Here is a 72089-nt window from a genome sequence, read left to right on the forward strand (position 1 = left end):
ACATAGACAGTCTCAGCACAGCAGTCACCGTTAATTATGCGCCACAACACAGCAACAATTAGGATTTAAATCGCTGTTGTTATATTTTTATTTCTTAAGCTGGCAGCTGCTGCTGCTGCGGTAACACCCCTCTTTGTAGATCGCGTGCACTCCTCCCTCCTCCCTTCCTCTCCTCGGCTCTCCATCCTTCCTTCCCGGAACGGCGGGGTGGACTGGTGGGGCTATGGAGGATGCAGGTGAGATGAGGAAGACATCCACGGTACCGGAGATTAAACCGTTGGATCAGTACGACTTCAACCGAGCCAAGGTGTGCGCCAGTGTCCGGTGGCTACTGGCGAAGTCATACGGATCCGCAGGTAAAATGGGCTTTATTTATCATGGGCGATTTACCGGTTGATGTTTCTCCCGTTATTGATGCAGTTGGCCGGTGTCCGTGGGCTATAACGGGGAAAGTGCACGTTTTTCCCAGGGCGTCTATTGGACAGAATCATTGATATTTACTGTTAATAACAATGGAATAATTAGATTTTATTCGAAAAAGGTTTATGTTGTCAAGGCTACGATGTGTCTGATTATAGACTACAGCCAGATGTGATAGGCGACACACACAAAGCATCTCTAACGCTCACACCCATATGCGTCTATCCTCTTCATCACAGGCTGTTAGCTACTGCTTCTCTGGCCATTTCACTCTCACAGGTGAACGCGTTGAATGCCATATGTTACAGCGTATCTGTTCATTCATCTTTTTATTTTGTATTTTAAATGGGGTGATTCTATAGGTTCAGAAATCAGAATGGTTAAGAAAGAGAAGGCCTTGATTCAAAGGTGCAGCGGTTTGCGTTCAGCGGTATGGACGTAGGAGGATGACGTCACCGCCTTCCTCTTATACTTCTATCGTCAGTTAATCAATTATTTATCTAGCGGCCTGTACTACTACTGGATGATAATATAGGCCTACACTCCAAGATCAACAGGCCTATCTGCTAGTTAAATGTGTTGCACGCGCCACATATCAGGCTAATATGAGTGTAGGCCTATGCCACCGCGTGCGTGGTAGCCTAAATGGATATCCCTTCCTTATGTGTGTCAGTGTTACACGCGCACACGCATAGGCTACATCACCGTGGTCCAGCCTTCTCGTAGCCATACGCATGCATTGCTTGTGTGTTATAGATCGTGTTATAGATTCACACAATCGTGTGAAGGTGACACTGCCACTCATATAGCCTGTGGTTAAACGTCAGCTATACAGCTGCCACAAAGGGACAAGCTTCCACCACCACGGATAGGCGAAGTGGATAGATTATATCCACGTCGCTCTCACCTGCCAATTTATATCAGGTCAGCGATTGTACGCCTACCATTGAGGAAAGGATATAATATCGCCTAATCGTTTTTATGTAGCCTACCCATTTCCCTGGCAGTTGCACCTGGGGGTTCCCTTTGTCAGCCTACAGGCCTGCTAACACGCCCATTTTATAAAATTGTAATGTCCTCTGCAGTACGCAGTAGGACACAACGTCTTGAAACGTTCAGATAGAAATTGCCTATGTAGAAAACAATGCATGTAAAATATGGAACATGTAGAATATGGAACATGTAGAATATGGGACATGTAGAATATGGGACATGTAGAATATGGGACATGTAGAATATGGAACATGTAGAATATGGGACATGTAGAATATAGAACATGTAGAATATAGAACATGTAGAATATAGAACATGTAGAATAGGGAACCTGTAAAATATGGGACATGTAGAATATAGAACATGTAGAATATAGAACATGTAGAATAGGGAACATGTAAAATATGGGACATGTAGTATATAGAACATGTAGAATATAGAACATGTAGAATATAGAACATATAGATCATGTAAAATATGGGACATGTAGAATATAGAACATGTAGAATATAGAACATGTAGAATATAGAACATATAGAACATGTAAAATATGGGACATGTAGAATATAGAACATGTAGAATATAGAACATGTAGAATATAGAACATGTAAAATATGGGACATGTAGAATATAGAACATGTAGAATATAGAACATATAGAACATGTAGAATATAGAACATGTAGAATATAGAACATGTAGAATAAAGAACATGTAGAATATAGAACATATAGAACATGTAGAATATAGAACATGTAGAATATAGAACATATAGAACATGTAGAATATAGAACATGTAGAATATAGAACATGTAGGCCTATTATTGATTTAACCTTTATTTTATCAGGGAGTCGTAATAACCTCAGGTCTATTCATGGCAGTTCTATCAGGAACACTTTATTTGGGTAGGTTGTAGATGGTTTGTAGATGTTCAATAACTGTCAACAACATTTCAAATAACTTTCCACTAACTCTAGCCCTAACCTTAACCCTTAACCCTAACCTTAACCCAAACCCTAACACTAACCCTTATTCCAAACATAACCCTAACCTCAACCCTAACCTTAACCCATACCCTAACCTTAGCCCTAACCTTAACCCTAACCTTAACCCTTACCCTAACCTTAGCCCATACCCTAACACTAACCCTTATTCTAAACCTAACCGTGACCTTAGCAAGCAGTTGCTTATCAACAGATCGTGTGTTGATAGTATAACCGTCTGTAGAGCATCTATCTGGAACCATCCATCTATCTACATGTGGCTACAGAACGTGGTCTTGAGGTCTTGGGGTGGAGAGTGGACTGAGGATTGGTTATTAGGGAAATAGAGGAAGTGTAATTTATTCCTGTGGGACCGTTCAATAGCATCCTGTCTGTCGATCGTGAGTTTGAGCCTCTTAACTGTATCGATTCCCGTATGTTGAAGGCTACCTGATGTATGTTGAAGGCTACCTGACGTATGTAGAAGGCTACCTGACGTATGTAGAAGGCTACCTGACGTATGTAGAAGGCTACCTGACGTATGTTGAAGGCTACCTGACGTATGTAGAAGGCTACCTGACGTATGTAGAAGGCTACCTGACGTATGTTGAAGGCTACCTGACGTATGTTGAAGGCTACCTGACGTATGTTGAAGGCTACCTGACGTATGTTGAAGGCTACCTGACGTATGTTGAAGGCTACCTGACGTATGTTGAAGGCTACCTGACGTATGTTGAAGGCTACCTGACGTATGTTGAAGGCTACCTGACGTATGTAGAAGGCTACCTGACGTATGTTGAAGGCTACCTGACGTATGTTGAAGGCTACCTGACGTATGTAGAAGGCTACCTGACGTATGTAGAAGGCTACCTGACGTATGTTGAAGACTACCTGGCGTATGTAGAAGGCTACCTGACGTATGTAGAAGGCTACCTGACGTATGTTGAAGGCTACCTGACGTATGTTGAAGGCTACCTGACGTATGTAGAAGGCTACCTGACGTATGTTGAAGGCTACCCGACGTATGTTGAAGGCTACCCGAAGTATGTTGAAGGCTACCCGAAGTATGTTGAAGGCTACCTGACGTATGTTGAAGGCTACCTGACGTATGTTGAAGGCTACCTGACGTATGTTGAAGGCTACCTGACGTATATAGAAGGTTACCTGACGTATGTTGAAGGCTACCTGACGTATGTAGAAGGCTACCTGACGTATGTAGAAGGCTACCTGACGTATGTAGAAGGCTACCTGACGTATGTTGAAGGCTACCTGACGTATGTAGAAGGCTACCTGACGTATGTAGAAGGCTACCCGACGTATGTTGAAGGCTACCCGACGTATGTTGAAGGCTACCTGACGTATGTTGAAGGCTACCTGACGTATGTAGAAGGCTACCTGACGTATATAGAAGGTTACCCGACGTATGTTGAAGGCTACCCGACGTATGTTGAAGGCTACCCGACGTATGTTGAAGGCTACCCGACGTATGTTGAAGGCTACCTGACGTATGTAGAAGGCTACCTGACGTATGTAGAAGGCTACCTGACGTATGTTGAAGGCTACCTGACGTATGTAGAAGGCTACCTGACGTATGTAGAAGTTACCTGACGTATGTAGAAGTTACCTGACGTATGTTGAAGGCTACCTGACGTATGTAGAAGGCTACCTGACGTATGTAGAAGGCTACCTGACGTATGTAGAAGGCTACCTGACGTATGTTGAAGGCTACCTGACGTATGTAGAAGGCTACCTGACGTATGTAGAAGGCTACCTGACGTATGTTGAAGGCTACCCGACGTATGTTGAAGGCTACCCGACGTATGTTGAAGGCTACCTGACGTATGTAGAAGGCTACCTGACGTATGTAGAAGGCTACCTGACGTATGTAGAAGGCTACCTGACGTATGTTGAAGACTACCTGACGTGTGTAGAAGGCTACCTGACGTATGTAGAAGGCTACCTGACGTATGTAGAAGGCTACCTGACGTATGTAGAAGGCTACCTGACGTATGTAGAAGGCTACCTGACGTATGTTGAAGACTACCTGACGTGTGTAGAAGGCTACCTGACGTATGTAGAAGGCTACCTGACGTATGTTGAAGCCTACCTGACGTATGTAGAAGGCTACCTGACGTATGTTGAAGCCTACCTGACGTATGTAGAAGGCTACCTGACATATATTGTTAGTAGCCTATTCCCAATAGAAATCTCAGTCAGCCCAATGCGGAAGTTGAAAAACAAACGTCAACATCTGGCACACTGCACAGATGCACTCTGTCTTGCACTGTAACATTGGTATTATAGTGTAAACTGTTAAAGTAAGTGTCTTCATGGAGGTTAAGTGACTTCTAAATCTATAAGAGATCAATAGAGGATCCTGTGCCAGACATGATGTGTGTGTGTTTCTGTGTGTGTTTCTGTGTGTGTGTATGTATGTGTGTGTGTGTATGTTTGTGTGTTTGTGTGTGTATGTCTGTGTGTTTCTGTGTGTGTGTGTGTGTGTGTGTGTGTGTGTGTGTGTGTGTGTGTGTGTGTGTGTGTGTGTGTGTGTGTGTGTGTGTGTGTGTGTGTGTGTGTGTGTGTGTGTGTGTATGTGTCAAGGACCATAGTCCTGCTGATAACAATGGCTGTAACATCAGATGCAGCCTAGATCAGATTCCTCTCTCCTTCTTCCCCTTGCTCCCTCTCTCAACAGCCCATCTGTAATTATTGTCCTCTCTCCTTCTTCCCCTTGCTCCCTCTCTCGACAGCCCATCTGGAATTATTGTCCTCTCTCCTTCCCCTTGCTCCCTCTCTCAACAGCCCATCTGGAATTATTGTCCTCTCTCCTTCTTCCCCTTGCTCCCTCTCTCAACAGCCCATCTGGAATTATTGTCCTCTCTCCTTCTTCCCCTTGCTCCCTCTCTCAACAGCCCATCTGGAATTATTGTCCTCTCTCCTTCTTCCCCTTGCTCCCTCTCTCAACAGCCCATCTGGAATTATTGTCCTCTCTCCTTCTTCTCCTTGCTCCCTCTCTCAACAGCCCATCTGGAATTATTGTCCTCTCTCCTTCCCCTTGCTCCCTCTCTCAACAGCCCATCTGGAATTATTGTCCTCTCTCCTTCTTCCCCTTGCTCCCTCTCTCAACAACCCATCTGGAATTATTGTCCTCTCTCCTTCTTCCCCTTGCTCCCTCTCTCAACAGCCCATCTGGAATTATTGTCCTCTCTCCTTCTTCCCCTTGCTCCCTCTCTCAACAGCCCATCTGGAATTATTGTCCTCTCTCCTTCTTCTCCTTGCTCCCTCTCTCAACAGCCCATCTGGAATTATTGTCCTCTCTCCTTCTTCCCCTTGCTCCCTCTCTCAACAGCCCATCTGGAATTATTGTCCTCTCTCTTTCTTCCCCTTGCTCCCTCTCTCAACAGCCCATCTGGAATTATTGTCCTCTCTCTTTCTTCTTGGAGCCCACTCCAAGAGAGGGAGGAGAATAGGGGGAAAGGAGAGAGGAGAAGGAGGGGAGTAGTCCAGTCCAGAGTTAGATATTTCTTCCTTCCTTGCCAGTGGGAGAGCTGCTCCAATCTCTCAGATCATCCTTCCCTCTCCTAGAGCAGCAGAGCAAGGGGTTGTGGGTCACTGAGCTCAGCCTTGGGATGTGTGTGCTGCAGTGTCATGCCGCAGAATGCACACACACGCACGCACGCACGCACGCACGCACGCACGCACGCACGCACGCACGCACGCACGCACGCACGCACGCACGCACGCACGCACGCACGCACGCACGCACGCACGCACGCACGCACGCACGCACGCACGCACGCACGCACGCACGCACACACACACACACACACGCACGCACGCACGCACACACACACACACACACACACACACACACACACACACACGCACGCAGTCGCCTGGCTGAGTTGTTCATGCAGATGATAACATTTTATATGTCTGTGTGATATGCCTGTCTAGATAGAGGGAGAGAGAAGAGAGTCTGTACATTCACTCTTTCATCCTTTCTTTCTCTCTGTAGTAACTGATTGAGAGTGGGAGAGAGGGAGATAGAGGGGGTGGGGGGAATGAGATAGAGGGGGGAGAGATAGAGAAGGGTAGAGAGGGGGGGAGAGAGAGAATGTTCAGGTAGTTCTACAGTTATAACTCTATAGGTTGTCCTCTGTCTCCCTGTAGAGAATGTTCAGGTAGTTCTACAGTTCTAACTCTATAGGTTGTCCTCTGTCTCCCTGTAGAGAATATTCAGGTAGTTCTACAGTTCTAACTCTATAGGTTGTCCTCTGTCCCCCTGTAGAGAATGTTCAGGTAGTTCTACAGTTATAACTCTATAGGTTGTCCTCTGTCTCCCTGTAGAGAATGTTCAGGTAGTTCTACAGTTATAACTCTATAGGTTGTCCTCTGTCTCCTTGTAGAGAATGTTCAGGTAGTTCTACAGTTCTAACTCTATAGGTTGTCCTCTGTCTCCCTGTAGAGAATATTCAGGTAGTTCTACAGTTCTAACTCTATAGGTTGTCCTCTGTCCCCCTGTAGAGAATGTTCAGGTAGTTCTACAGTTATAACTCTATAGGTTGTCCTCTGTCTCCCTGTAGAGAATGTTCAGGTAGTTCTACAGTTCTAACTCTATAGGTTGTCCTCTGTCTCCCTGTAGAGAATGTTCAGGTAGTTCTACAGTTCTAACTCTATAGGTTGTCCTCTGTCTCCCTGTAGAGAATGTTCAGGTAGTTCTACAGTTATAACTCTATAGGTTGTCCTCTGTCTCCCTGTAGAGAATGTTCAGGTAGTTCTACAGTTATAATTCTAACTCTATAGGTTGTCCTCTGTCTCACTGTAGACAATGTTCAGGTAGTTCTACAGTTATAATTCTATAGGTTGTCCTCTGTCTCCCTGTAGAGAATGTTCAGGTAGTTCTACAGTTATAACTCTATAGGTTGTCCTCTGTCCCCCTGTAGAGAATGTTCAGGTAGTTCTACAGTTCCTCATTGTTTACCCCTCTCCTCCACCATAGAGAATGTCCCGGTGGAGCTGCGAGAGCCTCTGTACAGAGACAAGTATGAGCAGGAGCACCTCAAGCCCTCCGTCTCCCAACTACTCCTGTCCCCTGAGCTGTACTGTAGGACCCAGGCCCTGCTCCACGGGGTCTCCCAGCCCGCTTCTCAGGGGCCCCCAGGGGACAACTCCGCACTGCTGCAGCTCCTCACCAAGAGGGGCCTGGAGCCCAGGGACCAGGATGTGGCCATCACAGAGGAAGACCTCAGCCACACGCCCATCAAGACGGTGTGTTACAGTGTGTGTTACAGTGTGTGTGTGTGTGAGTATGTGTTACAGTGTGTGTGTGTAAGTGTGTGTGCGTGCATGCGTGTAACCCTAACGTTACTCCTATTGTTGATCCTTTGCTCTCTCATGATTGGCTCATGGTCTGCTTCTCTCTGTCTGATTGGTCTAGAGGGCCCACCTGGTCCTGATTGACTCGCTGATGTCACTGGCTGCCATGGAGACGGTGGGCAAGGTCAAGATGACGGCAGAGGCAGAGAAAATGGGAGGCGGGGCTCCGTGGGAGAATGCCCTCCTCTTCTGGGTTAACCGGGTAAGACCAGAACACGACCAGAAAATGACCAGGTCCTTCTAGAACACAACCAGGTCCTTCTAGAACACAACCAGGTCCTTCTAGAACACAACCAGGTCCTTCTAGAACACAACCAGGTCCTTCTAGAACACAACCAGGTCATTAGGGCTGGGCGATATGGCAAATCAATTATCACGATATATATATAGAGAGATTTTTTTCATTCAGTAACGATAATTATCACGATATTAATCAAATATGTTTTAAAGGTGCATATCTGATTCAGACTCAAGCCTGCCTGAACACTTTAATGTTTATTATTTATTGTCAGAAGTAGAACTCACAAATAACATTTTAACTCCACTTTTTTTTTAAAGCTGTAAACCCTTACAAGTCATGAGCATGAAGTACAAAAAAAAAAAAAAAAAAATAGTGCAAGTCAATATGCATTATATCGGTTGAAGTTGGGGTAGTTGTTGTCTTACAAGCCAGAAAGCCACGTCTGTCTACGGTCTCTGGCTTTAAAGTTGCCCCATGGCAGGTCACTATGTTGCCACCTGTGCTAAAAACACCCTCTGAGGGGGAGCTGGTCGCAGGAATACACAGGTAGCACTTTGCCAGGTGGCTGACTTGGGGAAGGTTGTTTGGTTGGATCTTCCACCAGTCCAGTGGATCCACTGTCAGCATCAGGAGACTGAAGGTAGCACTTTGCCAGGTGGCTGACTTGGGGAAGGTTGTTTGGTTGGATCTTCCACCAGTCCAGTGGATCCACTGTCAGCATCAGGAGACTGAAGGTAGCAGCTGACTTCCTTGTCTACCAGCTGGATTTCAGTAAGACCTGTAGTGGTGGAACATGGCTTTTTGAAAAAACTGCCCAATGACTTTTCTCTTTTTAGCTGGTAGTTGTGGTGAAGCAGCATCAACGTCTCCCTGTGCTGGGCCTGGGTTTGTCCCTCGTTGACCATCTCTGAGACAGCTCTTATCTGGCCCACCTTCTCCTCTTCGATGTAATGTGTTTTAAACCGAGGGTCGACCAACGAGGCTATGTCCAGGAGGTCATCTGTGGCTAGGTCATCATATTTCTCATTCAGATAGTCCATGACTACCGTTTTGATGGTTTGGGTGAGCTCTGTTTCACCATCATCAGGTTTCATGACCTCTGTATTGAACAGGTGTAGTACTGGCTCTGGGTAAGACACACTGACATAAGACTCACCAGACAGAGCATCTGTGAATTCTAGTGGGGTCAATGCCTGGTTGAGGGACTCAAGAACATCTATATCTGATTAGGTGGGCGTTAAGTGCCGGGTCTTCTTGCCTCTGGACAAGACCTGTGAAATGTCTTTCTCCTGCTCCAGGACTCTTTGCACCATGTTTTGACGTGATCCCCACCTGGTAGGTGACTCTGTCACCAACTCGTCCTGGGGTAGGTGGTGTTCTTTTTGATCAACAGGCAGGTCTCTCTTCTTTTCCACCAATAGGAAAAGGCACCTACCACTTTCTTACACACTCCAATTGCTCGATCCACCCGTTTGTGTGTACCCACTCTCTCTAAGAGAAATCAAGAGATTTTAATAAAATGTAAAAATCACAAGAATCCCTTTAGTTATGTACAAATGTAATATTTAACTTAATCAGATGATGAAAAAAAATGCACATTTAGTTTAATCTAACCAATCCCTTCAATATACACAATTGACAAGGTTACTTACCTATGGCCAAGTGCAGACGATGTCCAAAACATTGCAGTCGGGTCCGTTTGTTGATTTGAGCGGCCTTCACCACTTTCGCACCACTATCCGTTGTAATGCAGACCTGTCTGTCTTGACTGAGTCCCCAGGAGGCAGAGCGTCAATGAGCCGATCTGCTGTAGCTTCACCCGTGTGGTCGTCGGGAAAGTATGATGTTTGAAGGCATTTATTGAGAAGATTCCACTCTGTCAATATAGTGGATAGTGAGGCTAATGTAAGGCGCTGACGTGTAACTTGACCACAGATCGGTAGTCAAAATACGTCAAATCTGTCTTGAGCTGTTCTTCAACTGTTTCCCTACACTCGGCGTAGAGTTTAGGCAGTGCGGTGAGAGAAATGTTTGCGGCCAGGGAGCACGTACCTGGGGTCAATTCAATTGATAAGCCTCTTGAAACCGTCCTTTTCCACTGTGCTAATTGGTAGCATGTCCTTAGCAATGCAATGCATAATAGCGTTTGTGATGTCTTTGTGTCTTTTGGATGTTTGCTCGTAGGACATAAACGCTGTCAGTGTTGACTGCTTCAGGTGAACATCCCCAGATCGGCTGGTGCTTGAGGGGCGTTTATCAATACCGTGGCGCAAACTCAAACTTTCTGCATGTTCCAAAGAGTGATTTTGCTTCAGATGTTGAAAAAGGTTTGTCGTATTACCAGACTTGGTAGCCACCTGTCTACGGCACAATTTGCACCCAATGTTGCTCTGCTCTTTGTCGGACTTCAAAAAGCCAAACCACTTCCAAATAACTGAACCAGCTGAATCTGCTCCTTCTCCATGGCTGCCACTGTTTTCGTCGACATCACTCAGTGTTCGTGGTTAATAGTGGCTACTCCATCACTCGAGGTGCTAAGTGGTTTTTAGTGGGCGTATACCTCTCCACGTGCATATTGTCACTTCTCCGCATGTTCCTGCTGCGTCACAGAAGTAATTACCTCGATATTTATTTATTTTTTACCCCTTTTTTCTCCCCAATTTTGTGGTATCCAATTGGTAGTAGTTACAGTCTTGTCTCATCCTTGCAACTCCAGTACGGACTAGGGTGAGGCGAAGGTCGAGAGCCATGCGTCCTCCGAAACACAACCCAACCAAGCCGCACTGCTTCTTGACACAATACACATCCAACCTGGAAGCCAGCCGCACCAATGAGTCGGAGGAAACACCGTGCACCTGGCGACCTGGTCAGCGTGCACTGCGCCCGGCCCGCCACAGGAGTCGCTAGTGCGCGATGAGACAAGGATATCCCTGCCGGCCAAACCCTCCCTAACCCGGACGATGCTGGGCCAATTGTGCGCCGCCCCATGGGCCTCCCGGTCGCGGCCGGCTGCGACAGAGCCTGGGCTCGAACCCAGAATCTCTGGTAGCACAGCCTTAGACCACTGCGCCACCCGGGAGGCCCCACCTCGATATTTATTGATATTGATTTATCGCCCAGCCCTACAGGTCATTCTAGAACACGACCAGAAGAACAACCAGAACGTTCTAGAACACGACCTGGTCATTTTAGAACATCAATAGGTCTTATAGAACCCCAGAACACGACCAAGCCATTCTAGAACACGACCAGAACACAACCAGAACGTTCTAGAACACGACCTGGTCATTGTAGATTAGGACCATGTTGACATGTGATTGTCTCTAACTGTCTGTCTCTCTCTGCAGTTGAATCAGAAGTTGAGAGAGAGCACTGAGGATGAGGAGGTCCCAACCTGCACAGACCCACAGCCTGTTCAACCAACAGTTAGTACACACACACACACACACACACACACACAACACACACACACACACACACACACACACACATAAACACACACACACACGCACACACACACACACACACATACACACACTCACACACACGCACGCACATAAACACACACACATACACACACACACACACACACACACACACACACACACATAAACACACACACATAAACACACACACACATACATAAATACACACACACACATACATAAACACACACATAAACACATGCAAGCATTTCTAAACATCAAAATAAGACTGCTACTAAAGACTAAACTGCTATGTCCCTAAAGTTTCCATCACTTATACTGCTCTCTCTTCTCTCTCTCTCACATCCCTCGTATGGCAGTGTCCCACCCGCTGGTACTGGAAACTGGTCCCAGTAAGTGTGTTCCTTTTATCTCTCTCTCTCCCTCTCTTTCTCTCTCTCTCTCTCTCTCTCTCTTCTCTCTCTCATGATATATCTGCCTTATTGTAAATAATGTTTCTCTTTCGAAATGCTAGATACTTTATATCTATCCACCCCCTCTTTTCTCTCTCTTTCCCTCTTTCTCTTTCCGTCTTTCTCTTTCCCTCTTTCTCTTTCCCTCTTTCTCTTTCCCTCTTTCTCTTTCCCTCTTTCTCTTTCCCTCTTTCTCTTTCCTCTTTCTCTTTCCCTCTTTCCCTCTTTCTCTTTCCCTCTTTCTCTTTCTCTCTCCCTGCTGTGTGACACTATATACATGACCCTGACCTTATGAACTTTGAACCTCTGAGGTTATAGTCACTGACAGAGGGTCCGTATTCATGAAGCTTCTCAGAGTAGGAGTGCTGATCTAGGATCAGTTTGGCCTCTTAAATATTAAGGATTCAAAGGAGGGAGGGGACTGATCCTAGATCAGCACTCTGAGAGGCTTTATGACTACAGCCCCTGATCCTGTGGTTAAGGACAACTCACCTCTCATCATCTAACTCTACACTGAGTGGACAAAACATTAGGAACATCGGCTCTTTCAATGACATAGACTGACCAGGTGAATCCAGGTGAAAGCTATGATCCCTTATTGATGTCACTTGTTAAATCCACTTCAATCAGTGTAGATGAAGGGGAGGAGACAGGTTGAAGAAGGATTTTTAAGCCTTGAGACGATTGAGACATGGATTGTGTATTTGTGTCATTCAGAGGGTGAATGGACAAGACAAAAGATTTAGGTGCCTTTGAACGGGGTATGGTCGTAGGTGCCAGGGTCGCCGGTTTTTCACACTCAACAGTTTCCCCTGTGTATCAAGAATGGTCCACCACCCAAAGGACATCCAGCCAACTTGACACAACTGCAGGAAGCATTGGAGTCAACATGGGCCAGCATCCCTGTGGAACACTTTCGACACCTTGCAGAGTCCATTCCCTGACGAATTGAGACAAAATGGGGTGCAACAAATGTAATGTAGGAAGGTGTTCCTAATGTTTTGTACACTCAGTGTAGATGGTGGAGGGGGTGATGGGGCTAGGGTAGGGCGAAGTTCCGGCCTGATCTTTGGTCAGTTTTGCATTTTCCCCACTGATGGTTAAGGATTGGGGGAGGGGAAACGGATCCTAGATCTGTACCTAGGGGGAAACTTCTCTCCTGTGCATCGTGGGGAGGTGTGAAGGTGGTTCTTACCTTAATGTATCTCTGCTCCCCCTCCCCCTCCCCCTCCTCAACCCCCCCTGTCCCCCGCCTCCCCCTCGTCACGTGACTGTGTATGGCAGTTCCCATGGCGACCCGTGGGTGTTTACGCTTGTCCTTCTCTCTGCCATCCTCATCCAGCATGCCATCGCTTTTTGTTTGAAGGAGGAGTCTGGGAATAAACCTCCAGTGGTAACGTATACGCCACTCTTCTCCTCCCTGTCCTCCTCCTCCTCCTCCTCCTCCTCCTCCTCTTCCTCGTCTCTCTCTCTCAGCTAACGGACAGCCAGCCAGACAGACAGAAAGACACTCCAACCCTGTTGCTGCTCTCTCTCTCTCTCTCTCTCAGCTAACTAACAGACAGCCAGACAGCCAGACAGACAGACAGACAGACAGACAGACAGACAGACAGACAGACAGACAGACAGACAGACAGACAGCCAGACATTCCAACCCTGTGGCTGCTCTCTCTCTCTCAGCTAACTAACAGACAGACAGACAGACAGACAGACAGACAGACAGACAGACAGACAGACAGACAGACAGACAGACAGACAGACAGACAGCCAAACATTCCAACCCTGTGGCTGCTCTCTCTCTCTCAGGTAACTAACAGACAGCCAGACAGACATTCCAACCCTGCTGTTTGTGGATGGAAACACTATAAATTATTTATTCACTGTTATTTATGATTTTACTTTATACATGTATGTTTTATCAATACTTCTTCACATTCTGGTTGGAATGACACATTTGGGCTGATTTGATCCTGATTGGTTACCCTCTATCTGGTCTTCATGTACACTTCCACACTTGTACACTTGTGGCTCCACCATATTGCTGTGTCTCAACTATCCAGTTATTTTCATTCTGCTAACACAGTTCTCTAGAGGAACGAGCTAGTTGTTTTTCAGTGTGCTAACTCAGTTCTCTAGAGGAAAAGGCTTGTTGTTTTTCAGTCTGCTAACACAGTTCTCTAGAGGAAGGAGCTTGTTGTTTTTCAGTCTGCTAACACAGTTCTCTAGAGGAAGGAGCTTGTTGTTTTTCAGTCTGCTAACACAGTTCTCTAGAGGAAGGAGCTTGTTGTTTTTCAGTGTGCTAACACAGTTCTCTAGAGGAAGGAGCTAGTTGTTTTTCAGTCTGCTAACACAGTTCTCTAGAGGAAGGAGCTAGTTGTTTTTCAGTCTGCTAACACAGTTCTCTAGAGGAAGGAGCTAGTTGTTTTTCAGTCTGCTAACACAGTTCTCTAGAGGAAGGAGCTTGTTGTTTTCAGTCTGCTAACACAGTTCTCTAGAGGAAGGAGCTAGTTGTTTTTTACAGTCTGCTAACTCAGTTCTCTAGAGGAAAAGGCTTGTTGTTTTTCAGTCTGCTAACACAGTTCTCTAGAGGGAGGAGCTAGTTGTTTTTCAGTCTGCTAACACAGTTCTCTAGAGGGAGGAGCTTGTTGTTTTTCAGTCTGCTAACACAGTTCTCTAGAGGGAGGAGCTTGTTGTTTTTCAGTCTGCTAACACAGTTCTCTAGAGGAAGGAGCTTGTTGTTTTTCAGTCTGCTAACACAGTTCTCTAGAGGAAGGAGCTAGTTGTTTTTCAGTCTGCTAACACAGTTCTCTAGAGGAAGGAGCTGGTTGTTTTTCAGTCTGCTAACACAGTTCTCTAGAGGAAGGAGCTAGTTGTTTTTCAGTCTGCTAACACAGTTCTCTAGAGGAAGGAGCTTGTTGTTTTTCAGTCTGCTAACACAGTTCTCTAGAGGAAGGAGCTTGTTGTTTTTCAGTCTGTTCTCTAGAGGGAGGAGCTAGTTGTTTTTCAGTCTGCTAACACAGTTCTCTAGAGGGAGGAGCTTGTTGTTTTTCAGTCTGCTAACACAGTTCTCTAGAGGGAGGAGCTTGTTGTTTTTCAGTCTGCTAACACAGTTCTCTAGAGGAAGGAGATAGTTGTTTTTCAGTCTGCTAACAGTTCTCTAGAGGAAGGAGCTAGTTGTTTTTCAGTCTGCTAACAGTTCTCTAGAGGAAGGAGCTAGTTGTTTTTCAGTCTGCTAACACAGTTCTCTAGAGGAAGGAGCTAGTTGTTTTTCAGTCTGCTAACAGTTCTCTAGAGGAAGGAGCTAGTTGTTTTTCAGTCTGCTAACACAGTTCTCTAGAGGAAGGAGCTAGTTGTTTTTCAGTCTGCTAACACAGTTCTCTAGAGGAAGGAGCTGGTTGTTTTTCAGTCTGCTAACACAGTTCTCTAGAGGAAGGAGCTAGTTGTTTTTCAGTCTGCTAACACAGTTCTCTAGAGGAAGGAGCTAGTTGTTTTTCAGTCTGCTAACACAGTTCTCTAGAGGGAGGAGCTTGTTGTTTTTCAGTCTGCTAACACAGTTCTCTAGAGGAAGGAGCTGGTTGTTTTTCAGTCTGCTAACACAGTTCTCTAGAGGAAGGAGCTAGTTGTTTTTCAGTCTGCTAACACAGTTCTCTAGAGGAAGGAGCTAGTTGTTTTTCAGTCTGATAACACAGTTCTCTAGAGGAAGGAGCTGGTTGTTTTTCAGTCTGCTAACACAGTTCTCTAGAGGAAGGAGCTTGTTGTTTTTCAGTCTGCTAACACAGTTCTCTAGAGGAAGGAGCTAGTTGTTTTTCAGTCTGCTAACACAGTTCTCTAGAGGAAGGAGCTAGTTGTTTTTCAGTCTGCTAACACAGTTCTCTAGAGGAAGGAGCTGGTTGTTTTTCAGTCTGCTAACACAGTTCTCTAGAGGAAGGAGCTAGTTGTTTTTCAGTCTGCTAACACAGTTCTCTAGAGGAAGGAGCTAGTTGTTTTTCAGTCTGCTAACACAGTTCTCTAGAGGAAGGAGCTAGTTGTTTTTCAGTCTGCTAACACAGTTCTCTAGAGGAAGGAGCTAGTTGTTTTTCAGTCTGCTAACACAGTTCTCTAGAGGAAGGAGCTAGTTGTTTTTCAGTCTGCTAACACAGTTCTCTAGAGGAAGGAGCTTGTTGTTTTTCAGTCTGCTAACACAGTTCTCTAGAGGAAGGAGCTGGTTGTTTTTCAGTGTGCTAACACAGTTCTCTAGAGGAAGGAGCTAGTTGTTTTTCAGTCTGCTAACACAGTTCTCTAGAGGAAGGAGCTAGTTGTTTTTCAGTCTGATAACACAGTTCTCTAAAGGAAGGAGCTTGTTGTTTTTCAGTCTTATAACACAGTTCTCTAGAGGAAGGAGCTAGTTGTTTTTCAGTCTGCTAACACAGTTCTCTAGAGGAAGGAGCTGGTTGTTTTTCAGTCTGCTAACACAGTTCTCTAGAGGAAGGAGCTTGTTGTTTTTCAGTCTGCTAACACAGTTCTCTAGAGGAAGGAGCTAGTTGTTTTTCAGTCTGCTAACACAGTTCTCTAGAGGAAGGAGCTAGTTGTTTTTCAGTCTGCTAACACAGTTCTCTAGAGGAAGGAGCTAGTTGTTTTTCAGTCTGCTAACACATTTCTCTAGAGGAAGGAGCTTGTTGTTTTTCAGTGTGCTAACACAGTTCTCTAGAGGAAGGAGCTTGTTGCTTTTCAGTCTGCTAACACAGTTCTCTAGAGGAAGGAGCTTGTTGTTTTTCAGTCTGCTAACACAGTTCTCTAGAGGAAGGAGCTAGTTGTTTTTCAGTCTGCTAACACAGTTCTCTAGAGGAAGGAGCTAGTTGTTTTTCAGTCTGCTAACACAGTTCTCTAGAGGAAGGAGCTAGTTGTTTTTCAGTCTGCTAACACAGTTCTCTAGAGGAAGGAGCTAGTTGTTTTTCAGTCTGCTAACACAGTTCTCTAGAGGAAGGAGCTGGTTGTTTTTCAGTCTGCTAACACAGTTCTCTAGATGAAGGAGCTTGTTGTTTTTCAGTCTGCTAACACAGTTCTCTAGAGGAAGGAGCTGGTTGTTTTTCAGTCTGCTAACACAGTTCTCTAGAGGGAGGAGCTAGTTGTTTTTCAGTCTGCTAACACAGTTCTCTAGAGGAAGGAGATAGTTGTTTTTCAGTCTGCTAACAGTTCTCTAGAGGAAGGAGCTAGTTGTTTTTCAGTCTGCTAACAGTTCTCTAGAGGAAGGAGCTAGTTGTTTTTCAGTCTGCTAACACAGTTCTCTAGAGGAAGGAGCTGGTTGTTTTTCAGTCTGCTAACACAGTTCTCTAGAGGAAGGAGCTAGTTGTTTTTCAGTCTGCTAACACAGTTCTCTAGAGGAAGGAGCTAGTTGTTTTTCAGTCTGCTAACACAGTTCTCTAGAGGGAGGAGCTTGTTGTTTTTCAGTCTGCTAACACAGTTCTCTAGAGGAAGGAGCTGGTTGTTTTTCAGTCTGCTAACACAGTTCTCTAGAGGAAGGAGCTAGTTGTTTTTCAGTCTGCTAACACAGTTCTCTAGAGGAAGGAGCTAGTTGTTTTTCAGTCTGATAACACAGTTCTCTAAAGGAAGGAGCTGGTTGTTTTTCAGTGTGCTAACACAGTTCTCTAGAGGAAGGAGCTAGTTGTTTTTCAGTCTGCTAACACAGTTCTCTAGAGGAAGGAGCTGGTTGTTTTTCAGTCTGCTAACACAGTTCTCTAGAGGAAGGAGCTTGTTGTTTTTCAGTCTGCTAACACAGTTCTCTAGAGGAAGGAGCTAGTTGTTTTTCAGTCTGATAACACAGTTCTCTAAAGGAAGGAGCTGGTTGTTTTTCAGTGTGCTAACACAGTTCTCTAGAGGAAGGAGCTAGTTGTTTTTCAGTCTGCTAACACAGTTCTCTAGAGGAAGGAGCTAGTTGTTTTTCAGTCTGCTAACACAGTTCTCTAGAGGAAGGAGCTTGTTGTTTTTCAGTCTGCTAACACAGTTCTCTAGAGGAAGGAGCTTGTTTTTCAGTCTGCTAACACAGTTCTCTAGAGGAAGGAGCTGGTTTTTTTTCAGTCTGCTAACACAGTTCTCTAGAGGGAGGAGCTAGTTGTTTTTCAGTCTGCTAACACAGTTCTCTAGAGGAAGGAGCTAGTTGTTTTTCAGTCTGCTAACACAGTTCTCTAGAGGAAGGAGCTAGTTGTTTTTCAGTGTGCTAACACAGTTCTCTAGAGGAAGGAGCTTGTTGTTTTTCAGTCTGCTAACACAGTTCTCTAGAGGAAGGAGCTGGTTGTTTTTCAGTCTGCTAACACAGTTCTCTAGAGGAAGGAGCTGGTTGTTTTTCAGTCTGCTAACACAGTTCTCTAGAGGAAGGAGCTAGTTGTTTTTCAGTCTGCTAACACAGTTCTCTAGAGGAAAGAGCTAGTTGTTTTTCAGTCTGCTAACACAGTTCTCTAGAGGAAGGAGCTAGTTGTTTTTCAGTCTGCTAACAGTTCTCTAGAGGAAGGAGCTAGTTGTTTTTCAGTCTGCTAACACAGTTCTCTAGAGGAAGGAGCTAGTTGTTTTTCAGTCTGCTAACACAGTTCTCTAGAGGAAGGAGCTTGTTGTTTTTCAGTCTGCTAACACAGTTCTCTAGAGGAAGGAGCTAGTTGTTTTTCAGTCTGCTAACACAGTTCTCTAGAGGAAGGAGCTTGTTGTTTTTCAGTCTGCTAACACAGTTCTCTAGAGGAAGGAGCTTGTCGTTTTCTGGTCTCACTTGATTTCTTCTTTCTCCTTAGTGGTTCAGTCACTCAAGTGCCTTGTGGTTGTATTGCCTGTTGTTCCGCTGCATGTCCACCAGAGAGCGCTATAGTCTCAGCTCACACTGCTTCATCACAACTCTTTTCTGCACTTCCTTTCTTTGTTTCTTTCTTTCTGTCTCTCATCCCTCTTTTCATTGCAATGTCTCGTTTGACATGTGAGCCCTAACTCTGTTCAGCGTGTGCGCTTGTGTGTGTGTGTGTGTGTGTGTGTGCTCAGCAAAGTACTGTACTGCGGTAAGTCTTGTGCTTGGTTTGTCAGACTTCTTTTCTCGGCTGTGTTGGTGGATTATTGGCTGGCTGTGGAGTTTATGACATGTCTTGATCATTTCTCTAAACGTCGTGGCAAAGTCATCTGTATTGTGGGGTAATTCTGGGCCTTTTGGTCTCATTAACTAATTCAACAATAGGTAGTTAACTGTTGTTTTTTCTCTCTCTCTCCTTCTCTCATGTCTCTGTCTCTGTTTCTCTCTCTCTCTCTGTCCCTCCCTCCCTCCCTCTCTGTCAGATCCGTTATAGGAAGGATAAGGTTCTGTCTAAGCAGACTCCTACTTTTCCTCTGGTGTCTGGTGTAAGGGATCTGTCTAATGGCTGTGCTATAGCTGCTGTTCTCCACTACTACTGTCCTGACCTGCTGCCACTAGAGGGTACGCTCACACACACACACACACACACACACACACACACACACACACACACACACACACACACACACACACACACACACACACACACACACACACACACACACACACACACACCTCTGATATCTACCCCTCTCCCTTCCCCCCCCCTCCTCCTTCCTCTCCCTCCCCCTCTCTTCCTCCCCCTCCCCCTCTACTCCTCCCTCCTCACCCTCTCCTCCTCCCTCCACCTCTCTTCCTCCCCCTCTTCCTCCTCCTCCTCCTCGTGCCCCTCTCCTCTAGATGTGTGTCTGAAGGACACCATGTCTGTAGCAGACAGTCTGTATAACCTGCAGCTGATCAGAGAGATCAGTGAGACCAGTCTACAGAGGTGCTGTCACCTGGAGCTGGAGGACCTGCTCTACGCCCCGCCCACACTACACGTAGGTACAACTCTGTCCAGGACGTAGTACTAGACCACTCCACAACACTACACGTAGGTACAACTCTGTCCAGGACGTAGTACTAGACCTCTCCACAACACTACACGTAGGTACAACTCTGTCCAGGATGTAGTACTAGACCTCTCCACAACACTACACGTAGGTACAACTCTGTCCAGGACGTAGTACTAGACCTCTCCACTACACTACACGTAGGTACAACTCTGTCCAGGACGTAGTACTAGACCTCTCCACAACACGTAGGTACAACTCTGTCCAGGACGTAGTACTAGACCTCTCCACAACACTACACGTAGGGTACAACTCTGTCCAGGACATAGTACTAGACCTCTCCACAACACTACACGTAGGTACAACTCTGTCCAGGACGTAGTACTAGACCTCTCCACAACACTACACGTAGGGTACAACTCTGTCCAGGACGTAGTACTAGACCTCTCCACAACACTACACGTAGGGTACAACTCTGTCCAGGACGTAGTACTAGACCTCTCCACAACACTACACATAGGTACAACTCTGTCCAGGACGTAGTACTAGACCTCTCCACTACACTACACGTAGGTACAACTCTGTCCAGGACGTAGTACTAGACCTCTCCACAACACGTAGGTACAACTCTGTCCAGGACGTAGTACTAGACCTCTCCACAACACTACACGTAGGTACAACTCTGTCCAGGACGTAGTACTAGACCTCTCCACAACACTACACGTAGGTACAACTCTGTCCAGGACGTAGTACTAGACCTCTCCACAACACTACACGTAGGTACAACTCTGTCCAGGACGTAGTACTAGACCTCTCCACAACACTACACGTAGGTACAACTCTGTCCAGGACGTAGTACTAGACCTCTCCACAACACTACACGTAGGTACAACTCTGTCCAGGATGTAGTACTAGACCTCTCCACAACACTACACGTAGGTACAACTCTGTCCAGGACGTAGTACTAGTCCTCTCCACAACACTACACGTAGGTACAACTCTGTCCAGGACGTAGTACTAGACCTCTCCACAACACTACACGTAGGTACAACTCTGTCCAGGACGTAGTACTAGACCTCTCCACAACACTACACGTAGGTACAACTCTGTCCAGGACGTAGTACTAGACCTCTCCACAACACTACACGTAGGTACAACTCTGTCCAGGATGTAGTACTAGACCTCTCCACAACACTACACGTAGGTACAACTCTGTCCAGGACGTAGTACTAGACCTCTCCACAACACTACATGTAGGTACAACTCTGTCCAGGACGTAGTACTGGACCTCTACACAACACTACACGTAGGTACAACTCTATAGAGCTTTCTCTGTTCAGAACATAGACTTATACAGATGTAGGATCTTAATTTGAGCCAGTTTGCTACAGCAGGAAAATAATCCTGCAGCAATAGGAAAATGTGGATTATTACGTGGATTATAATATAATGGACATTTTTTGCAGGGGTTGATACATTTTTCATTAGGGCAAATCAAGTCTGACATGTTTAAAAGGACATTACAACCTTTAGAAGCCTTTTTAAACATTGAATACCCTACAAATTCTCATCAACAAAAAGAGTGATCAAATGAAGATTCTACATCTCTTCCTCTCCTCTAACCTACCACTTCCCCGTCTGTAAACGACAGATGGTCAGATACAATTTTGTTACTGGATTATTACTGTAAAAAAAAGGGTTCAATTAAAAACGTAAACATTTTTAATGAAAAGTTACAGGTGTTTATTCGACCTGTTCTCCTTCAGGTGAACATCATGAGTTTCATAGCAGAGCTGCTGGGATGGTTCGAGGTGCATAAACCTGACTTTGTCAAGCCATTACTACCTCTGGACCTGACAGGTAGGGGAGGTCTGTGTGTGTGTGGGGGGGTGCTCTCCCTCTCTCTCTCTGTGTGTGTGTGTGTGTGTGTGTGTGTGTGTGTGTGTCTGTGTATCGTGTGTGTGTGTGTGAGAGAGAGAGAGAGATTAGACCGCTGTATAACCTGTTTATTGGGCGTTATGGTTGATAACACAAATAGGTTTCTCTGTGTGCCAGATGCCTCGGGGTTGTTGGACGGCACCAGTCCTGTCAGTGGGAACAGCAACAGGTAAACTCAGGACACACATTCATTCTACATGTAGTTATTGTTTGACAAAGCAACCGGGAAACTACAGCAAGCAATCAAGTGCAATGCATTTCCATGTTCTTTCACATCCATTACTATGACTCTGTGTTATATGCTGAATCTCATTGGCGTCTCTAACATGTGAAGTTCTCAGGAGTCTTGGTCATGATGTGTTGTGGGTCTAGACCCCAAGGAGAAACCAAACAGAAACACATCCACATGGCCTGTTTATTGTATCTATGGCAGAATAAGACGTGGTGTATATTACAGATAGAGTCATTGTGAATAATAATGTGTTTTCTGTTCCAGTGGCTCTCCCTCCTATATCTTCAAACAGCCCTTTGTCCCCATATCCTCTCCTGCGTCATCTGGTAAGAGATGAGGATTCTGGGTAATGTAGTTTAAAGCTGCCTTTCTGCGTCTGTGGGCTTTTCCTCAATTGCATACTCCTCGTTGTCCTCTCTCCTCGTCTACTTCTCAAAACCCATTGGAGGGTAAAGGTCAGAGGGGAGGGACCCCTGGCTTTCTCATCCAATAGGTTTTGAGAAGACGACGAGGAGAAGGGACGCGAGGAGTATGCAATTGAGAGAAGTCTAAGTGTTGGAGATCTCTTCCTGACTACATCTCCCTTTCTGTCACATTTAGAAGGGAACATGTGGACCAAGAAACAGATCCGGTGAGTAGGATGGCTGTTTCAGCCTGTGAAAATATATATTTAGGACCAAACTCCCAGTTGATTGAACCTCTCTCTCTTCCTCCCTCTTTCTCTCCATATCTCTCTCTCTTCCTCCCTCTTTCTCTCCATATCTCTCTCTCTTCCTCCCTCTTTCTCTCCATATCTCTCTCTCTTCCTCCCTCTTTCTCTCCATCTCTCTCTCTTCCCCCCTCTTTCTCTCCATATCTCTCTCTCTTCCTCCATCTTTCTCTCCATATCTCTCTCTCTTCCTCCCTCTTTCTCTCCATTTCTCACTATATCTCTCTCTCTTTCTCCCTCTTTCTCTCTCCATCTCTCTCCATATCTCTATCTCTCTCTCTCTTTCTCTCTCTCTTTCTCCCTCTTTCTCTCTCCGTCTCTCTCTTTCTCCCTCTTTCTCTCTCTCTCTCTCTTCCTCCCTCTTTCTCTCCCTCTCTGTCTCTCTCTTCCTCCCTCTTTCTCTCCATCTCTCTCTCTTCCTCCCTCTCTCCCTCTCCATCTCTCTCTCTCCAGTCGTCCTCTCTCGGCTGTGACCTTCAGTATCCCATTTGGTCTGGACAGTGACGTGGACGTTGTCATGGGCAACCCCGTGCATTCCGCCAGCACCAACAGCCTGACCACCGGCGTGCCCGCCATGATGACTTCATCGAGCATGATGTCATCGGGGATGACACGGGTCCCCTACAGCCCCCCCGAGGACCTCAGTCACCTGGTCAGCGCCTCTGTCCCTCAACGCTCCTCCTGGGGACCGCACACACACTCACACACACCGGCCCTAGGGGAGCTGCCGACCGTCAAGATCATCCACACTCCTGGAGGAGGAGGAGAAAGAGGTGGAGGAGGGAAAGGAGGAGGAGGAGGAAGAGGAAGGCCAGAGCCACGCTTGCGTCCAGAAGGAGCTCCTGCAGGTTTCTTCCTTCATTCTCCTGAAGACGACCTGACCCAGCTCAGCAGCTCCGCCCCCTGCCGCTCCGGAATGCTCTACCGACCAATAGGAGGGGAGGGGGGCGGAGGAGAGAAGCGGAGATTGGGAGGCAGGGAGAGGGGGGAGAAGGGGAGACGGACATCGGATGGCTCGCGGGACGATGACTCGGTCCTCCGCGACGGAAGTGTGGACTCATCGGAAGCTTCCGACGACCTTCCTAGAAATGCCCCCGGCAACGTCCGCCCTGGCCACGATCGTCACGGCAACGGCAGCGTCAGCAACACCGGTGGCAGTAGCGGCAGCCCGCGGATGACGAGCTTCGCCGAGCGGCGGGACAGAAGGAGACAGCCGGCCGCACCGGGAGAGGAGTCAGCCAGCACCCCGACCCCCACCACCCCCACCCTCCATACCCCCACCCACACCACCCCCAGCCCAGGAGGGAAGCACCCTGAGCCGGGTACAGAGGCCTGGGAGCTGGGGGCCCGCCTGGAGGAGAAACGCAGAGCCATCGAGGCCCAGAAGAGACGCATAGAGGCCATATTCACCAGACACAGACAGAGGCTGGGCAAGACTGCCTTCCTACAGCTGAAGAGAGGAGAGGGAGGAGAGGAGCCTATATCTCTGGAGGAGCGTCTCAGCCGCATGGAGGAGCAGCTGAAACAGGAGGAGGAGAAGGAGGAGAGAGAAGAGGAAGAGGAGAAAGGGAAGGAGAAAGATAAGGCAGACAAAGGGAACTCCCGTCCGCAGGCGCGATTGGAGAAGCAGGTGACGTTTTCCATGGATACGAGGAAGGGGGCCGAGAAAGGGGCGGATAAATGGGAGGGGCCTGAGCCGGGGGGAGGGGCTGTTCTTGGGGAGTATAATGAGGTGGTCCTGAAGCTGAGTGAGGCTCTGAGGTCACTACAGAATGACATGCAGAAACTGACCCAACAACAACAACAGCTAATGGGCAAGAAGACCACACCCAAAACTACACCTAAAACCACACCTAAAACTACACCCAAAACGACACCTAAAAGTACACCCAGGACACCACCCAGGACCCCCACTAAGAGTCCGACTAGAACCCCGACCAAGAGCATCAGTAAGGTTTGGGTGATCCCTGCAGGCTCCAAACCCCCCACCTCCACTACCTCCCCCTCTCGCAGGGCCCTCCCCCAGCTCTCCTCCACCCCTCCCAAAACCCCCATCTCCTCCTCCTGCCCTGCCCCACGCACTAAGATCCACTCCTCCTCCCCCCGTAGCCCTAAACACCACCCGCGCCCCTCCCACCCCCACCCCCGCCCATCTGAGTTGAAGTTCCCTCCTTCCACCCGTGTCCTCACCCCCCCGCAGCATGTGGACTCCCTCCCCCACCTGCGACGTGTCTCCCCCAGCCAGTGCCAGGTCCAGACCTCCTCCTCTTTCCGTATCGGGGGCCCCTGCACCCCCCAGGAACCCCCTGCCGCCATGCTGCCCCAGCCTGAGGAGAGTACCTCGGAGACGGGCTCCAGCGAGACGCCCACCCAGTTCAGCCTGGAGCTGGAGGAGCAGGAGGGGTCAGGGGGAGGCCGGCCCGTGTTTCCCCAGCCCAGGAGAGGCCGTTCTGGGGGTGGTAGCAGCTCTGGAGCCCCCTCCGAGGGCTCCTTTGAGAGCGAGACCCTGTCGCTGTCGGCCGCTTACTGCGGAGGAGGGGAGGGAGGAAGAGGAGGAGGAGGAAGAGGAGGAGGGAATCGTTGCAGCCTGATGGAGGTGTCCTTGTCATCCCTGGGAGGGCCAGAGGGGGGCAGCGACGAGCCAACTGACACAGAAGGACAGGAGTTCTTCTCTGACTCCATGAGCGACCACACAGAACCTCCAACAGGAGAAACGTTGGAACCTACGGAACCCACGGGAGAACTGAGAGAATCTACGGGGGATCAAGTAGAACCAAGAGTAGAACAGACACAGAACACAGAACTCCTAGAACCCTCAGTGGAACCCACAGAGCAGACGGAACCGGAGGCGAGAGGAGGGGTTGGATTCTTCTTCAAGGTGAGTCTGGCGGAGGGAGAGACGGAGAGAGAATAGTCCCTCCCAGAAACAAGCACTAACTAACCCTCTGCCCTCTAGGCCCTTAGATGTAGATAAGACAACATTACTTGAGGTTCATCGTTTCATTATTGACTCATCAGGAAATCAAAGATGATGTGTTTCTAGTTGTAGCAAATAAAGTAATGACAATGTGTGTTTTTGGTGTGTGTGTGTGTGTGTGTGTGTGTGTGTGTGTGTGTGTGTGTGTGTGTGTGTGTGTGTGTGTGTGTGTGTGTGTGTGTGTGTGTGTGTGCGCAGGAGGAGGTGCGTTGTGAAGATGAGATGGCTCAGAGGAGAGCTGCTCTGTTGGAGAGACAGCAGAAAAGAACAGAGGAACTGAAGAGGAGGAGACAGTGGAACGAACAGGAGAGAGAGAGCAGGTCACACACACACACACACACACACACACACACACACACACACACACACACACACACACACACACACACACACACACACACACACACACACACACACACACACACACACACACACACACACACACACACACACACACACACACACAGAGAGACAGACAGACAGACAGACAGACAGACAGACATCATCCACTCAACAAATAAACATATAGATCATCACCATAATACTAACCCCACTTCCCCTCCATCTTTCTTTTAGACCCCCCTCTGAGGAGGAGGAGCGAAGAGGCTCTCTCCCACAGACCCCTCCCCTGTCCTGCACCCCTCCCCCCGCCGCCGGTGTCCCCTCCCTCACCCCCCCGACCACGCCCAGTCGCCGTGGTGATTTCACGCGGAAGGAGTACGCCCACCGCCAGCAGATACGCATCATGTCTGACCTGGATAAGGTGCTGCGTCAGAAACCCACCAATCAGGGACGAGTCGCCGCCAAGAAGTCCCGCCCCCGACCTCGGAGCATGACCCGGGAGGAGTCACAGCTGTCCCGCAGCCCAGCAAAGAGCACTATGGGTAATGGAATCGTAACGATAGGGTGTCTGTGTCTGTGTGTGTGTTAGCCAGACGCTCTACTGTTCCCCAGTGTCTGGGAGGGGGGACGGGGGACGGGGGACGGAGGTTCAGGCTTTTGTTCCCGCCCAGCACTCTGATGCTCTAGTCTTCTGCTGCTTTACTCTGGATAATGACAAGTTATCAACATACTGTACATACCCTCTCTCTCTCTCTCCCTCCTCCTCTCTCTCTCTCTCTCTCTCTCTCTCTCTCTCTCTCTCTATCTCTCCCTTCTCTCTCTCCCTCCTCTCCCTCCTTCTCTCTCTCCCTCCTCTCTCTCCCTTCTTCTCTCTCTCTTCTTCTCTCTCTCCCTCATTCTCTCTCTCTCTCCCTTCTCTCTCTCCCTCCTTTCCCTTCTTTTCTCTCTCTTCTTCTCTCTCTCTCTCCCTCATTCTCTCTCTCTCCCTTCTCTCTCTCCCTCTCTCCTCTCTCTCCCTTCTTCTCTCTCTTCTTCTCCTCTCTCTCCCTTCTTCTCTCTCTTCTTCTCCTCTCTCTCCCTCTCTCTCTCCCTTCTCTCTCTCCCTCCTCTCCCTCCTTCTCTCTCTCCCTCCTCTCTCTCCCTTCTTTTCTCTCTCTTCTTCTCTCTCTCCCTCCTTCTCTCTCTCCCTTCTTCTCTCTCTTCTTCTCTCTCTCCCTCCTTCTCTCTCTCCCTCTCTCTCTCCCTTCTCTCTCTCCCTCCTCTCCCTCCTTCTCTCTCTCCCTCCTCTCTCTCCCTTCTTTTCTCTCTTCTTCTCTCTCTCCCTCCTTCTCTCTCTGTCCTCTCTCTCATCTCTCTCCCTCCTCTCTCTCCCTCCTTCTCTCTCCTATCTCTCCCTCTGTCTTTTTCTCTCTCCAGGTCCTAAGTTGACTAAGGTGTACTCACACTCCTCTCTCAACCTGGCTGCTATGGCTGATGACTCAGAAAGCCCCGTCCCTGACAACACCGTCCCTGACAACACCGTCCCTGACAACACCGTCCCTAACCCTAGCAAGAAACCATCCAGGTAACACTTCTACTTCTCTCTCTCTCTCTCTCTCTCTCTCTCTTTCTCTCTCACTCTCTCACTCTCTCACTCTCTCTCTCTCATTCTGTCTCTTTCTCTCTCCCCCTCTCTCTCTCTCATTCTGTCTCTGCCTCTCCCTTTCTCTCTCCCTCTGGTATATTCATCCAGGGTAAAAAAAATAATTTAAAAAAAGGCCACCCGAGCTGTTCACAACTACCATAGCAGTGAAAACTACAATTCATTTAAAACAGAATGGGTGGGGGCCATAATGTGGGTGGGGGCCACAAAAAAACGAATCATGAGGGGCCTCACTTGCTCGTGCATCTGCGTAACCACATCCATCCAAGATTTTTAAATGTTAAATCTAATTCCCTGCAATTCTACAAATTTTGCCATGGGTGGAGAATAAATAAAAAAAATGTCAGTTTAACTTAGATATCCTAACATAATCAATGTTTTTCTCTTGTTACGTCCTGGCCAGTAATTCTCCCATGATTACAAGTTTACATAGCTGGCCGCTAGACTAACTTAGCAATCTAAAAACATCTAGCTGACATGGCTAATTGAGTGACTGTCAGTGACGTAACAAGAGAAAAACTGCTGATGAGCCAATCACATTTCAGAACTACACCTTCAGTATTCTACTAACTCTTACCCTTCCTTTCTTCCAGCCGCCCTGATTCGCCCTCACGTCTGATGTCACCGAGCCGACTGGCCAATCAGAACGGAGACAAGGACTGGGAGATCGGCTCCAATGGCTCCTCCCCTTCCATTCCAGAATACACCGGTACGACGTGATAGGAAATGGAATGATGTCAAAGAATTGTCCTGTTATAAAACTGTTGTACCCTAAATCAAATCTAAACTTGCTTGTATGTGTGTGTGTGTGTGTGTGTGTGTGTGTGTGTGTGTGTGTGTGTGTGTGTGTGTGTGTGTGTGTGTGTGTGTGTGTGTGTGTGTGTGTGTGTGTGTGTGTATGTGTGTTTCCCAGGGCCCAAACTGTTCAAAGAGCCGAGCTTCAAGTCCAATAAGTTCATCATCCACAACGCCCTGTCTCGCTGCTGTCTGGCTGGCAAGGTCAACGAGACTCAGAAGAACAAGATGGTGGAGGTTGGAAGTCCTCACTGTATTCCACACAACCCACATAGGCCTATATACACACACAGTACTAACTAACCAGACCTGACTTCAAATGAGTTTTCGTTGAAATACTGCTCAAAAGTGCACACACACACACACACACACACACACACACACACACACACACACACACACACACACACACACACACACACACCCACAGAAGACAAGTTTTCATCCACACGAACATTGTTTTCTCTCCCCCCACCAGGAGATGGAGAAGAGTCCAGCCAACCACTTCCTGATTCTGTTCCGTGATTCCAACTGTCAGTTCCGAGCCGTCTACACCATGAGCCCCGAGACTGACGAGCTCGTCCGATTGGCCGGGGTGGGCCCGCGTGTCGTAAGCCCCGCCCTGGTGGAGTCCATCTATAAGTACAGCTCCGACAGGAAACAGTTCAGCTGTATCCCGTCCAAGACCATGTCCATGAGCGTCGACGCCTTCACGTTACCAGGACACCTGTGGCACAGCAAGAGGCCTAGCAAGCCAAAATAAACATGTATATATACATACATACAGGCATGGATACACACACACACACAAACACACACAAACAACTGAATTACTGTTTGTCCTGCATGGGACACACTACCCCTCTCGCCCTTAAATCTCATCGGACCTACTGACTATTGACGAGGTGCTTTCTCTCCCCTGTATGTGCATGGAAATGGAACAGTCCAACTATCCACCCTTATAGAGAAGGCTCTAAGACTCGTCCACACGCGGGGGATACTGAAGACCAGTTGATGTTGTAAAAATGACCTTTTCAATCTTAAATGGTTCCCCTACACAGGAAACACACTCTACACAAAACGTGTATCTTTCTCTTTTTTAGTTAAAACGTTCTCCTGTAAATGTCTGAGGTACAAAATGATTGTTTCTCTGATACCCATAAACCCTTTGGCCTTATGTTCTGTTCTGTTCACTACTAGCTGAAAGGCTGGAGGCATGCTGATAGCCATTGTGTAGGTTGACTAAAGTTTTCTGTTTTATAACACGAACACAATCCTTCTAATGCCTTCTGCCCGACGACTGGCAGACACGGGACCTTTATTATCAAAAGTGGACTTTTATTTTCCTGCAAACGGTCAAAACAAGGAATGGAGGACATTTGTTGTTTCTTTAATGTGAAAAGGAGAAAAGAACACGAGATGTGTGTTCCCCAAAATAGCACAAAATCAAAGATTGTACATAGTTGTGACGGACGGGCCATCGCTGGCAGACTAAGGCCTAGATTCAATCCGATTCTGCACTAAAGCTCGACTGAAATTTAAAAGCACTGTTCCCGCATTCGCCAAGACTGCATTCTCGATAAACGCTGAATACGTCGGCCAAATCGGAAATGACCTTTAAATTTCAATCACGCTATAAGACAGATGTTCTGCTCTATGGATTGAATCTCTCCCTAAACTGCCAGAACTGATTTGTACAAAGACGCTGCAGCATGGACATGTGGTCTCACAGGGCTTGACTTGGACAGGAGCTCACCGGAACCGAGGACCGAACGGTACCCCAGATGTTCTACTGCTCGACTTGGGCAGGAGCTCACCGGAACCGAGGACCGAACGGTACCCCAGATGTTCTACTGCTCGACTTGGGCAGGAGCTCACCGGAACCGAGGACCGAACGGTACCCCAGATGTTCTACTGCTCGACTTGGGCAGGAGCTCACCGGAACCGAGGACCGAACGGTACCCCAGATGTTCTACTGCTCGACTTGGGCAGGAGCTCACCGGAACCGAGGACCGAACGGTACCCCAGATGTTCTACTGCTCGACTTGGGCAGGAGCTCACCGGAACCGAGGACCGAACGGTACCTCAGATGTTCTACTGCTTGACTTGGGCAGGAGCTCACCGGAACCGAGGACCGAACGGTACCCCAGATGTTCTACTGCTTGACTTGGGCAGGAGCTCACCGGAACCGAGGACCGAACGGTACCCCAGATGTTCTACTGCTTGACTTGGGCAGGAGCTCACCGGAACCGAGGACCGAACGGTACCCCAGATGTTCTACTGCTTGACTTGGGCAGGAGCTCACCGGAACCGAGGACCGAACGGTACCTCAGATGTTCTACTGCTTGACTTCCTGCACCTCTTACAGAATATTAGCTCTAAACCTTTGCAGAGTTCCTGCACCTAAATATAAACAGTACCGGCACTCAAAATCAGTACTGGCACCTATTTTAGACCAAGTCAAGCACTGGTTCTTATGGGTTGTCAGCCAATAGATATGTAAAACCCTGAAAGTTAAAGGTCAGGGGGCAGGGGTTATGACCCACCCACGGTACAGTAGGGTGAATAAAGTAGATGTGTTTTAAAACCTGACTCTGTCTATCTGAACTAAACAGTCATCTGAACCCAACTAACTGGTGTGCTTCTTACCTCCTCTCTCTGAACCTGACTAACTGGTCTGGTCTTACCTCCTCTCTCTGAACCTGACTAACTGGTGTGCTTCTTACCTCCTCTCTCTGAACCTGACTAACTGGTCTGGTCTTACCTCCTCTCTCTGAACCTGACTAACTGGTCTGGTCTTACCTCCTCTCTCTGAACCTGACTAACTGGTCTGGTCTTACCTCCTCTCTCTGAACCTGACTAACTGGTCTGGTCTTACCTCCTCTCTCTGAACCTGACTAACTGGTCTGGTCTTACCTCCTCTCTCTGAACCTGACTAACTGGTCTGGTCTTACCTCCTCTCTCTGAACCTGACTAACTGGTCTTACCTCCTCTCTCTGAACCTGACTAACTGGTCTGGTCTTACCTCTCTCTCTCTATCTCTCTATCTCTCTCTCTCTCACCATGTCTCCATCTCTCTCTCTCTCTCTTTCCTCTCTCTCTCACTCTCTCTCTCACACAATGTCTCCATCTCTCTCTCCTCTCTCTCTCTCTCTCCTCTCTCTCTCTCCCTCTCCTCTCTCTCACTCTCTCACACCATGTCTCCATCTCTCTCTCTCTCTAACACCATGTCTCCATCTCTCTCTCTTTCCTCTCTCTCTCTCACACCATGTCTCCATCTCTCTCTCCTCTCTCTCTCTCTCTCACCATGTCTCCATCTCTCTCTCCTCGCTCTCTCTCTCTCTCACCATGTCTCCATCTCTCTCTCTCTCCTCTCTCTCTCTCTCACCAAGTCTCCATCTCTCTCTCTCTCGCTCTTCCTCTTTCCCTCCCATCCTCCCTGTCTTATTTCATCAACATAGTTTTTCTCTCCCTTATTTGAGTGTTATATCATTATGATAATCACAACCCAACTGTATAAAGTTGAATGATACTATATATAATGTCACTGTAAATGCCCTGCGGCTGCTAACTGACTGAGAAGACCTCAAGTAGTATTTACTAACCTAGAAAAGAAATGTAGAGAGAACTACTGTATAGAATAAATAAATATACATAAATATACGTACATTCTACTAGAGTATGTATAGTGGTAGTTATTATATGAACATTCTACTAAGGTATAGTGGTAGTTATAATATACACTGCTCAAAAAAATAAAGGGAACACTTAAACAACACAATGTAACTCCAAGTCAATCACACTTCTGTGAAATCAAACTGTCCACTTAGGAAGCAACACTGATTGACAATAAATGTCACATGCTGTTGTGCAAATGGAATAGACAAAAGGTGGAAATTATAGGCAATTAGCAAGACACCCCCAATAAAGGAGTGATTCTGCAGGTGGTGACCACAGACCACTTCTCAGTTCCTATGCTTCCTGGCTGATGTTTTGGTCACTTTTGAATGCTGGCGGTGCTTTCACTCTAGTGGTAGCATGAGACGGAGTCTACAACCCACACAAGTGGCTCAGGTAGTGCAGCTCATCCAGGATGGCACATCAATGCGAGCTGTGGCAAGAAGGTTTGCTGTGTCTGTCAGCGTAGTGTCCAGAGCATGGAGGCGCTACCAGGAGACAGGCCAGTACATCAGGAGACGTGGAGGAGGCCGTAGGAGGGCAACAACCCAGCAGCAGGACCGCTACCTCCGCCTTTGTGCAAAGAGGAGCACTGCCAGAGCCCTGCAAAATGACCTCCAGCAGGCCACATAATATATGTACATTCTACTAGGGTATAGTGGTAGTTATAATATATGTACATTCTACTAGGGTATAGTGGTAGTTATAATATATGGGACTCCAGGTGGGTGTAGTTAATGATCAGGTAGAACAGAAACCCAGCCGTCTCCGGACCTCGCAGGTTCAGAGGGGAATGCCCTGTACTAGGGTATGTATAGTGATAGAGTTCTGTCTGTGTTCTGTAGGTTAAACAGGGAGTGGTATATTTATATAATTGAGATGCAACACACAAACACATACAAACACACACACACACAGGGAGTGGTATATTTATATAATTGAGATGCAACACACAAACACATACAAACACACACACACACACCCAGGTCTACACAGACACACACACGTACACACAGACACACACACGACATGCACTTTTATTCTTTCTGAAAGATGGACACATACGTGTGCACAAAGGCTTTCTCTTGGGTGTACACACACACACACACACACACACACACACACACACACACACACACACACACACACACACACACACAGACACACATACAGAGACACAAACACACACAGACACACATACAGAGACACAAACACACACAGACACACATACAGAGACACAAACACACAGACACACACAGACACACATACAGAGACACAAACACGCAGACACACACAGACACACATACAGAGACACAAACACAAACACACACACACACAGACACACATACAGAGACACAAACACACACAGACACACATACAGAGACACACACACACAGACACACATACAGAGACACAAACACACACAGACACACATACAGAGACACAAACACACACAGACACACATACAGAGACACAAACACACAGACACACACAGACACACATACAGAGACACAAACACAAACACACACACACACACACATACAGAGACACAAACACAAACACACAAACACACAGACACAAACACACAGACACACAGACAGAGACACAAACACGCAGACACACACAGACACACATACAGAGACACAAACACAAACACACACACACACAGACACACATACAGAGACACAAACACAAACACACAAACACACAGACACAGACACACAGACACAAACACACAGACACAAACACACACACACACAGGTGTTGTTAGTGATTCCTGCTGTGTAATTGCTTTAGCCATGTGAATGGAGAATAAAGGGTGTGATGAGAGATCTGATGACACCCTGATTAACACTCATTACTACCCAAGATGCACCACTTCACTGTCTTACAATACATCATCACTCTCTCTCTCTCTCTGTTTCTCTCCCCCGTCCCCTTTCTCTCTCTGCCTCTACCTGTCTGTCTCTCTGGCTCTCTCCCTGTTTCTCTCTCTCTCCCACCCTCCCCCCTCTCTCTGTGTCTGCATACCTCTAAGGTGCTGAGGCATGGACTCACGTTTATCAGCGTACACAAAGAAATGCACCAGAATCCCCCCCATCCCCTTTCTCTCTCTGCCTCTACCTGTCTGTCTCTCTGGCTCTCTCCCTGTTTCTCTCTCTCTCCCACCCTCCCCCCTCTCTCTGTGTCTGCATACCTCTACCTCTACCTGTCTGTCTCTCTCTGGCTCTCTCCCTGTTTCTCTCTCTCTCCCACCCTCCCCCCTCTCTCTGTGTCTACATACCTCTACCTGTCTGTCTCTGGCTCTCTCCCTGTTTCTCTCTCTCTCCCACCCTCCCCCCTCTCTCTGTGTCTGCATACCTCTAAGGTGCTGAGGCATGGACTCACCTTTATCAGCGTGCACCAGAATCCCCCCCATCCCCTTTCTCTCTCTGCCTCTACCTGTCTGTCTCTCCCTGTTTCTCTCTGTCTGGCTCTCTCCCTGTTTCTCTCTCTCTCCCACCCTCCCCCCTCTCTCTGTGTCTGCATACCTATAAGGTGCTGAGGCATGGACTCACCTTTATCAGCGTACACAAAGAAATGCACCAGAATCCCCCCCATCCCCTTTCTCTCTCTGCCTCTACCTGTCTGTCTCTCTGGCTCTCTCCCTGTTTCTCTCTCTCTCCCACCCTCCCCCCTCTCTCTGTGTCTGCATACCTCTACCTCTACCTGTCTGTCTCTCTGGCTCTCTCCCTGTTTCTCTCTCTCTCCCACCCTCCCCCCTCTCTCTGTGTCTGCATACCTCTAAGGTGCTGAGGCATGGACTCACCTTTATCAGCGTACACAAAGAATCCCCCCATCTCCTTCCCCCTCCCGACACACTAGACACCTGAGAGCATTTGAAAGTCATGTTGCTACAATCAGATCTAGATATTACCTCAGGGACTAAAGGGGACATAGGAGCTAGGGTAAGGAGACACAGGCTAGGAGCTAGGGGATATAGAAGGCTAGGAGCTAGGATAGGGAGACAAATGCTAGGCAGACAGATTGTACACTGTGTTCTAGTACTACTCCTCCAACAGTCCTCCCATCACAGGGCTGGGCTGGGGAAAACCACACAGGACGAACATAAACAGTAGATTAACCATTAGACACCACTGGGCCGCTGCCAGCCATTGTCTCAGAGGTGAGAAGAAGAACGTCAGAAAGGCATTTTACAACTGAAGTTATTATAAAACTGCATTGCTTGTTGTTATCAAAAGGATTCAACGGTTGTAGGCCCTGTGTGTATAACCATATGTGTAAAAGTTATTTGCTTAGGTGTACACATACACGTTTTATATCTCCATAGTTACACAAGCTTTAAATACGTTTTATATCGCCATAGTTACACAAGCTTTAAATACATGTTTTATCTCCATAGTTACATAAGCTTTAAATATGTTTTATATCTCCATAGTTACAAAAGCTTTAAATACGTTTTATATCTCCATAGTTACACAAGCTTTATAAATATTTTTTTTATCTCCATAGTTACATAAGCTTTAAATACGTTTTATATCTCCATAGTTACACAAGCTTTAAATACGTTTTATATCTCCATAGTTACATAAGCTTTATATACGTTTTTATTCTCCAAATTACTACACACTTTCCCACTCAAGGTGTTGTGTCCCCCTCCCCCTTCTTAATCTCCCACACCACCTCCCCCTCTCCCCCTCCCCCTCTCCCCCTCCTTAATAATAAGGCCTATAATTGTACCCAGGACTCCCGGGGCGACAGATGAGCAGAACACCTGAGCATCCTAACAGGTTCAATCATGACACCCTGACTGCTGTGCCAAGAGCCAATCTCTTGATTAATCTCTCCATTCTCCCACTATCATTCTCTCTTTATCTCCATCTCCTCACTCTCTTCTCTCTCACATACGCTCTCCCTTTCTCTCTCCATTCTCCCACTATCATTCTCTCTTTATCTCTATCTCCTCACTCTCTTCTCTCTCACACACTCTCTCCCTTTCTCTCTCCTCCAGTGTCTCCCTCACCACTCTTCCTCTCTCCAACAATCCGTAAATCAATCTTAAATGTGTATCAAAAGTTTAGGCACAGGGCTCGCGGTTGGGAGGCCTCGAGCTGTGCAGTGCACACACGGACAAACACTTCAAATAAACCTATCTTTGATATCTGCATTTAAACGATTCCTTCCCTTCGAAGCTTCATGTAAATGTCGTTATGCTTCATTTGATTACTTTCGCTGTGATGAACAACAACAACACCCAACCCCTTTGGTCTTGGTAAAGAAATGCAACCGGGCCACTGTTTGCACACAGCTGCAGGCAGCGTGAATGTGCTGGCTGTGAACCGTGGGATCACGAAAGGAGAGATCTCTCCCCATGGTGGGTCCAATCGAAGAAGGGATTTGTCCCGAAGGGTGTCTCCTCTATTCTGTTTATTTATTTTTTATTATTATTCATTTGTTAAGATAAAAATCTGTTGCAAACTTTTGGAATCAGTCAAAAAGTCTAAAAGAGAGGCCGTCATCTGGGGGGGATTTTGATTGGGTTACATAAATTCAAGTGTGGCTTGCATTGAATCACGTTCTGTGCCATGTAGACCTGTCTCAGCCAGACATCTGTCATTATGTTGGTGTGAAAACAACAATCAATCATGAACTGTCATGATCATCACCTACACAAACTGGCACACCCAATGGGACACACAAACTGACTGACACACACACCCTGACTGACACACACACCCAATGGTACACACACACTGACTGACACACACACGCACGCACACAAACACCACAAATTCAGAATTTTTGCTTAATGAGAACCGCCCTAATGGACCATTATGTAAAAGTAATAGAAAAACACTTGTGGTTATTTCCCAAATGGCTCCCTATTCCCTACGTAGTGCACTACTTTACCCTAATGGCACCCTATTCCCTACATAGTGCACTACTTTACCCTAATGGCACCCTATTCCCTACATAGTGCACTACTTTACCCTAATGGTTCCCTATTCCCTACATAGTGCACTACTTTACCCTAATGGCACCCTATTCCCTACATAGTGCACTACTTTAACCTAATGGTTCCCTATTCCCTACATAGTGCACTACTTTACCCTAATTTCACCCTATTCCCTACATAGTGCACTACTTTACCCTAATATACACCCCTAATGGCTCCCTATACCCTACGTAGTGCACTACTTTACCCTAATATACATCCCTAATGGCTCCCTATTCCCTACGTAGTGCACTACTTTACCCTAATATACATCCCTAATGGCACCCTATCCCCTACATAGTGCACTACTTTACCCTAATATACATCCCTAATGCACCCTATTCCCTACATAATGCACTACTTTCCAGTGGTGGTTAAAGTACCCAATTGTAAGTAGTGCTTTAAAGTATTTTTACTTCAGTACTTTGCATCACTGCATAGTGCACTACTTTTCCACAGAGCCCTGTGGGCTGTCCTGTGTGCAGTGCCACGCCCTTAGCCACGTGACAGTCACATTAATACACAGTTCACCTCCCTGTACCTTCAGCTCCACCCAAAAGATCAAGGAACATTGGCCTGGGGCTGGGGGGTTCGGCTACCAGTGGCCAATTGCGCTTTACCGGGGCGTGGAGAGCGAGCCAGTGCCGCTGTATATATATCCATCACTTAATACTCTGGATATTAACACATGAAGCTCGGTGACAGTAGCCGCGGTCACAGGCTCTCTCAGCCGCTTCAGACCCTCGCCACCTCAGCAGCAGCAGCAAAAGCAGCAGTAGCGGTAGAGGACAGAAGACTGAAAGATAGGCAGTCTCTTTCTCTCGGCTAGGCCATAGTCATTGTTGTAGTCCTGATCGATGAGTCTGTCCGGGAAGCAGCGGTTCTCCGCCAACTCTTTCTCCGGGTTCGGGAGCCGGAAGATGGCATTGTCCTCCGCCGGGGGGTCGTCAATGCGCTCCAGCTTCGGGAGCAGAATGGGCATTGGGGTCGGAGGAGGAGGCGCTAGTCTCGGCTTCGGGAAGGGCTTTGGAGACGGTGGAGGAGGAGGGTTCAGGATGTCATCCTCCAGCCACATGGCAGGTCTGGGGAGTGGGATGAGCACCGGTGGCGGCGGCAGCGGGATGTTCGGGGGCGGTGGAGGCGGTGGAGGAGGAGGTTTCGGGTACGGTGGAAGTGTTGAGGACACGTCCCTCGGGTTCGCCGGTAACGAGAAGCAGCACATGCACAACCTGAACGACCGCCTGGCAACCTACATGGAGAAGGTTCGCCAGCTGGAGGCCACCAACCACCAGCTGGAGGAGAAGCTGAAGACCTTCACCTTCAACAAGGTGGAGGCGCATGACCTGACCATCTACGACGCAACCCTCAAACCCCTCATGGAGCAGGTAGGGGTTAAAACTATCTCTCTCCGTCTCTCTCCCTGGGCGAGCTTGCCATTTGGAAAAGTTGTGCGTAAAAGCGCACAAGAACTATCCCACTGGACACACACTGGTTCAATCAACTTTGTTTCCACGTCATTTCAATGAAATGACGTTGAACCAATGTGGGACAGACGTTGAATTGACATACAGTATGTGCCCAGTGGGAGCCTACTGCTAAATGTCTTGGGATGTTTTTGCTAAAATAATATCCAGTATTGTAGATGATCTTATCTATATTTGCTATAGTCATATATGTTGTTGAGTGCATTATGGGGTATGTTATTGAGTGCATTATGAGGTATGTTATTGAGTGCATTATGGGCTATGTTGTTGAGTACATTATGGGGTATGTTGTTGAGTGCATTATGGGCTATGTTGTTGAGTGCATTATGGGCTATGTTGTTGAGTGCATTATGGGGTATGTTGTTGAGTGCATTATGGGCTATGTTGTTGAGTGCATTATGGGGTATGTTGTTGAGTGCATTATGGGGTATGTTGTTGAGTGCATTATGGGGTATGTTGTTGAGTGCATTATGGGGTATGTTGTTGAGTGCATTATGGGGTATGTTGTTGAGTGCATTATGGGGTATGTTATTGAGTGCATTATGGGCTATGTTGTTGAGTGCATTATGGGGTATGTTGTTGAGTACATTATGGGGTATGTTATTGAGTGCATTATGAGGTATGTTGTTGAGTGCATTATGGGGTGTTGTTGTTGACTGCATTATGGGGTGTTGTTGTTGAGTGCATTATGGGGTGTTGTTGTTGAGTGCATTATGGGGTGTTGTTGTTGAGTGCATTATGGGGTATGTTGTTGAGTACATTATGGGGTATGTTATTGAGTGCATTATGAGGTATGTTGTTGAGTGCATTATGGGGTATGTTATTGAGTGCATTATGGGGTATGTTATTGAGTGCATTATGGGGTATGTTATTGAGTGCATTATGGGGTATGTTGTTGAGTGCATTATGGGGTGTTGTTATTGAGTGCATTATGGGGTATGTTGTTGAGTGCATTATGGGGTGTTGTTGTTGAGTGCATTATGGGGTATGTTGTTGAGTGCATTATGGGGTATGTTGTTGAGTGCATTATGGGGTATGTTGTTGAGTGCATTATGGGCTATGTTATTGAGTGCATTATGGGCTATGTTGTTGAGTGCATTATGGGGTATGTTGTTGAGTGCATTATGGGGTATGTTGTTGAGTGCATTATGAGGTATGTTGTTGAGTGCATTATGGGGTATGTTGTTGAGTGCATTATGGGGTATGTTGTTGAGTGCATTATGGGGTATGTTGTTGAGTGCATTATGGGGTATGTTGTTGAGTGCATTATGGGGTATGTTGTTGAGTGCATTATGGGGTATGCTGTTGAGTGCATTATGGGGTATGTTGTTGAGTGCATTATGGTTGTTGAGTACATTAAGGAGTACTTTATTGAGTGCATTTTTTAAATGTACCTTTATTTTACATCATTTGAATACCTTACTACATGCTCTAAAACGTCTTTGGAAATTATTTCTCCAAAAATGATATGATATTTTTGAAAAGCATCATCATTTGTGAAATGGCTTGTGGGACACACACACAGACACACAGACACACAGACACACAGACACACAGACACACAGACACACAGAGACACAGAGACACAGAGACACAGAGACACAGAGACACAGAGACACACACACACACACACACACACACACACACACACACACACACACACACACACACACACACACACACACACACACACACACACACACACACACACACACAGTGTCTGACTCCTGTCTCTATCTGCAGCTCATGGCTTTCCTGATACAGAACACTCAGATTGCCGTGGAGATCGACAACGCCAAGCTGACTGCTGACGACTTCAGAGTCAAGTAGGATGGATGATTGGATGGATGAATGGATGGATGATTGGATGGATGAATGGATGTAGGTATGGATGAATGGATGGACGAATACTTTAGTGTCCTTGGCAACATTTTGAGTAGATTGTCGTGGAAACTTGATTGAATTATATTCTTCATTAAGGTATCTCATTGATACATAGTGGACATATCCTGAACAGTGAAACAGGTTCTAAGTCCTGGAGGAGAATGTTTCTTTATGCACCACTCCCACAGTTGTTACCTATATAACTAATCAACAATATATACACAGCAATATATACACAGCAATATATACACTATGTCTCAATGAAGTAGGTACCAATAAAACCAGTTGTTACCTATATAACTAATCAACAATATATACACAGCAATATATACAGTACACAACAATATATACACAGCAATATATACAGTACACAACAATATATACACAGCAATATATACACAGCAATCTATACACAGCAATCTATACACAGCAATATATACACAGCAATATATACACAGCAATCTATACACAGCAATATATACACAGCAATATATACACAGCAATCTATACACAGCAATATATACACAGCAATATATACACAGCAATCTATACACAGCAATCTATACACAGCAATATATACACAACAATCTATACACTATGTCTCAATGAAGTAGGTACCAATAAAACCAGTTGTTACCTATATAACTAATCAACAATATATACACAGCAATATATACACAGCAATCTATACACAGCAATATATACACAGCAATATATACACAGCAATATATACACAGCAAAATATACACAGCAATATATACACAGCAATCTATACACAGCAATCTATACACAGCAATATATACACAACAATATATACACAGCAATATATACACAGCAAAATATACACAGCAATATATACACAGTAATCTATACACAGCAATCTATACACAGCAATATATACACAACAATATATACACAGCAATATATACACAGCAATATATACACAGCAATCTATACACAGCAATCTATACACAGCAATATATACACAACAATATATACACAGCAATCTATACACAGCAATCTATACACAGCAATATATACACAGCAATATATACACAGCAATATATACACAGCAATATATACACAGCAATATATACACAACAATATATACACAACAATATATACACTATGTCTCAATGAAGTAGGTACCAATAAATAAAATAATTCAATCAGCTGCAGCCTATAGATAGTCCAAACAACTCTATTCATTACTTAATCCTCATCTTCTCCTACAGACCAAGTCTATTGGACAATTAGTCGTCAGGAAATGGCAAGGACGTGAATTAGAAGAGACACAGCTGTTAGCCTGGTACCTGTCTGTTTGTGCTAACATTCCACTCCTTTTACGCCGTGCCACATTCCAAACAGGCAGTGGCAAGGAGTGGAACGATAGCACGAACAGACAGGTGCCCAGGCTAACAGCTGTGGTTCGGGAGATGAAATGCTCCCCGTTATCATAGGCTACTTCTGTAGGGTCTTTGCTTGTAGTTGTAACCCCACTGATTTTCTTAATCACTCTCAGATTACAAAACATACATTTCTTATAACAAAACCATGGCAGTTATCGAGTTCACCTGACCCGGTGTTGAAATAATAGACCTAGAATGACGCTGTTTCTATGGTTGAAATGCTCACTGTGTGTAGCGTGTAGGCTATGAACTATTAGTCCTTATCTTGCAGTTATCAGTTATTAGTCCTTATCTTGCCGTTATCAATCAATCACAGTCATTTCTTAAACAACCTCTTAAGGATCCGCCCCTTTTTTCAATTTTCGCCTAAAATGACATACCCAAATCTAACTGCCTGTAGCTCAGGACCTGAAGCAAGGATCTGCATATTCTTGATAACATTTGAATGGAAACACTTTGAAGTTTGTGGAAATGTTAAATTAATGTAGGAGAGTATAACACATTAGATCTGGTAAAAGATAATACAAAGAAAAAAACATGCGTTTTTTTTGGTATTTTTTTGTAGCATCTTTGAAATGCAAGAGAAAGGCCATAATGTATTATTCCAGCCCAGCCGCAATTTAGATTTTGGCCAGCAGATGACAGCAGTGCATGCGCAATGTTTTAGACTGATACAATGAACCATTGCATTTCTGTTCAAAATGTTGTATCAAGACTGCCCAAATGTGCCTAATTGGTTTATTAATACATTTTCAAGTTCATAACTGTGCACTCTCCTCAAACAATAGCATGGTATTCTTTCACTGTAATAGCTACTGTAAATTGGACAGTGCAGTTAGATTAACAAAAATTTAAGCTTTCTGCCCATATCAGATATGTCTATGTCCTGGGATATGTTTTTGTTACTTACAACTTCATGCTAATCACATTAGCCTACGTTAACTCAACCGTCCCTCGGGGGACCCATCGATCCTGTAGAGTTAAAGCCCTTTTTACATCAGCAGTTGTCACAAAAGGGCTTTACAGATACCCAGCCTAAAACCCCAAAGAGCTAACGGATCTGTCACTCATCTCTCTGGGCCTGTTACTATGGTGTCATCTCTATATTCATTGTATTTCTGCCAGGTGGGAGAATGAGCTGTCTTTGCGCCAGTGTGTGGAGGGGGACATCGGGGGTCTGAGGAACCTGCAGCGGGAGTTTGAGATGAACATTACAGCCATGATGCAGGACCTGCAGGGGTACCAGAACGAACGGGTCTCCATGGCGAAGAGCCATGAAGAGGTGAGGGCACACCTGTCTCTTTTTCTCTCGCTCTCTCTTTCTCCGTTTCTCTCTCGGTCTCTCTCGCTCTCTCTTTCTCCGTTTCTCTCTCGGTCTCTCTCTCTCTCCCTCTCGGTTTCTCTCTTTGTCCATCTCTGTCTCCCGCTGTGTTTCTCTCTGTCTATCTCTCTCTTCCTCTGTGTTTCCCTCTCAACCTCTGACCCCTAACATGTGACCTCTCTAGGAGCTGTTGTCCATGCGTGGGGGGATGACGGGCCAGGTGAACGTGGATGTCCAGGCTGCTAAGAGCCAGGACTTGTCTCTGATGCTGGCTGAAGTCAGGTCGGAGTACGAGGCGGCCGTGGAGAAAAACCGCAGACAGGCCGAGGCCTGGTACATGAAACAGGTCTGTTACCACGCCAACGCAGGCACTACCACAGGCCAACATTAAAACATGTATCAGAGGTGCTGAGTGTGTGTGTGTGTGTGTGTGTGACATGTCTCTGTGTGTGTGTGTGTGTGTGTGTGTGTGTGTGACATGTCTCTGTGTGTGTGTGTGTGTGTGTGTGTGTGTGTGTGTGTGTGTGTGTGTGTGTGTGTGTGTGTGTGTGTGTGTGACGTGTGTGTGTGACGTGTGTGTGTGACGTGTGTGTGTGACGTGTGTGTGTGTGTGTGTGTGTGTGTGTGTGTGACGTGTGTCTCTCTCTGTGTGTGTCAGGTGGAGATGAAGCAGGCAGAGTCGGCGGTGGTGATGGAGACGACCACGACGACCACGTCGGAGATGACGGAGTTACGGAACCGCTACCAGACCCTACAGATGGAATACCAGGGACTACGTATGGGGGTGGGTTACACACACACTATACAAACCCTACAGGTGGAATACCAGGGACTACGTATGGGGGTGGGTCACACACACACACTATACAAACCCTACAGATGGAATACCAGGGACTACGTATGGGGGTGGGTCACACACACACACATACACACACTATACAAACCCTACAGATGGAATACCAGGGACTACGTATGGGGGTGGGTCACACACACACACTATACAAATCCTACAGATGGAATACCAGGGACTACGTATGGGGGTGGGTCACACACACACTATACAAACCCTACAGATGGAATACCAGGGACTACGTATGGGGGTGGGTATACAAACCCTACAGATGGAATACCAGGGACTACGTATGGGGGTGGGTCACACACACACTATACAAACCCTACAGATGGAATACCAGGGACTACGTATGGGGGTGGGTCACACACACACACACACACACTATACAAACCCTACAGATGGAATACCAGGGACTACGTATGGGGGTGGGTTACACACACACACTCTACAAACCCTACAGATGGAATACCAGGGACTACGTATGGGGGTGGGTCACACACACACTATACAAACCCTACAGATGGAATACCAGGGACTACGTATGGGGGTGGGTATACAAACCCTACAGATGGAATACCAGGGACTACGTATGGGGGTGGGTTACACACACACACTCTACAAACCCTACAGATGGAATACCAGGGACTACGTATGGGGGTGGGTCACACACACACACTATACAAACCCTACAGATGGAATACCAGGGACTACGTATGGGGGTGGGTCACACACACACACTATACAAACCCTACAGATGGAATACCAGGGACTACGTATGGGGGTGGGTATACAAACCCTACAGATGGAATACCAGGGACTACGTATGGGGGTGGGTCACACACACACTATACAAACCCTACAGATGGAATACCAGGGACTACGTATGGGGGTGGGTCACACACACACACTATACAAATCCTACAGATGGAATACCAGGGACTACGTATGGGGGTGGGTCACACACACACTATACAAACCCTACAGATGGAATACCAGGGACTACGTATGGGGGTGGGTATACAAACCCTACAGATGGAATACCAGGGACTACGTATGGGGGTGGGTCACACACACACTATACAAACCCTACAGATGGAATACCAGGGACTACGTATGGGGGTGGGTCACACACACACACACACACACTATACAAACCCTACAGATGGAATACCAGGGACTACGTATGGGGGTGGGTTACACACACACACTCTACAAACCCTACAGATGGAATACCAGGGACTACGTATGGGGGTGGGTCACACACACACACTATACAAACCCTACAGATGGAATACCAGGGACTACGTATGGGGGTGGGTCACACACACACACACACACACACACTATACAAACCCTACAGATGGAATACCAGGGACTACGTATGGGGGTGGGTTACACACACACACTCTACAAACCCTACAGATGGAATACCAGGGACTACGTATGGGGGTGGGTCACACACACACTATACAAACCCTACAGATGGAATACCAGGGACTACGTATGGGGGTGGGTATACAAACCCTACAGATGGAATACCAGGGACTACGTATGGGGGTGGGTTACACACACACACTCTACAAACCCTACAGATGGAATACCAGGGACTACGTATGGGGGTGGGTCACACACACACACTATACAAACCCTACAGATGGAATACCAGGGACTACGTATGGGGGTGGGTCACACACACACACACTATACAAACCCTACAGATGGAATACCAGGGACTACGTATGGGGGTGGGTATACAAACCCTACAGATGGAATACCAGGGACTACGTATGGGGGTGGGTCACACACACACTATACAAACCCTACAGATGGAATACCAGGGACTACGTATGGGGGTGGGTCACACACACACTATACAAACCCTACAGATGGAATACCAGGGACTACGTATGGGGGTGGGTCACACACACACACTATACAAACCCTACAGATGGAATACCAGGGACTACGTTTGGGGGTGGGTCACACACACACTATACAAGCCCTACAGATGGAATACCAGGGACTACGTATGGGGGTGGGTATACAGACCCTACCATGCCCTCTCACTCACTATACTCCCCAAATGTCCCCATTTCCAATCCCTATCATGCTAAATGTGTGTGTTTATTCTCTATGTGTGTGTGTCTTCCGTGTGTGTGTGTGTGTGTTTCCTTCGTGTCTCTCTCTCTGTGTTTGTCCCCCACCCTGCCCTCCTCCAGATAGCGAACCTAGAGGCCAGGCTGTTGGAGGTTCAGTCCCAGTTCCAGCAACGTCTGTCTGGGTATAGTGGCAAGGTGATGGGCCTGGAGGGAGAACTGACCTCCATAAGGGCCAGCACCACTGAGCAGAGCCAGGACTACCAGGTACAGTCACCATACCTCTATACTGAATCACTCACAAACACTGATTAGGGATTCAATCCAAGGCGCGTTACAGAGCAGCGTTACAGAGGAGCGTTACAGAGGAGCGTTACAGAGCAGCGTTACAGAGCAGCGTTACAGAGCAGCTCACAATACATAATTTCTCCAGCACGGATATCGCATTCATGGTAAGCGCTGCGAATGCCGGCTCAATCATAAATTACCTCTCCACTTCTTTCCCTCGCTCCCCCTCTCTATACCACCCTCTCTCCCCCCCTCTCTCTATACCACCCTCTCTCCCCCCCTCTCTCTCTCCCTCCCCTCTCTCTATACCACCCTCTCTCCCTCCCCTCTCTCTATACCACCCTCTCTCCCTCCCCCTCTCTCTATACCACCCTCTCTCCCTCCCCTCTCTCTATACCACCCTCTCTCCACCCCTCTCTCTATACCACCCTCTCTCCCCCCCCCTCTCTCTATACCACCCTCTCTCCCCCCCTCTCTCTCTACCACCCTCTCTCCCTCCCCTCTCTCTCTACCACCCTCTCTCCCTCCCCTCTCTCTCTCCCTCCTCTCGCTCTACCCCCTCTCTCTTTACCACCCTCTCTCTCTACCACCCTCTCTCCCCCCTCTCTCTTTACCACCCCCCCTCTCTCTCTACCACCCTCTCTACCTCCTCTCCCCCTCTGTCTTTCTCTTTCTCTCTCTACCTCCCCCTCTCTCGCTCTCTACCCCCCCCCCCCCCCCTCTCTCACTCGCTCTACCAGATCCTTCTGAACATCAAGAGTCGTCTAGAGATGGAGATCCAGCAGTATAAGCATCTGCTGGAGGGAGCCGGCCTGGGAGGGGGCATGGTGGTTTCTGGAGGGGCCGGGAGGTCGGCAGGTAAAACTTGTTAGTTAGGATCTCTCTCAGTCCATGCATGAAAGGATGATCTTTCAAGAGTCTGTAAAATACAAAAATACACAAAGAAAACATTTACAAAATTATGGAATCACAGCTCTTATCAAGTATTGAGTACCACAGTATGAGTCATAAAACTCAGAAATGGTTCCAATCGTTTTTTCACCATTCATTTTTCCATCTAGGATTTTGGAACTACTTTTATTCAAGGTCTGTGTCTGGTGTAGGCTTACACTGGCGTGACGTGTTAACCTGGTCTGTGTCTGGTGTGGGCTTACACTGGCGTGACGTGTTGATACCCTGGTCTGTGTCTGGTGTAGGCTTACACTGGCGTGACGTGTTGATACCCTGGTCTGTGTCTGGTGTAGGCTTACACTGGCGTGACGTGTTGATAACCTGGTCTGTGTCTGGTGTAGGCTTACACTGGCGTGACGTGTTAACCTGGTCTGTGTCTGGTGTGGGCTTACACTGGCGTGACGTGCTGATACCCTGGTCTGTGTCTGGTGTAGGCTTACACTGGCGTGACGTGTTGATAACCTGGTCTGTGTCTGGTGTAGGCTTACACTGGCGTGACGTGTTGATAACCTGGTCTGTGTCTGGTGTAGGCTTACACTGGCGTGACGTGTTGATAACCTGGTCTGTGTCTGGTGTAGGCTGACGTGTTGATAACCTGGTCTGTGTCTGGTGTAGGCTTACACTGGCGTGACGTGTTGATAACCTGGTCTGTGTCTGGTGTAGGCTTACACTGGTGTGACGTGTTGATAACCTGGTCTGTGTCTGGTGTAGGCTTACACTGGCGTGACGTGTTGATAACCTGGTCTGTGTCTGGTGTAGGCTTACACTGGCGTGAAGTTTTGATAAACGCGCAAATCTCTCCCGCCGGACAAGGTAACTTTTGTCAACAATTAGCATGTCAAATTTCTTTGAGTAAATTTAGGCGAATATATTGGTAAAACTCAACACTGTCCGAGAGAATGACACGGCTGTCAAAATATCGCGCCAAGGTACAGTGCATTCGGAAAGTATTCAGACGCCTTGACTTTTTTCCAGATTTTATTACGTTACAGCATAATTCTTAAAATTGATTAAATCGTTTTCCCCCCTCATCAATATACAGAAAATACCCCATAATGACAATTATTGTAGCAAAAAAATACAAAATATAAAACGGAAACATCACATTTACATAAGTATTCAGACCCTTTACTCAGTACTTTGTTGAAGCACATTTGGCAGAGATTACAGCCTAGTCTTCCTGGGTATGACGCTACAAGCGTGGCACACCTGTATTTGGGGAGTTTCTCCCATGGGAAGCGTCGCTGCACAGCTATTTTCAGGTCTCTACAGAGATGTTCTATCGGGTTCAAGTCTGGGCTCTGGCTGGGCAACTCAAGGACATTCAGAGACTTGTCCCAAAGCCACTCCTGTGTTGTCTCGGCTGTGTGCTAAGGGTCGTTGCTTGGGGTACTGAGCGCTCTGGAGCAGGTTTTCATCAAGGGTCTCTGTACTTTGCTCTGTTCATCTTTCCCTCAATCCTGACTAGTCTCCCAGTCCCTGTCGCTGAAAAACATCCCCACAGCATGATGCTGCCACCACCATGCTTCACCGTAGGGATGGTGCCAGGTTTCCTCCAGACGTGACACTTGGCATTCAGGCCAAAGAGTTCAATCTTGGTTTCATCCGACCAGAGAATTATGTTTGTCATGTTTAGTTGCCTCTTGGAAAAATCCAGCCGGGCTGTCATGTGACTTTTACTAAGGAGGGGCTTCTGTCTGGCCACTCTATCATAAAGGCCTGATTGGTGTAGTGCTGCAGAGATGGTAGTCCTTCTGGAAGGTTCTCCACAGAGGAACTCTGGAGCTCTGTCAGAGTGACGATCAGGTTCTTGGTCACCTCCCTGACCAAGGCCCTTCTCCTCCGATTGCTCAGTTTGGCCGGGCGGCCAGCTCTAGGAAGAGTCTTGGTGGTTCCAAACTTCTTCCATTTAAGAATGATGGAGGCCACTGTGTTCTTGGGGACCTTCAATGCTGCAGAAATCTTTTGGTACCATTCCCCAGATCTGTGCCTCGACACAATCCTGTCTCGGAGCTCTACGGACAATTCCTTTGACCTCATGGCTTGGTTTTTGCTCTGACATGCACTGTCAACTGTGGGACCTTATATAGACAAGTGTGTGCCTTTCCCAATCATGTCCAATCAATTGAATTTACCACAGGTGGACTCCAATCAAGTTGTAGAAACATCTCAAGGATGATCAATGGAAACAGGATGCACCTGAACTCAATTTTGAGTCTCATAGCAAAGGGTCTGAATGCTTATGTAAATAAGGTATTTCAGTTTTTTATTTTTAATACATTTGCAAAAATGTCTAAAAACCTGTTTTCGCTTTGTCATTATGGGGTATTGGGTGTAGATTGAGGACAAACATTTATTTAATAACTTTTAGAATAAGGGTTAGGGTTAGTAGCAAAATGTGGGAAAAAGGAAGGGGTCTGAATACTTTCCGAATGCACAGCAAACCTACACCAAACACACGCTTCATTTGAAGTGTTTTGTAAAATTCACAACGTGAACTATTAATGGCATGAAAAATCATTGGAACCATTTGTGTGTTTTTATGGGTAATATGACGCATCCACTGCGGCGGACTATTGCTTCATATGTAAATGTTTTAAAGGTCTTATTAACACGTTTGTCTATGTACTCAGGTAAGGCTGTTGTGACCAGGACCACTGTGTTGGAGGTGAAATCCTCGGCAGGAGGAGTGGGGACGGGAGGAAGTTCCATGTTGATGCATTCCACTAGCTCTACCTCCAGCAGTTCTGGGGGCGGGGCAGCCATGATGTCATCAGGAGGCGCCGGGATGGTGTCCGGCGGGGGACCAGCCATGATGTCATCAGGAAGCCCCGCAATGGTGTCCGGCGGCGGATCAGCCACAGCGCCATCAGGGGGCGGCACGGCAAAATCCGGAGGAGGCACGGCGCCGTCAGGAGGAGGCACGGCGCCGTCAGGAGGAGGCACGGCGCCGTCAGGAGGAGGCACGGCGCCGTCAGGAGGAGGCACGGCGCCGTCAGCAGGCGTCACGGCGCCGTCAGCAGGCGTCACGGCGCCGTCAGCAGGCGTCACGGCGCCGTCAGCAGGCGTCACGGCGCCGTCAGCAGGCGTCACGGCGCCATCAGCAGGAGGCACGGCGCCATCAGCAGGAGGCACGGCGCCATCAGCAGGAGGCACGGCGCCATCAGCAGGAGGCACGGCGCCATCAGCAGGAGGCACGGCGCCATCAGGAGGCGTCACGGCGCCATCAACAGGCGTCACGGCGCCATCAGCAGGAGGCACGGCGCCATCAGCAGGAGGCACGGCGCCATCAGCAGGAGGCACGGCGCCATCAGCAGGAGGCACTGCGCCATCAGCAGGAGGCACGGCTCCATCAGCAGGAGGCACGGCGCCATCAGCAGGAGGCACGGCGCCATCAGCTGCCGGCACGGCGCCATCAGCAGGCGTCACGGCGCCATCAGGAGGCGTCACGGCGCCATCAACAGGCGTCACGGCGCCATCAGCAGGCGTCACGGCGCCATCAGCAGGCGTCACGGCGCCATCAGCAGGCGTCACGGCGCCATCAACAGGCGTCACGGCGCCATCAGGAGGAGGCACGGCGCCATCAGCAGGAGGCACGGCGCCATCAGGAGGCGTCACGGCGCCATCAGCAGGCGTCACGGCGCCATCAGCAGGCGTCACGGCGCCATCAACAGGCGTCACAGCGCCATCAACAGGCGTCACAGCGCCATCAGGAGGCGTCACGGCGCCATCAACAGGCGTCACGGCGCCATCAACAGGCGTCACGGCGCCATCAGGAGGCGTCACGGCGCCATCAGCAGGCGTCACGGCGCCATCAGCTGGCGGCACGGCGCCATCAGCTGGCGGCACGGCGCCATCAGCAGGCGTCACGGCGCCATCAGCAGGCGGCACAGTGCCATCAGCAGGCGGCACAGTGCCATCAGCAGGCGGCACAGTGCCATCAGCAGCTGGCATGGCGCCATCAGGAGGCGGCACGGCGCCATCAGCAGGCGGCACAGTGCCATCAGCAGGCGGCACAGTGCCATTAGCAGCTGGCATGGCGCCATCAGGAGGCGGCACGGTGCCATCAGCAGGCGGCACGGCGCCATCAGGAGGAGGCGCCGCAATGGTGTCTGGAGGGGGACCAGCTCTGATGTCATCAGGAAGCGTCGCGTTAGTGTCCGGCGGGGGACCAGCTCTGATGTCATCAGCAGGTGGCACGACACCATCAGCAGGCAGCACGGCGCCATCAGGAGGAGGCGTGATAGTGTCCGGTGGGGGAGCAGCCATGGTGTCATCAGGAGGTGCCGCGATGGTGTCTGGTGGGGGAACAGCCATGATGTCATCAGGAGGCGTCGCGATACTTCCCGGCGGGGGACCAGCCACTGTGTCATCAGGAGGTGCTGCGATGGTGTCCGGCGGGGGAACAGCCATGGAGGGAGGTACAGCTATGGTGTCATCAGGAGGTGGCACTCTGTCCGGGGGAGGTTCTATGATGATGTCGTCGGGCGGGGGCATGACCGTGTCCGGTAGCAACTCGTCTTCCACCAGCGTGTCGACCACCACGGAAGGTGAGCATAGAGATATAATAACTAGACCAGCTCCTCCATGGAAAATGAACATAGAGATATAATAACTAGACCAGCTCCACAATGGAAGGTGAGGATAGAGATATAATAACTAGACCAGCTCCACCATGGAAGGTAGGGATAGAGATATAATAACTAGACCAGCTCCACCACGGAAGGTGAGGATAGAGATATAATAACTAGACCAGCTCCACCATGGAAGGTGAGCATAGAGATATAATAACTAGACCAGCTCCACCATGGAAAGTGAGCATAGAGATATAATAACTAGACCAGCTCCTCCATGGAAAATGAACATAGAGATATAATAACTAGACCAGCTCCACAATGGAAGATGAGGATAGAGATATAATAACTAGACCAGCTCCACCATGGAAGGTGAGGATAGAGATATAATAACTAGACCAGCCCCACCATGGAAGGTGAGCATAGAGATATAATAACTAGACCAGCTCCACCATGGAAAGTGAGCATAGAGATATAATAACTAGACCAGCTCCACCATGGAAGGTGAGCATAGAGATATAATAACTAGACCAGCTCCACCATGGAAGGTGAGCATAGAGATATAATAACTAGACCAGCTCCACCATGGAAGGTGAGCATAGAGATATAATAACTAGACCAGCTCCACCATGGAAGGTGAGCATAGGGATATAATAACTAGACCAGCTCCACCATGGAAGGTGAGCATAGAGATATTATAACTAGACCAGCTCCACCATGGAAGGTGAGCATAGAGATATAATAACTAGACCAGCTCCACCATGGAAGGTGAACATAGAGATATAATAACTAGACCAGCTCCACCACAGGTGATGTTAGAGATATTACAACATTGAAAAAAAGATTTTGCTACTCAATGTCTCTCTCTCCGTCTCTCTCTCTCTCTCTCTTCCAGGTAAAGCCTCTACTGGGGATATTACCATAGTTCCCATATTGTGATTCCCTTCTCTGATCCACGTGACAACACTCTCCAGGACCACGGACCCCCTCCCCCCCCTGACCTGAACATCATGACGTGTAGTCTCTCTCTCTACTACTAACACACAGCTCACCTGGCAGAACACAGTCCACATTCTGACCTGAACATCATGACGTGTAGCCTCTCTCTCTACTACTAACACACAGCTCACCTGGCAGAACACACACAGTCCACATTCTGACCTGAACATCATGACGTGTAGTCTCTCTCTCTACTACTAACACACAGCTCACCTGGCAGAACACAGTCCACATTCTGACCTGAACATCATGACGTGTAGCCTCTCTCTCTACTGTTTTATTTAAATTACATTTGACGTTTCCATTTATAATAAAAACCTGACCCTACAATGAGATGGTGTTTTTCTCTGTGTTTTACTGAATGTTTCATTGTTTAAGATGACGCTGCATTGATCGTGTGTTAAACCAAAGGATTAGGATCTATGATACATGTCTTTTAGATTAGAAGGAATGGAATTCACTGGGCAGGGGAACCTGATCCTAGATCAGCACTCTGACACTCTTCCTGAATACCAGGGCCCAGGAGACGAGACGTAATCTGGGGCCTAGAAACTCGTTTTCGTGGGCTGTTTTCACAGATTAGATGAAACCAGGAGACGAGACGTAATCTGGGGCCTAGAAACTCGTTTTCGTGGGCTGTTTTCACAGATTAGATGAAACCAGGAGTAGAGGCGTAATCTGGGGCCTAGAAACTCGTTTTCGTGGGCTGTTTTCACAGATTAGATGAAACCAGGAGTAGAGGCGTAATCTGGGGCCTAGAAACTCGTTTTCGTGGGCTGTTTTCACGGATTAGATGAATCCAGGAGTAGAGGCGTAATCTGGGGCCTAGAAACTCGTTTTCGTGGGCTGTTTTCACAGATTAGATGAATCCAGGAGTAGAGGCGTAATCTGGGGCCTAGAAACTCGTTTTTGTGGGCTGTTTTCACAGATTAGATGAATCCAGGTTTAATCGAGTCAAAATGTGGTTGAATGAACATCAACTGACCTCAGACTATATGCTCCCTCCTGATCTTTTATTTTTATTTAACCTTTATTTAACCTTTATTTAACTAGGCAAGTCAGTTAAAAACAAATTCTTATTTACAATGACGGCCTACCCCGGCCAAACCCGGACGACAGTGGGCCAGTTGTGCGCCGCCCTACGGGACTCCCAATCACAGCCGGATGTGATACAGCCTGGATCTGTGACTCTACATTTATAAACTGGTGTCCCAGACACAGATTAAACCTAACCTTCCAGATTAAACCTAGTCCTGGAAGAAACACCAATCTCCATTCAAAGGGTGTTGAAGCCAAAGAAATGTATGAACTCTGGTTTAGTCCAAATCCACACAGTAATAATCCTATGACTCAGTATGTTTGTGGTTTAGTGAAGTCCAAATCCACACAGTAATAATCCTATGACTCAGTATGTTTGTGGTTTAGTGAAGTCCAAATCCACACAGTAATAATTCTATGACTCAGTATGTTTGTGGTTTAGTGAAGTCCAAATCCACACAGTAATAATTCTATGACTCAGTATGTTTGTGGTTTAGTGAAGTCCAAATCCACACAGTAATAATCCTATGACTCAGTATGTTTGTGGTTTAGTGAAGTCCAAATCCACACAGTAATAATCCTATGACTCAGTATGTTTGTGGTTTAGTGAAGTCCAAATCCACACAGTAATAATTCTATGACTCAGTATGTTTGTGGTTTAGTGAAGTCCAAATCCACACAGTAATAATTCTATGACTCAGTATGTTTGTGGTTTAGTGAAGTCCAAATCCACACAGTAATAATTCTATGACTCAGTATGTTTGTGGTTTAGTGAAGTCCAAATCCACACAGTAATAATCCTATGACTCAGTATGTTTGTGGTTTAGTGAAGTCCAAATCCACACAGTAATAATTCTATGACTCAGTATGTTTGTGGTTTAGTGAAGTCCAAATCCACACAGTAATAATTCTATGACTCAGTATGTTTGTGGTTTAGTGAAGTCCAAATCCACACAGTAATAATTCTATGACTCAGTATGTTTGTGGTTTAGTGAAGTCCAAATCCACACAGTAATAATCCTATGACTCAGTATGTTTGTGGTTTAGTGAAGTCCAAATCCACACAGTAATAATCCTATGACTCAGTATGTTTGTGGTTTAGTGAAGTCCAAATCCACACAGTAATAATCCTATGACTCAGTATGTTTGTTTTAGTGGTTTTATTGCGCCATCCTCAGGACTTGACAGATATTACAAACAGACTAACAGAAACCCTCTCAGGTACATCTACAGATGAAACATCAGTCTATCACTTTTAAATTGTTACATTTGGACTATTTTACTAATGGTACAAGTTAAGCATTTTCACACCCACCATAGGGTCATACAGACAATATGGTGAGTAATTATACACTACCGACTGATGTCAAGCTGAATGTAAAAGCTGCTCGCAAACTACACAAAATACATTTATAAATAATGACAAATAAATACACACCGGAGACGACGACGAGTGGAGAACCTTCTAGTCAGTGTGACAGAAATAAAACTGTTTCTCTGTAAACAATGAATAATGATAAAGGAGAATAAAGCTACCATACTGCTACAGCGCTGCCATTGGCCAGGGTTAGATCTACAGCGCTGCCATTGGCCAGGGTTAGATCTACAGCGCTGCCATTGGCCAGGGTTAGATCTACAGCGCTGCCATTGGCCAGGGTTAGATCTACAGCGCTGCCATTGGCCAGAGATATCTACAGTGCAGCCATTGGCCAGGGTTAGATCTACAGCGCTGCCATTGGCCAGGGTTAGATCTACAGCGCTGCCATTGGCCAGGGTTAGATCTACAGCGCTGCCATTGGCCAGGGTTAGATCTACAGCGCTGCCATTGGCCAGGGTTAGATCTACAGCGCTGCTATTGGCCAGGGTTAGATCTACAACGCTACCATTGGCCAGGGTTAGATCTACAACGCTACCATTGGCCAGGGTTAGATCTACAACGCTGCTATTGGCCAGGGTTAGATCTACAGCGCTGCCATTGGCCAGGGTTAGCTCTACAGCGCTGCCATTGGCCAGGGTTAGCTCTACAGCGCTGCCATTGGCCAGGGTTAGATCTACAGCGCTGCCATTGGCCAGGGTTAGATCTACAGCGCTGCTATTGGCCAGGGTTAGATCTACAGCGCTGCCATTGGCCAGGGTTAGATCTACAGCGCTGCCATTGGCCAGGGTTAGATCTACAGCGCTGCCATTGGCCAGGGTTAGATCTACAGCGCTGCCATTGGCCAGGTTAGATCTACAACGCTGCTATTGGCCAGGGTTAGATCTACAACGCTGCCATTGGCCAGGGTTAGATCTACAGCGCTGCCATTGGCCAGGGTTAGATCTACAGCGCTGCTATTGGCCAGGGTTAGATCTACAGCGCTGCTATTGGCCAGGGTTAGATCTACAACGCTGCCATTGGCCAGGGTTAGATCTACAACGCTGCCATTGGCCAGGGTTAGATCTACAGCGCTGCTATTGGCCAGGGTTAGATCTACAGCGCTGCTATTGGCCAGGGTTAGATCTACAGCGCTGCCATTGGCCAGGGTTAGATCTACACGCTGTTGTTCTATCATATTTTTCTTCAGTTATAAAGTCGTTTAATCCTATCGGTTCTGCTTCTTTGGTCGTCTGTTAATGAACTGGCTATCAGCTTATACTGCAGCAGTATCCTTATCACCAACTATCAAACCAACACAGTAGTTATGTAGGGCTGACTCAAACCAACACAGTAGTTATGTAGGGCTGACTCAAACCAACACAGTTGTTATGTAGGGCTGACTCAAACCAACACAGTAGTTATGTAGGGCTGACTCAAACCAACACAGTAGTTACGTAGGGCTGACTCAAACCAACACAGTTGTTATGTAGGGCTGACTCAAACCAACACAGTAGTTACGTAGGGCTGACTCAAACCAACACAGTTGTTATGTAGGGCTGACTCAAACCAATACAGTTGTTATGTAGGGCTGACTCAAACCAACACAGTAGTTACGTAGGGCTGACTCAAACCAACACAGTTGTGATGTAGGGCTGACTCAAACCAACACAGTAGTTACGTAGGGCTGACTCAAACCAACACAGTAGTTACGTAGGGCTGACTCTAACCAACACAGTTGTTATGTAGGGCTGACTCTAACCAACACAGTTGTTATGTAGGGCTGACTCAAACCAACACAGTAGTTACGTAGGGCTGACTCAAACCAACACAGTAGTTACGTAGGGCTGACTCAAACCAACACAGTTGTTATGTAGGGCTGACTCAAACCAACACAGTTGTTATGTAGGGCTGACTCTAACCAACACAGTTGTTATGTAGGGCTGACTCTAACCAACACAGTTGTTATGTAGGGCTGACTCAAACCAACACAGTTATGTAGGGCTGACTCAAACCAACACAGTTATGTAGGGCTGACTCAAACCAACACAGTTATGTAGGGCTGACTCAAACCAACACAGTTATGTAGGGCTGACTCAAACCAACACAGTTATGTAGGGCTGACTCTGGCTTGTTAGTGTGGTAACATGGAGAGCAGGTCAGCTGAGTGTGATAACATGGAGAGCAGGTGAGCGGCAGGTGAATAAAGCTAATATGTGTCGTAACAATATGACACCAGTAGGGGGCGGTGGTGTATTACAGTATATACTGAGGCAAGGGCCCAATCCCAAATGGACATCTAACTGAAGGAGCTCTATCACCACAGCAACCCTCCATACCCCTCTACTGTTCAGGGCCATATATAGTATTCCAGGGCTAGGCCAGGTTGAGGTCAGTGGGGTCGGCTACAGGGTTATCAGAGGGGGTGTCCTCCAGGGAGGCCTCCACAGTGTTGTTCCAGGGGCCGTCCGCCTGGGGGTCAGAGCTGTTGGCCGAGGGGGTCTCCCCGACCACCAGGCCCTGAGAGGGGGTCACCTCGGGGGCCTGGGAGGGGGTGGGTGGCCGGTTGGCTGGGAGATCTGAGGGGGAGTCAGAGATGGTGCTGGAGGGGATGTGTGTGGCATTGGGTGTGTGTGAGGTGTTGAGTGTGTGTGTGGCGTTGGGTGTGTGTGTGGCATTGGGTGTGGCGTTGGGTGTGTGTGTGGGGGTAGGTGTGTGTGGTGGGGTTGGTTCCTGGGGGTCAGAGCAGACAGCCTCTCCCTCAGCTACGTACCACACCTCATTGTGTCTGTTCATCAGCTTCAGAGGACTGGAGAGAAACACAGGAAAGAATCAATACAGAAAGAGAGAGAGGGTGTTCATATAGGAAGTGGGATAGATAGAGAGACAGACAGAGACAGAGACAGAAACAGAGGACAGAATCAATACTGAGAGAGAGAGAGAGAGAGAGAGAGAGAGAGGGGGGTGTGTATGTGTATTTATGAGATCATAGTATGTGTGTGTGTATCTGAGATTAGTTTGTGTGTGTGTTTGTGTGTGTGTATCTGAGATTAGTTTGTGTGTGTGTGTGTGTGTGTGTGTGTGTGTGTGTACATGCAAAAATGTGTTTGTGCATATGTGTGTGTCCAGGCCTACCTGTCGTAGCCCACTCCGTAGTGGTAGGTGTGGTTGTAGTCAGCCTGGACTCTGGCCAGCTCCTTGGTCAGTAGGTGAGCATGAAGCCTGGAGGTCACTGATAACATCCAGCCTCCGTAGCTACGCACGTACACATCCAGAGGGCATCTCAGTAAAGTAGAGCTAGAGAGAAACATCCCAACAACAATAACACATTAGAACATCACTGATAACATCCAGCCTAGATTAGTTCACACAGACATAATGACATGACACAATTCCTTAGAATTCAAGGCATTATCCCCTCTGATAGAAATAACTCCAGAACCATAGAGCATTATCCCCACAGATATATAGATCATAGAGCATTATCCCCACAGATATATAGATAATAGAGCATTATCCCCACAGATATATAGATACAGCATTATCCCCACAGATATATAGATAAAGCATTATCCCCACAGATATAGATCATAGAGCATTATCCCCACAGATATATAGATAATAGAGCATTATCCCCACAGATATATAGATCATAGAGCATTATCCCCACAGATATATAGATCATAGAGCATTATCCCCACAGATATATAGATCATAGAGCATTATCCCCACAGATATATAGATCATAGAACATTATCCCCACAGATATATAGACCATAGAGCATTATCCCCAATATCCCCACAGAAATATAAAGCATTATCCCCACAGATATATAGATAAAGCATTATCCCCACAGATATATAGCTCGTAGAGCATTATCCCCACAGATATATAGATAAAGCATTATCCCCACAGATATATAGATAAAGCATTATCCCCTCTGATAGAAATAACTCCAGAACCATAGAGCATTATCCCCACAGATATATAGATCATAGAGCATTATCCCCACAGATATATAGATAATAGAACAATATCCCCACAGATATATAGATCATAGAACATTATCCCCACAGATATATAGATCATAGAACATTATCCCCACAGATATATAGATAAAGCATTATCCCCTCTGATAGAAATAACTCCAGAACCATAGAGCATTATCCCCACAGATATATAGATCATAGAGCATTATCCCCACAGATATATAGATCATAGAACATTATCCCCACAGATATATAGATCATAGAACATTATCCCCACAGATATATAGATCATAGAACAATATCCCCACAGATTTATAGATCATAGAATATTATCCCCACAGATTTATAGATCATAGAACAATTTCTCCCCTCATTTTGACCTCAGAACAGACCCAATTTGTTGGGGCATGGACTCTACAAGGTGTCAAAAGCGTTCCACAGGGATGCTGGCCCATGATGATTCCAATGCTTCCCATGCTTGATACACACGGGAAACTGTTGAGCGTGAAAAACCCAGCAGCATTGCAGTTCTTGACACAAACCGGTGTACCTGGCACCTACTACCATACCCTGTTCAAAGGCACTTAAATATTTTGCCTTGCTTATCCACCCCCTGAATGGCACATGTACACAATCCATGTCTCTATTGTCTTAAGGCTTAAAAACACTTCTTTAACCTGTCACTTCCCCTTTATCTACACCGATTGAAGTAGATTTAACAAGTGACATCAATAAGGGGTCATATCTTTCACCTGGATTCACCTGGTCAGTCTACGTCATGGAAAGAGCAGGTGTTCATAATGTTTTGTCAACTCAGTGTAGATACACTACATGGCTGAAAGTATGTAACATCTCATTCCAAAGTCATGGGCATTAATATGAAGTTGGTCCCACCTTTGCTGCTATAACAGCCTCCACTCTTCTGGTAAGCCTTTCCACTAGATGTTGGAACATTGCTGCGGGGACTTGCTTCCATTCAACCACAAGAGTATTAGTGAGGTTGGGCATTGATTTTGGGGCGATTAGGCCTGGCTCGCAGTCGGCATTCCAATTCATCACAAAGGTGTTTGATGGGGTTGAGGTCTGGGCTCTGTGCAGGCCAGTCAAGTTCTTCCACATCGATCTCGACAAACCATTTCTCTATGGACCTCGCTTGTGCACAGGGTCATTATCATGCTGAAACAGGAAAGGGACTTCCCCAAACTGTTGCCACAAAGTTGGAAGCACAGAATAGTCTATGTCATTGTATGCTGTAGCGTTAACATTTCCCTTCACTGGAACAAAGAGGCCTGAACCATGAAAAACAGCCCCAGACCCTTATTCCTCCTCCACCAAACTTTACAGTTGGCGCTATGCATAGGGACAGGTAGCGTATTCATGGGATCCGCCAAACCCAGATTTGTCCGTCGGACTGCCAGATGGTGAAGCGTGATTCATCACTCCAGAGAATGCGTTTCCACTGCTCCAGAGTCCAATGACGGCAAACTTTACAAATCAAATCACATTTTATTGGTCACATACACATGGTTAGCAGATGTTATTGGTCACATACACATGGTTAGCAGATGTTATTGGTCACATACACATGGTTAGCAGATGTTATTGGTCACATACACATGGTTAGCAGATGTTATTGGTCACATACACATGGTTAGCAGATGTTATTGGTCACATACACATGGTTAGCAGATGTTATTGGTCACATACACATGGTTAGCAGATGTTATTGGTCACATACACATGGTTAGCAGATGTTATTGGTCACATACACATGGTTAGCAGATGTTATTGGTCACATACACATGGTTAGCAGATGTTATTGGTCACATACACATGGTTAGTAGATGTTATTGGTCACATACACATGGTTAGCAGATGTTATTGGTCACATACACATGGTTAGCAGATGTTATTGGTCACATACACATGGTTAGCAGATGTTATTGGTCACATACACATGGTTAGCAGATGTTATTGGTCACATACACATGGTTAGCAGATGTTATTGGTCACATACACATGGTTAGCAGATGTTATTGGTCACATACACACGGTTAGTAGATGTTATTGGTCACATACACATGGTTAGTAGATGTTATTGGTCACATACACATGGTTAGCAGATGTTATTGGTCACATACACATGGTTAGTAGATGTTATTGGTCACATACACATGGTTAGCAGATGTTATTGGTCACATACACATGGTTAGTAGATGTTATTGGTCACATACACATGGTTAGCAGATGTTAATGGTCACATACACATGGTTAGCAGATGTTATTGGTCACATACACATGGTTAGTAGATGTTATTGGTCACATACACATGGTTAGCAGATGTTATTGGTCACATACACATGGTTAGCAGATGTTATTGGTCACATACACATGGTTAGCAGATGTTATTGGTCACATACACATGGTTAGCAGATGTTATTGGTCACATACACAGGGTTAGCAGATGTTATTGGTCACATACACATGGTTAGCAGATGTTATTGGTCACATACACATGGTTAGTAGATGTTATTGGTCACATACACACGGTTAGCAGATGTTATTGGTCACATACACATGGTTAGTAGATGTTATTGGTCACATACACACGGTTAGCAGATGTTATTGGTCACATACACATGGTTAGCAGATGTTATTGCGGGTGTAGAGAAATGCTTATGCTTCTAGTTCCGACAGTGCAGTAATATCTAATAAGTAATATCTAACAATTCCACAACTACATAATAGACACAAATCTGAGTAAAGGAATGGAATAAGAATATATCTAAATATATTTATATGTACACCACTCTTGGCATTGCACATGGTGATGTTAGGCTTGTGTGCAGCTGCTCGGCCATGGAAACCCATTTCATGAAGCTCCCGACGAACAGTTCTTGTGCTGACGTTGCTTCCAGAGGCAGTTTGAAACTCGGTAGTGAGTGTTGCAACCGAGGACAGATTATTTTTCCGCGCTTCAGCACTCGGCGGTCCCGTTCTGTGAGCTTGTATGGTCTACCACTTCGCGGCATTGCCGTTTTTGCTCCTAGACGTTTCCACTTCACAACAACAGCACTTACAATTGACCGCGGCAGCTCTAGCAGGGCAGAAATTTGACGAATTGACTCCTATGATGGTGCCACGTTGAAAGTCACTGAGCTCGTCAGTACGGGCCATTCTACCGCCAATGTTTGTGTACGGACATCGCATGGCTGTGTGCTCGATTTTATACACCTGTCAGCAACAGGTGTGGCTGCAACAGCCAAAATCCACTCATTTGAAGGGGTGTCCACATAGTTTTGTAGCGATGCAGACCGTTCCCAGCTCCATAGCTGACTACTGTACAGCAGAAGAGAACATCTTGATTCATCATCTGTTGAGAACATCACTGTGTATACCTGCGTGGTGTAGCGCTAGGAACGCCAAGTTCCTGGGTTCAAATCCCGCAGGGGTCGCATGCTAGAAATATATATAAATATACACACTCACTACAACCGTAAGTGGCTTTGGATAAACACCTCTGCTAAAATGGCATACATCATAATGTTAATTGTGTGATGTGTTCGTTCCACCTGTTTCTGATTGGAGGGTTGGCCGGCTAGACTCACCTTGTCATTGGTGGGTGTGGGAGGCCTCTCCTGATAGGCTGCTGGAAGCAGGAAACTGAGGGTGTAGATGGCTGGTTCCCACATCCTGGTCTCCTCAGGGATCCTCACCAGGACTGGAGCAGTCATCTCCATCTGGAGACCTGGGACACACAGACATGTAGACACACAGACATGTAGACATGTGTAGACATGTAGACACACAGATATGTAGACACACAGACATGTAGACATGTAAACACACAGACATGTAAACACACAGACATGTAGACATGTAGACACACAGATGCACAGACATGTAGACACACAGACACAGCCGTACACACAGACAGACACGCAGACACACACAGACACGTAGACACACAGACACGTAGACACACACACACAGACATGTAGACACACAGAGACACAGCCGTACACACATATCCATTTAGAGGTGTATAGTATTCAAACACGCAATGCATTTCGTAGAGGTACAATGTCCTCAAATGTGTAAATTCAGACACACAGGACTAAACACACCCTCTCTCTCTCTTACCTCCGTTGTTGTCTCCAGGGATGTACTGAAACAGTCTCTCACCTCCGTTGTTGTCTCCAGTGATGTACTGAAACAGTCTCTCACCTCCGTTGTTGGCTCCAGTGATGTACTGAAACAGTCTCCTGAAGGCCATGGCTGCTCCCACCCCCATGAAGTAGGCCTCTGCATCCGTAGACACCCAACGAGTAGGACTGTAGTGACGGACCTGACAAACACACACACAAATATTATTAAAGGAGACGTTTTTAACATGTAGGTGCAGGTGTCCGTCTATCTCTCTCTGTGCGGGTGTGTGTGTGTGCGTGTAATGGTGTGTGTGTGCGTGTGTGTGTGTGTGATGGTGTGTGTGTGATGGTGTGTGTGTGTGTGTGTGTGTGTGTGTGTGTGTGTGTGTGTGTGTGTGTGTGTGTGTGTGTGTGTGTGGTGTGTGTGTGTGTGTGTGATGGTGTGTGTGTGTGTGTGTGTTGGTGTGTGTGTGTGATGGTGTGTGTGTGTGTGTGTGTGTGTGTGTGTGTGTGTGTGTGTGTGTGTGTGTGTGTGTGTGTGTGATGGTGTGTGTGTCCACTCACCTCATATTCATCTGTTTTGCACACCAGCTCATACTCCAGACATTCCTTTGACTCGGAGCAGAAACTGGAGTTGTTGCTGGGGCTAGAGGACAGGAGATACAATGACACACTGCTAACACACTCCATCACACACACGTGGTAAAGGTGTGTCATTGAAAAGGAGAGATTGTCTTACCCGACGCCGCCTTCAGCACCAACTGAAACCATTACAGCCATTAGAGCCACCAGCCCTGGGAACAACTCCCTGAGGACACACACACAGTTGTTCATGTTGACTGTCTATTGGTGTGTGTGTGTGCGTGTGTGTGATGGGGTGCGTGTGATGGTGTGCGTGTGATGGTGTGTGTGATGGTGTGCGTGTGTGTGATGGTGTGCGTGTGATGGTGTGCGTGTGACGGTGTGTGTGTGATGGTGTGCGTGTGACGGTGTGTGATGGTGTGCGTGTGATGGTGTGTGATGGTGTGCGTGTGACGGTGTGTGATGGTGTGCGTGTGATGGTGTGTGATGGTGTGTGATGGTGTGCGTGTGATGGTGTGCATGTGACGGTGTGTGATGGTGTGCGTGTGACGGTGTGCGTGTGACGGTGTGCGTGTGATGGTGTGCGTGTGACGGTGTGCGTGTGATGGTGTGTGATGGTGTGCGTGTGATGGTGTGCGTGTGATGGTGTGCGTGTGATGGTGTGCGTGTGATGGTGTGTGTGTGATGGTGTGCGTGTGACGGTGTGCGTGTGATGGTGTGCGTGTGATGGTGTGCGTGTGATGGTGTGTGATGGTGTCCGTGTGACGGTGTGTGATGGTGTGTGATGGTGTGTGATGGTGTGTGATGGTGTGTGATGGTGTGCGTGTGATGGTGTGCGTGTGATGGTGTGCATGTGATGGTGTGCATGTGCATGTGATGGTGTGTGTGTGTGATGGTTTGTGATGGTGTGTGTGATGGTGTCTGTGATGGTGTTTTCTGCAGAGGTACAATGGGGAACATTATCCTCAGAGGGCGAGAGAGCAGGGAGGGGTGTGTGTGTGAGAGAGAGAGAAAGAGAGATAAATAGGGAGAGAGATTTTGCTGCATCGTCATACTCTCTCTGCACTAGTCCCAGCATCAGCAGCAGAACAGGCGATCTGAGGTCACGGTGGAAAAGATAATGCTGCCAATGGTCTTAACTAGATCCTCATCAACCACTGACCTACTGCAGGGCAAAAACAATCCCGTTACTCAACTCAGCTAGCAACCGTTATTTAACGGTTGGAAGCGAGCCAACGGTGACGTTTCAATGCGGTAGACACACCGTGCTTGCCTTTCCTAAGCCAGGACCCGGTTAATATTGATGCAGCGGACCGAAACATGAGAGTGGGTGGCTCAGATACAGACTCTCTCTCTCTTTCTACCGCTCTCTCTCCGTGAGATGCGCAAGCAATGCGTCATTTTGCTGCTCGGGTCAATGTCACACCCACTTTACACTTTCTTTCTCATATTTTGTTATACAACTACAAAAAGTATTTCAAAAACCTTACCCATAGAATTACTCTCGTCCCACACACGTTGAAGTAAAACAAATAAACCTAACAAAATGTGTCCCATTTGCTTTAAGAAAACAATACGCAGTAATAAATACTAGCCCAACATAGTCCGCTGAACAGCAGCAAACATGCAGTATGAGAACTCACATTGTGTCGAGGAGTGTCCTGTCCCGTGTCCGTTATCCGCCGGTGAAATATGACTAGACTACTGCGTGCTTTGTGCGCTCTGGAGGACGACGTCACCCGGTTAGATCGGCAGTAGCTTTATAGTCTACTGCAGCTCTCAAGCTGCTTACGAAACCACAGCCAGGTCTGGGCTGGCCCACTAACGGCCGACCGGAGGGGCGCAGGTGTGTCTGTGTGTGTTAAAATAATGCAGCCGCGGGAAGTAGTTTAAGGGATGCAGAATGAACGCAGATTTCTGCCTGCACTGAAGACATCGATATTGGTCCGCCGATACTGAACTAGCGAAGGTCCAGTGCAATACTTTAGTGAATAAGACTTAACTAAATGTATGAGTGTTTACCAGCATTTGTAACTTGAGTCTGATAATTATCTGTACAAAACAGTTAATCTGATAATACTTTTGGCATATAAAAATTATATTATATAAAAAATGTAATCTTGTGTTGTCTTAAGGGTAAAAAATGACCGCCACTATGTTTAACAACAAAGAAAACCCACTAAATGATATTTTTTCAACTTGAAATTTGATGACTTTTCCTAGAGTGACCCCAACAGAAAAAGTTAAACATCGCCTTTGTTCATATTTCCATGAAAGCTGGACACCACCAGGGTATAAAGATTGTCTTAGGGTCATTTCACCCTGAGGAAGGCACCGTGATGCCCAAACATTGGTAAATACCCATTAAATTGCTGGGAGTTTATATATGGAGTGTGCGATTTTATTTTGACCCGGACGTTATAAAATAATTTACACACCACAAAAAACACAAAGACACACACACACACACAATGAGAAATTGAGATTATGTGTGCTACTGATTGAACTCAGCCTGCAGCCCCTTGAAGAGGAAGATCACCATGGTTGGCACAGTTAGAAAGAACAAGCCTGAGCTCCCCCCTGCAATCCTCACAAGAAGGGGTAGAGAGGCCTTCTCATAAAAGTTTGCCTTCACCCCACCACCACTCTAGTTTCTTACCTCCTAAAGAGGAACAATAATGTGGTCCTCCTGAGCATACTGCACAAAATGGCTGAGATCAGTGATTGTGAGGACAGGAAGCCAGCCATCATCCTGTACTACAACCACAACAAAGGACAGGAAGCCAGCCATCATCCTGTACTACAACAACAACAAAGGACAGGAAGCCAGCCATCATCCTGTACTACAACAACAACAAAGGACAGGAAGCCAGCCATCATCCTGTACTACAACAACAACAAAGGACAGGAAGCCAGCCATCATCCTGTACTACAACCACAACAAAGGACAGGAAGCCAGCCATCATCCTGTACTACAACAACAACAAAGGACAGGAAGCCAGCCATCATCCTGTACTACAACCACAACAAAGGACAGGAAGCCAGCCATCATCCTGTACTACAACCACAACAAAGGACAGGAAGCCAGCCATCATCCTGTACTACAACAACAACAAAGGACAGGAAGCCAGCCATCATCCTGTACTACAACCACAACAAAGGACAGGAAGCCAGCCATCATCCTGTACTACAACAACAACAAAGGACAGGAAGCCAGCCATCATCCTGTACTACAACCACAACAAAGGACAGGAAGCCAGCCATCATCCTGTACTACAACCACAACAAAGGAGGTGTGAACAACCTGGACAAGGTGATTGGAACAGCTGCAACAGGATGACTGCCCGCTTGTCCCTGGTCATCTTCCATAACATCATTGATGTGTCCTCATACAATGCCTTTGTGATATGGAACAAGATCAACCCTACCTGGATGCCTGATAAGTGGAACAAGAGGAGGGTGTTCCTGGAGCAGCTGGGAAAGGCACTTGTAACCCCACACATTCAAAGAAGGGAGCAACCTCCTCCGCACAGCAGCCTCTGCAGCACTTGTGAAAGCTGTTCAGGGGGCTGAATCTTGTCCTGATCTGCCTGAGGCTGCAGCTGGGGCTGGCAAGAGGAGATGCCAATTCTGCCCCCCAAAGAAGAACTGTAAAACAAATACTATGTGTTGCACATGTGAGAAATACATCTGCGAAGTCCATGCACACACACAATGCACACACACTGTCCTACATGTGCTAATTAGAGTTTTTGTATCTATTATCTTATTTTATTCTTATTTATTGTTGTTGTTTATACACCTTGTGGGTGGGGGCAATGGTTAAAAAAATGGGAGAAGACTAGTATTTTGTAGTTGAATTCCTCATTGTACAGTATATAAGAATATATCACTATGTTGCCAAATAAATTCAAGACTGTTATTGTTTCCCTTCAATAAAATGCATTCAAAACTACTTTCTGCTACTTTCATAGGCTATACAGGTGCTTTCTCTTGCTAAAAAAATGAATGTTTACACCTATGCCGTACCTTTAGCAATAATAATAATACTAATAATAATAAACCTCTACTTTAGTAAAGAAAACAACTATGACAGGTGTGTTGTAATAAAAAACGAGTGGTGTCCACTGATTAATTGCAGTCTTTCTGCAGTGTGAAGAGGGAAAACCCAGATATTCACAAAGTTTGTGATGAATGACAGGTTGTTTCTTCATGCAGAATAGATTTGTGGTTTAAAATTCATTTAGGCTGCTTTATTTTAGGGGTTTAGTGAAGGTGGGTATAGTCCCCTTAGGACAAGGGGACTATACAGAATGTTAAGACGACACAGGTGAAGGTGAGTATAGTGCCCTTAGGAAAAGGGGAGTATACAGAATGTTAAGACGACACAGGTGAAGGTGGGTATAGTCCCCTTAGGAAAAGGGGAGTATACAGAATGTTAAGACGACACAAGGGTTCATATATGTTTCCCAGTTTCTTGAAATACTTTGCAAATGCAATTTATTTCTATGTGAAAGCTGAAACGGTTCATTCATTCCTTTTCCATTTTAGCAGACACACTTATCCAGAGCAACTTACAACAGTGAGTGCATACATTTTCATACTGGTCCCACATAGGACTCAAACCCACAACCCTGGCGTTGCAAGCACCATGCTCTACCACCTGAGTCACATCATGGCATCACAACATCACAAACCACATGTCTCAATGTAGTTAATTACTGTAGTGGTCAATGTTTTTCTACAGGCTGATAGAAAGTCTACAGGTACAAACCTAGATGACCAGCCTCTGTATAATACAGTATGGTAAATTAATACTGTATAAAAAGTGGTTGTTTTCCATGTTATTTAATTTGAAGTGGATGTTTTGTGCCTTTGTCCATAACTTTGCACCATTTGATGTAAATGTTTGAGGACAGGGTTTTGTTCTTTCTGGATTCCATTAGAATGACATCACAGAGAAAGGGGCAGGGTTTTGTTCTTTCTGGATTCCATTAGAATGACATCACAGAGAAAGGGGCAGGGTTTTGTTCTTTCTGGATTCCATTAGAATGACATCACAGAGAAAGGGGCAGGGTTTTGTTCTTTCTGGATTCCATTAGAATGACATCACAGAGAAAGGGGCAGGGTTTTGTTCTTTCTGGATTCCATTAGAATGACATCACAGAGAAAGGGGCAGGGTTTTGTTCTTTCTGGATTCCATTAGAATGACATCACAGAGAAAGGGGCAGGGTTTTGTTCTTTCTGGATTCCATTAGAATGACATCACAGAGAAAGGGGCAGGGCAACAACTCTTACAATTCCAACTATTGAAACCTGATTCTGTTCCTAATTATACAACGACCTTTTTTGCCAAAGCAAAGACACTGATGTTTGCTAATGCTATAGATGTCTATATCAGTCCGCTTATACTAGTAAAGGCCCAGTGCACTGCTTTTGTGAAAATTATTTTTCCAAAAATAATATATTTTTCTATTAATACATTTTTTAAATTCTGATTTTTCAGGGGGTACTGCAGCCCCCTTAGCTCCCCTACTTCCCGCGGCTGTGGGCGTGGCCAGGGGTGCCTAGAGCTGCATAAATATGCTGGTTTTGGCAAGCAGTTACAGTACGTCCAGCCAGACAGCGCCCCGGTTACAGTACGCCCAGCGCCCCGGTTACAGTACGCCCAGCCAGACAGCACCCCGGTTACAGTACGCCCAGCCAGACAGCGCCCCGGTTACAGTACGCCCAGCCGGACAGCACCCCGGTTACAGTACGCCCAGCCGGACAGCGCCCCGGTTACAGTACGCCCAGCCAGACAGCGCCCCGGTTACAGTACGCCCAGCCATACAGCACCCCGGTTACAGTACGCCCAGCACCCCGGTTACAGTACGCCCAGCACCCCGGTTACAGTACGCCCAGCCAGACAGCACCCCGGTTACAGTACGCCCAGCCAGACAGCACCCCGGTTACAGTACGCCCAGCGCCCCGGTTACAGTACGCCCAGCGCCCCGGTTACAGTACGCCCAGCGCCCCGGTTACAGTACGCCCAGCGCCCCGGTTACAGTACGCCCAGCGCCCCGGTTACAGTACGCCCAGCGCCCCGGTTACAGTACGCCCAGCGCCCCGGTTACAGTATGCCCAGCCAGACAGCACCCCGGTTACAGTACGCCCAGCCAGACAGCACCCCGGTTACAGTACGCCCAGCACCCCGGTTACAGTACGCCCAGCCAGACAGCACCCCGGTTACAGTACGCCCAGCACCCCGGTTACAGTACGCCCAGCCAGACAGCACCCCGGTTACAGTACGCCCAGCGCCCCGGTTACAGTACGCCCAGCGCCCCGGTTACAGTACGCCCAGCCGGACAGCACCCCGGTTACAGTACGCCCAGCGCCCCGGTTACAGTACGCCCAGCCGGACAGCGCCCCGGTTACAGTACGCCCAGCCAGACAGTGCCCCGGTTGCCGGACAGCACCCCGGTTACAGTACGCCCAGCCGGACAGCGCCCCGGTTACAGTACGCCCAGCCGGACAGCGCCCCGGTTACAGTACGCCCAGCGCCCCGGTTACAGTACGCCCAGCCAGACAGCACCCCGGTTACAGTACGCCCAGCCAGACAGCGCCCCGGTTACAGTACGCCCAGCCAGACAGCGCCCCGGTTACAGTACGCCCAGCCAGACAGCGCCCCGGTTACAGTACACCCAGCGCCCCGGTTACAGTACGCCCAGCGCCCCGGTTACAGTACGCCCAGCCGGACAGCACCCCGGTTACAGTACGCCCAGCGCCCCGGTTACAGTACGCCCAGCCGGACAGCGCCCCGGTTACAGTACGCCCAGCCAGACAGTGCCCCGGTTGCCGGACAGCACCCCGGTTACAGTACGCCCAGCCGGACAGCGCCCCGGTTACAGTACGCCCAGCCGGACAGCGCCCCGGTTACAGTACGCCCAGCGCCCCGGTTACAGTACGCCCAGCCAGACAGCACCCCGGTTACAGTACGCCCAGCCAGACAGCGCCCCGGTTACAGTACGCCCAGCCAGACAGCGCCCCGGTTACAGTACGCCCAGCCAGACAGCGCCCCGGTTACAGTACACCCAGCCAGACAGCGCTCCGGTTACAGTACGTCCAGCCAGACAGCGCCCCGGTTACAGTACACCCAGCCAGACAGCGCCCCGGTTACAGTACGCCCAGCTCCCCGGTTACAGTACACCCAGCCAGACAGCGCCCCGGTTACAGTACACGCAGCCAGACAGCGCCCCGGTTACAGTACGCCCAGCGCCCCGGTTACAGTACGTCCAGCCAGACAGCGCCCCGGTTACAGTACGCCCAGCCAGACAGCGCCCCGGTTACAGTACACCCAGCACCCCGGTTACAGTATGCCCAGCCAGACAGCGCCCCAGTCACAGTATGCCCAGCCAGACAGTGCCCCGGTTACAGTATGCCCAGCTGGACAGCGCCCCAGGAACAGATGACAGGCTGGCAGTGCTCCAAATATCAATATTGAGATCAGCAGACACTTCTTCAGTGGTAGGTTAAGGTAACAGTTTGGATTACCAATGTCTTCTTCAGTGGTAGGCTAAAAGTGACAGTTTGGATTACCAGTGTCTTCTTCAGTGGTAGGCTAAAGGTGACAGTTTGGATTACCAGTGTCTTCTTCAGTGGTAGGCTAAAGGTGACAGTTTGGATTACCAGTGTCTTCTTCAGTGGTAGGCTAAAGGTGACAGTTTGGATTACCAGTGTCTTCTTCAGTGGTAGGCTAAAGGTGACAGTTTGGATTACCAGTGTCTTCTTCAGTGGTAGGCTAAAGGTGACAGTTTGGATTACCAGTGTCTTCTTCAGTGGTAGGCTAAAGGTGACAGTTTGGATTACCAGTGTCTTCTTCAGTGGTAGGCTAAAGGTGACAGTTTGGATTACCAGTGTCTTCTTTAGTGGTAGGCTAAAAATGACAGTTTGAATAAGACTTTTCTTTGATATGTTTTGGATGTTTTAAATCAAACGCCACCACTTTCCTTCTGCCCTTTTCCCTGTGTGAAACAGCCCTTTTCCCTGTGTGAAACGGCCCT

The 72089-nt window shown here is 47.3% G+C and overlaps 3 protein-coding genes and 1 pseudogene across 3 annotated transcripts; 2 read left to right on the top strand and 2 right to left on the bottom strand.

Moving 5' to 3' along the window:
• The first annotated feature begins 241 nt into the window (after window positions 1-241).
• LOC120023767 (calmodulin-regulated spectrin-associated protein 3-like) lies at window positions 242-29165 on the top strand. Its single transcript, XM_038967867.1, has 22 exons — window positions 242-356; window positions 7398-7666; window positions 7836-7976; window positions 11363-11440; window positions 11821-11853; window positions 13256-13306; window positions 19198-19336; window positions 19616-19755; window positions 21534-21627; window positions 21823-21874; window positions 22202-22263; window positions 22538-22568; window positions 23100-23298; window positions 23458-24161; window positions 24300-25144; window positions 25265-25524; window positions 25822-25932; window positions 26216-26507; window positions 27382-27529; window positions 28201-28316; window positions 28521-28639; window positions 28881-29165. Exons 1-22 carry the CDS (start codon window positions 242-244, stop codon window positions 29163-29165), a joined length of 4284 nt encoding a protein of 1427 aa, XP_038823795.1.
• Window positions 29166-37933: 8768 nt separating this feature from the next.
• On the top strand, window positions 37934-47283 carry LOC120023776 (keratin, type I cytoskeletal 13-like). The gene is made up of 7 exons (XM_038967877.1): window positions 37934-38461; window positions 40304-40386; window positions 42979-43135; window positions 43359-43520; window positions 43833-43950; window positions 46251-46390; window positions 47152-47283. Exons 1-7 carry the CDS (start codon window positions 37934-37936, stop codon window positions 47281-47283), a joined length of 1320 nt encoding a protein of 439 aa, XP_038823805.1.
• A 205-nt stretch (window positions 47284-47488) lies between these two features.
• On the bottom strand, window positions 47489-56525 carry LOC120023783 (mucin-1-like). The gene is made up of 4 exons (XM_038967888.1): window positions 56298-56525; window positions 55515-56214; window positions 50012-51945; window positions 47489-47941 (listed from the first exon to the last, which is right to left on the bottom strand). The coding sequence occupies exons 1-4, from the start codon at window positions 56523-56525 to the stop codon at window positions 47489-47491; spliced, it is 3315 nt and encodes a 1104-aa protein (XP_038823816.1).
• Window positions 56526-57703: 1178 nt separating this feature from the next.
• On the bottom strand, window positions 57704-64299 carry LOC120023790 (annotated as a pseudogene).
• Window positions 64300-72089: the final 7790 nt, after the last annotated feature.

This window comes from Salvelinus namaycush, chromosome 2, assembly GCF_016432855.1.
Source record: "Salvelinus namaycush isolate Seneca chromosome 2, SaNama_1.0, whole genome shotgun sequence".
In the NCBI taxonomy this organism is placed as follows: domain Eukaryota; kingdom Metazoa; phylum Chordata; class Actinopteri; order Salmoniformes; family Salmonidae; genus Salvelinus; species Salvelinus namaycush.

What these genes read in the sequence shown, in the direction of transcription:
- LOC120023783 (XM_038967888.1), bottom strand. Translation starts at nt 56,525, where the DNA reads ATGATAGAACAACAGCGTGTAGATCTAACCCTGGCCAATGGCAGCGCT. An exon ending in CCCTGGCCAATAGCAGCGCT is followed by an intron (nt 56,215 to 56,297) that starts GTAGATCTAACC and finishes CCTGGCCAATAG; the next exon opens with CAGCGTTGTAGATCTAACCT. An exon ending in CCAATGGCAGCGCTGTAGCA is followed by an intron (nt 51,946 to 55,514) that starts GTATGGTAGCTT and finishes TTTTCCATGGAG; the next exon opens with GAGCTGGTCTAGTTATTATA.
- LOC120023767 (XM_038967867.1), top strand. Translation starts at nt 242, where the DNA reads ATGAGGAAGACATCCACGGTACCGGAGATTAAACCGTTGGATCAGTAC. An exon ending in GGTACTGGAAACTGGTCCCA is followed by an intron (nt 11,854 to 13,255) that starts GTAAGTGTGTTC and finishes ATCCTCATCCAG; the next exon opens with CATGCCATCGCTTTTTGTTT. An exon ending in ATCCTCTCCTGCGTCATCTG is followed by an intron (nt 22,264 to 22,537) that starts GTAAGAGATGAG and finishes TGTCACATTTAG; the next exon opens with AAGGGAACATGTGGACCAAG.
- LOC120023776 (XM_038967877.1), top strand. Translation starts at nt 37,934, where the DNA reads ATGAGTCTGTCCGGGAAGCAGCGGTTCTCCGCCAACTCTTTCTCCGGG. An exon ending in TGGCGAAGAGCCATGAAGAG is followed by an intron (nt 43,136 to 43,358) that starts GTGAGGGCACAC and finishes TGACCTCTCTAG; the next exon opens with GAGCTGTTGTCCATGCGTGG. An exon ending in GATGGAATACCAGGGACTAC is followed by an intron (nt 43,951 to 46,250) that starts GTATGGGGGTGG and finishes TCCTCCAGATAG; the next exon opens with CGAACCTAGAGGCCAGGCTG.